We start from the raw sequence: 72,089 nt of genomic DNA on the forward strand, positions 1-72,089 counted from the left end.
CAGACAGAGCAGTTATTCTGAAATCTAGATGCATATTTAATCACATGAAAGAATTCTTGTAATATGCTTATACAGTCAGCAGTCTTTGGTTTAACCCAAGCATTGGTAATTCAGAATCATTTCAAATAAGGAGGTGAAATAAAGAAAAGAAGTAGAGAAGGTAAGTTTGCTGATTATAGACAAGAAAAACTGGAAGCACTTTGAGGGAGACAGGGAAGACAAACCAACATTGGCCAGAGCCAGGACGGAGCAATGGGAGCAAAAAGGGCAAAGCTGCAAGGGGAGTTTATTAGTCTTCTATTGTGTGATAAATAACCACAAACTTAGTAACTTAAAACAACACAATTATCTTACAGTTTTGTTTTTCGGAAGTCTAGCACAAGTATCACTGGGCTAAAGTCAAGGTATCAGCAGACTAAGTTGTCTCCTGGAGACTCTAGTAAAGAACCTTTCCTTGACTTTTCTAGCTTCTGGAGACTGTGTACATTCCTTAGCACATACACACATCTTCCTTCTCCAAAGCCCACAACATTGAGTCTCACTATAGCTCTTTATCAAAAGATTTTTTAAAAAGAGCTTTATTAAGATTTCAGTTATATATCATGTAATTCACACATTTAAGTATATGATTTCTCGTGTTTAGTATATCCACGTGGTTGTAACACCATCACCACAATTTTTTATTTTTTAATTTTAATTTTTGTGAGTACAGAGTAATTTTATATATTCATAGAGTACATAAGATATTTTGGTACAGGCATACAATATGTAATAATCACATCGTAAATGTGATATCCATTACCTCAAGCATTTATCCTTAGTGTTACAAAAAATGCAATAATCTTTTCATTATTTTAAAATGTACAATAAATTATTGTTGGCTGTAGTCATTCTGTCGTGCTATCAAATACTAGATCTTATTCTAACCGTATTTTTGTACCCATTAACCATCCCAACTGTCCCCTACCTTCCCCACTCCTCACTACCCTTCTCAGCTTATGGTAATCATCATCCTACTCTTTATCTCCATGATTTCAATTGCTTAGAATTTTTTAGCTCCCACAAATAAGTGAGAACATGTGAGGTTTGTATTGCTGTGCCTGGCTTATTTCACTTAACCTAACGACTTCTAGTTCTATCCATGTTGTTGCATATGACAGGATCTCATTCTTTTTTATGGCCGAATAGTACTACACTATGTGTACGTACCATTTTCCTTATCCATTCATCTGCTGATAAACACTTAGCTTCCTTCCAAATCTTGGTTATTGTGAATAGTGCTGCAATAAACATGGGAGTACAGTTATCTCTTCAATATAATGATTTCCTTTCTTTTGAGTATATACTTAGCAGTGGGATTGCTGGATCATATGTATCTATTTTTAGTTAGTTTTTTTTTTTTTTTTTAAGAACCTCCAAACTCTTCTCCACAATGGTTTTACTAATTTATGTTCTCACCAACAGTGTATGAGAGTTCACTTTTGGTAAGCTGGATGTGTCTAGGAATGTATCCATTTCCTCTAGGTAGTCCAATATATTGGCAAACAGTTGCTCATAGTCACTAATGATCCTTTGAATTACTGTGGAATCAATTGTCACGCCTCCTTTTTCATCTTTGATTTTATTTAGTTTGCTTTTCTTCTTAGTCAAGCTAAAGGTTTGTCAATTTTATTTATTTTTTCAAAGTAACCACTTCTTTTTTTTTTTTTCATTTCAATTTCATTTATTTCTGCTCTGATCTTCATTACATTTTTTGCTCTATCAATCTTGGATTTGGTTTGCTCTTGCTATTTAAGTTATGTAATATGCAGCATTACTTTGTTTATTTGAAGTTTTTCTGCTTTTTTGATGTAGGTGCTTATTGCTATAAACTTTCCTCTTACTGATGCTTTCGCTATATTACAAAGATATCAGTAAGTCGTGTTTATATTTTCATTTGTTTTGATAAATTAATTTCTTAATTTCTTCATTGACTCATTCATCATTCAGGACCTACCACTGATGTTCACTCAAGGCCTAAGGGGTCTTCAACCTGCTTTGTTGAATGTGGCCGGTCCCAAGCCTTTCCTTTCAGGACAGTAGGCTCCCCTCTGGCCCAGGGTAAGTGTGAAGCTGCCATCCAGGAGCCGAGGCCTGGAATCAGGGACCCCAGAAGCCTTCTTGTTGCTCTATTCCACTGTAACCAACTTGGTACCCAAGCTGATTTGCGGTTCTTATGAAGGTGCTTTCTTGTGTAGATGTTCAATTTGCTGTTCTCATTGGGGAGATGATAGCTGCAGGTTTCTATTCAGCCATCTTGCTCTGATTCCTTCTCTATAGTTCTTTGTCTCAATTTCTCTCTCTTCCTTCATCTTCCTCTTATACCTTAAAGCCCCTTGTGTTTAAACTGGGCCCACCCACATAATCCAGAATAGTATCCCTATTTTAAGGTCATTTCATTTGATTAGTAATTTTAGCTCTATCTGCAAGCTCAATTCCTCTTTGTCATTTATTCTTATATATGCACTAAATTTGGTTGAGTGCCCCCAATAGTGTGGGTCTCAAAGCTCACAGTGCCTCATGACATGGGCAGATCTGGTGAAGAGGTGAATTGGTGAGATAATGAGTAATTGATTGGGCAAATGGAGATGTAGAAATAGGGGGAATTGCCAGTAAAATAGTTGAAGGCAAAAGGGAAAATCAGAGACTGGAATCCTGGAACATAGCGATTGTTATGGAGTTTGAGGAATAAAGTATATTCAAGGAAATAAAAGATTAAAATATAGAAAAGAAAATATCTTTATAAAAGAGCCTCAAGGTTAGAAATACTTTCAAAAATGTCTCAACTGTTAGGACAGGCAAGGCAAAACTACACATGCTCCTTACCCTGACATTCTCCTCTGCATTTATTAAGTACATGTGATATGGTTTGGGTCTGGAACTCCAGCAAATCTCACAGTGAATTGTAATCCCTAATGTTGGAGGTGGAGCCTAGTGGTGGGTGGTTCGATGATGCGGGCAGATCCTTCGTGAATGTTTTAGCACCATCCCCTTGGTGCCGTTCTCATGATCATGAGTTCTTGCCAAATCTAATTTTTCAAAAGTGTGTAGCACCTCCCCGCCCTTCCTCCTGTTTCAACCATGTAAGATGCCTTGCTCCCACTTCGCCCTCTGCCGTGACTGGAAGCTTCCTGAGGCCTCCTCAGAAGCAGAAGCCACTATACTTCCAGTATAGCCTGCAGAATAATGAGCCAATTAAACCTCTCTTCTTTATAAACTACCCAGTCTCAGGTATTTTTTTTTTATTATTAATTGGGACAGAGTTTTGCTCTTGTTGCCCAGGCTGAATTGCAATGGCATGATCTCAGCTGACTGCAACCTCCATCTCCTGGGTTCAAGCAATTCTCCTGCCTTAGCCTCCTGAGTACCTGGGATTACAGGCGGCTGCCACCACGCCCAGCTAATTTTTTGTATTTTTAGTAGACAGGCTTTCAACATGTTGGCCAGGCTGGTCTTCAACTAATGTCCTCAAGTGATCTGCCCACCTTGGCCTCCCAAAGTACTGGGATTACAAGCATGAGCCACCGTGCCCAGCCAGGTATTTCTTTATAGCAATGAGAGAACACACTAATACAACATTGTTAGGTAACTGATGAATATTATATTTTTGAGTCATTAACGGTCATATGTTTTTTACTTAATTCAGTTTCTTTGCCCTGAATACTATTTGAATGGTCATTGATTAGTAATCACTAAGTAGTGTCTTTAATTTTTACATTGCACAAATACAATGTATAAGTATGTTGCCATTCAATTCAAGTTTCAAGTGGAATGTTCCCCTTTTTAGAAGTAAATTGATTAGCATGATAATTACTATATCCCACTGTAGCACTTGAGTGATGGCTATAGTAGAAATACTCCTTATATTATTTTTTAAAGTATTTTGAAGGGTCAGAACCAAAATGTTGTATTGTTCAATGTATTTCATTAACCACTTTTTTCTTTTGACTTACTAAGTTAGGCTGACTTGTCAGTTAGAAGGTCATAGATCCCAAATTAGTCGATTTTCAGCCACTCACAAGACAGATTATCCTGGGTGGGCATGAAATCATTAGATGAACCATTAAAAGAGAATAGGTTCTTCCTGAAGAAAGAAATTCACAAGAAATTTTCTCTTGCTGACCTTGAAGAAGCCAGTTTCCACCCTGTGAATTGCCTGTAGAAAGACCATGTGACAAGGTCGCTAAGGGCATCTCCTAGGAGTTGACAGCAGTCTCTGGCAGCCACAAAAAAAAACAGGGGCACTAGTACAACAAAAACAAGAAGCTGAATAATGCCAACTTGAGAGAGCGTGGAAGTGGACCTTTCTCTAGTTGTGTCCAGATGAGGATATAGCTGGTTGATACCTTGATTTCAGTCTTGTGAGTCCCTGAATAAATGGTTTGTTAAGGCCCCTAGAAAGTTGCCCGATGCCCAGTGAAATTCTCTTATCCATTCAAGTACCATGTCAGTCAACTTTTAGCCACAGACACATCTTGCTAAAGTCCAGTCTCAAAATTCTCCCCATTACTTTTCCTCATAAGAACAAATGAAAATGAACATAGCCTCTAATTTTCCATAACTCAAGCACCCAAAACCCTATACAGGTTGCTCTTCTAAGCAAAGAGTGGAGCATTTCCAACCCATAGTCTTTGCTGCAACACTTTGCAAGAAAAGAAAAATCATATTTTACTCTCAAAACAAAATTTTATTTTACAAATTGGTCTAAGTTAACTAGTCTGAAATTACTAGAAGCATACTTGTAGGATTTTCACCAAGAATGTATATCCCTCTCTTAATTACTATAAGTAAACATGTGTGTATACATATACACTTATATGCACATATATGGCATTGTAAAAATTTATTTATGTGCATATGTGTGTGTATATATATATATATATACACACACATATATATGTGCATGCACATACACACACACACACACGGCATTGTGGCAATGTGTTACACTGACAAAAATAAGCCAAAAAGCTGTGTATTGCCTATCCATGGTCCGTGGCCTTACACAAGTTGTTGCTATCTGGCATTTCTATTGGCTGCTGACCTGGCTCCTCATTTGTACAGTTTAGGCCCTTCCCCTGCTCACTGACTCCTCCAGGATCTGGCTCAGATTTCTCCAATTAGATATAACCTGTTAAAATAAACCCCCGGCAAGAAAGAAGATAACAATGTATGTTATGCAAAGTGATATATCTCCTCACTAATTTAAATGCTTCCATTTTAGAAAAGAATTTTGACTGTAATTCCACATAATAAAAAGACAGTATTTTTTTCCAAAAACAAAAAATTAACTTTCTTCAAAGATAAATCAGAAAACATCTGTGACAATTTAAAGTAATAATTTGTAGCCATTTTTATTTATCTAGGTGGCAAATATTAAACTACAACCTCAATGACAATATTACATTAAAAGTCTGATAGAGTTAGAGTGGTTTTTTAGTTCAAAAACTGAGACTAAAGTATTAGGGAAAGCCTTGCATTTCTTCATTACAATGTACCATAATTTCATCATATTATAGATAAAACAAATAATTTATAGAACCTAGGTGTGTGTATATCTTTATAATTTGCATAACTGCAGTAAATGTTCTGTGTGTGTAATTATATTTAATGAGCTCAACTGGATTTGATATATAGCATCAGCTAACACCCAAAAGATTAGCAGGGGTTAGCAATGAAAGTAAAAAGGTGGCTTACCTAGCTTAGAGTCTGTGATAATTCCAATTATGAGTTTTAGTTGCCTAATTTTACCATTGAATTATCTACTCTGTTTTGAAACTTTTATCTCCTTTACCCTGTCCCCAGGTTCCTGTGGACATGTCCTTGTCTCCCTATCCCCAGAGTATTCACTTGCCCATGAGTTGCAAATCAAATGCCTCTGGAATGAGGCAGGGAACTGTCTTGTGTAAAGTAATCCAGATGTTGAAAGCTAGAAAGTGTGAAGGGCTGTGTTAAATTGAACAATGCATTGTCAGACAAAATGTATATAAATGCAAAATTCTCAAAACACTTTGTAACCAAAGAAAACATATCTGAAGGCTGGATTCAGCCAAAGGATGCTAACTTGCACCTACTGTCACAAATCACTAGTTTATATGTTTGGAGGAGTCAAGTAATCCTTTGAGATTATAATGAAAGACGTTTTTCCCTGTGGATTTCGCTTTACTTTTAAGTTCCAAGGTACATGTGCAGGATGTGCAGTTTTGTTACATTGGTAAATGTGTGCCACGGTGGTTTGCTGTACCTATCCACCCATCTCCTAGGTATTAAGCCTGGCATGAATTAGCTATTTTTCCTGATGCACTCCCCACATAAGCCCCAGTGTGTGTTGTTGCCCCTACCATGTCCGTGTGTTCTTATTCAGCTCCCACCTACAATCGGGAACATGCAGTGTTTGGTTTTCTGTTCCCACATTAGTTTTCTGAGGATAATGGCTTCTAGCTTCCTCCACATCCCTGCGAAGAACATGATCCTGTTTCTTTTTATGGCTGTACAGTATTCCATGATGTATACGTGCCACATTTTCTTTATGCAGTCTATCACTGATGGGCATTTGTGTTGATTTCATGTCTTTGCTAGTGTGAATAGTGCTGCAATGAACATACATGTGCTTGTATACTTACAATAGAATGATTTATATTCATTTGGGTATACACCCAACAATATGATTGCTGGGTCAAATGTTATTTCCAGTTCTAAATCTTTGAGGAATCGCCACACTGTCTTCCACAATGGTTGAACTAGTTGACATTCTCATCAACAGTGTAAAAGTGTTCCTATTTCTCTGCAACCTTGCCAGCATCTGTTGTTTCTTGACTTTTTAATGATTGCCATTCTGACTGGTGTGACATGGTGTCTCATTGTGGTTTTGCTTTACATTTCTCTAACCATCAGTGATGTTGAGCTTTCTGTCATATGTTTCTTGGCCGCATGTTTGTCTCCTTTTGAGAAGTGTCTGTTCTTGTCCTTTGCCCACTTTTTAATGGGGTTGATTTGTTTTCTTTTGCAAATTTGCTTAAGTTCCTTGTACATTCTGTATATTAGACCTTTGTCAGATGGATAGATTTCAAAAACTTTCTCCCATTCTATAGGTTGTCTGCTTCCTCTGATAATTTATTGCTGTGCAAAATCAGTGTGCAGAAATCACAAGCATTCCTATGCACCAAAAACAGACAAGCAGAGAGCCAAATCATGAATGAACTCTCATTCACAACTGCCACAAAGAGAATAAAATATCTAGGAATACAGCAACAAGGGAAGTGAAGAACCTCTTCAAGGAAATCAGAGAATACACAAACATATGGAAAAACTTTCCATGCTTCATAGGAATAATCAATATCATGAAAATGTCCATACTGCCCAAAGAAATGTGAAGATTCAATGTTATTCCCATTAAACTACCATTGGCATTCTTCACAGAATTAGAAGAACCTATTTAAAAATTCATATGGAATCAAAAAAGAGCTCATATAGCCAGTACCATCCTAAGCAAAAGAACAAAGCTAGAGGCATCACACTACCTGACTTCAAACTATACTACAAGGCTAGAGGAACCAAAACAGGATTGTACTGGTACAAAAACAGGCACATAGACCAATGAAACAAAATAGAGAGTTCAAAAAACCACACATCTACAACTATCTGATCCTTGGCAAACCTGACAAAGACAAGCAATGGGGGAAAGGATTCCCTATTTAATAAATGGTGCTGAGAGAACTGGCTAGCCATATGCAGAAAATTGAAACTAAACCTTTCCTTACACCTTATACAAAAATTAACTCGAGAGATTAAAGACTTGAATATAAAACTCAAAATTATAAAAACCCTCGAAGAAAATCTAAGTAATACCATTCACCGACACAGACATAGGCAATGATTTTTATGTTGAAATTGCCAAAAGCAATTACAACAAAAAGCAAAAATTGACAAATGGAATATAATTAAAGAGTTTCTGCACAGGAAAATAAATGTTCTGTTTTTATACTATACCTTGGATAATTTCATCCAAACCCACAGATGCATTTTTCATATGTATTTTAGTATTCACAAACATACATATATACATGTATATGTGTATATGTATGTACAGTGGACCCTTGAACAAAACAGGGATTAGAGAAGCAGACCCCTGCACCATTGAAATTTGCATGTAACTTTTGACTTCCCAAAAACTTACTAGTTGGTTACTGTTGAATAGAAGACTTACCAATAACAAAGTTGATTAACAAATATTTTATGTTATATGCATTATTTATTGCATTCTTACAATAAAGTAAGCTAGAGAAAGAAAATGATAAGAGAAAATACATTTACTATTCATTAAGTGGAAGTGGATGATTACAAAGGTCTTCAATCTTGTGGTCTTCATGTTAAGTAATCTGAGGGAGGTGGCAAAGGCACAAAACAAATCTATGTATGAGTGAACTCACATAGTTCAAACCTATGTTCAAGGAACAACTGTATATATGTGTGTTCAGAAATACACACTTCACTTTGATTGAATAGATGTATATGATTTAAAAATGAAATAGTACTAAACAGGTTATGTTAAAAAAATTTACTGCTCCCACTTTTCCAAACCCTTTGTCTCTTTACTCAGAAACCACTTTTGATTCAAATTATTTAAATTAGCACTACAGTTTTAAAAAGTATTTGCATTGCTCAATATAATCAAGTATATACTTTTTAATTGTTTTAGTAAATAAAATAGGGATGGATGAGGATTAAACAATCTTACAACTCAACTGTCCCTAACCAGCCTCTCAAAGTATATCACTATTTTTCATTAAACCAAAAAAAATTTATGTCTCTGTAAATGTGATTCACAGTAAAGCCAACCACAGTACCATATTACATCTCTTCTTTAAAAACATTTTAAATGTATTTAACAAAAAATATATATTTATAGCATTTGAAATATGTTTGCCTTATAGAACAGCTAAATCAAGCTAATTAACATTACCTCACATACTTATTTTTTGTGGTGAGAACACTTATAATTTATTCTTCTTGATTTTCTAAAGATATAATATATCGTTATTAACTATAGTTACCATGTTGTAAAATGGATCTATTGAAATTATTCTTCCTAAAACTTTGTATTTTTTTACCAAAATCTGCCCACACCCACCTCACCCTCAGCAGACCCTAGTAAGCACCATTCTACTATTTCTATGAGTTCATTTTTTTTTTGATTCCACACATAAGTGAGAGCATAAAGTATTTGTCTTTCTGTACATGGCTTATTTCTAAATAAAATGTCATACAGGTTCATCCATGTTGTCACAAATGACAGGATTTTCTTTTCTTTTAGGCTGAATAGTATTCCATTGTGTATAAATACACCACATTTTAACTATTCACCTGTTGATGGACACTTAAGTTGATTCCATATGATAGCTATTGTGGCTAATGCTTCAATGAACATAGGCATGCAGGTATCTATTTGACATAGCAATTTCATTTTGTGTACATACCCAGAAGTGAAATTGCTGGATCATACGGTAGTTCTCGTTTTTGGGGTTTTTTTTTTGAAGAAACTTTATATTGTCTTTCATAATGGCTATACTAATTCATATTCCCAACAGTGTGAAAGAGTTCCCTTTATATCTTCACCAAGCGTTACCTTTTTGTATTTTTTGTAATTGCCATCCCAGAAGGTATTAGGTTATATCTTGTTGTGATTTGAATTTGTATCTCCCCAATGATTAGTGATATTGAGCATTTTTCATAAATCTGTTGAATATTTGTAGGTCTTCTTTTCAGAAATGTTTACTCAGAGATCCTCTGTCCATTTTTAATTGGGTTGTTTTCCTGCTATTGAGTTCCTTACATCTTCTGAACATTAACCTCTTATGTGTGCTTAGCAAATATTTTCTTGTATTCTATAGGTTTTTCTCTTCACTCTATTGTTTCCTTTTCTGTGCAAACGTTTTTTCAGTTTGATGAAATCTCACTTGTCTATTCTTGCTTTTGTCACTTACGCTTTGGGGTCATAGCCAAAAAATTGAGGCCTGGCACAATGCCATAGAGCTTTTCCCCTATGTTTACTTGTAGTAGTTTTAGACTTTTAGTCTTACATTTAAATCGTTAATCTATTTTGAGTTGATTTTTGGATATAGCATGGGATGAGGGTCTGATTTTATTTTTTATATGTGGATTTTCAGTTTCCCTAACACCATTTATTGAAGAGACTCCTTTCTCTATTGTGTGTTATTGGCTTGTTCAAAAGAAATGGAATGTAAATGTGTGGTTTTAGTTCTGGGCTATCTAGTCTATTCCATTAGTCTGTGAGTCTGTGTGTTTGTTTTCATGTCAGCATGGGATTGTTTTGATTATTCTAGCTTTTTAGTATATTTTGACATCTGGTAGTATGATGCCTTCAAATTTGTTCTTTTTGTTCAGGATTGCTTTGGCTATTATGGGTCATTTGTAGTTGCACATAAATTTTAAAATTGTTTTTTCTTTTCTATGGAATATGTCATTGAAATTTTGATATGGATTACATGGAATTTTTAAATTACTTGGGTAACAAACATTTTAACTGTTAATTCTTGTCTGAACACGCAATATCTTTCCATTTACTTGTCATCTTCAATTTTTTTCAATGTTTCATAGTTTTCCATGTAAGAGTTTTTACTTCCTTGGTCAAACTCACTCCTAAGCATTTTATTTTATATTTGGATGCCATTTTAAATGCAAGAGTTTTCTTGATTTATTTCTTGGATGATTCATTATACAGAAATGCTACTTTTTGTACATTCACTTTGTATCCTGAAAATTTACTAACTTCATTTATTAGTTCTAACAGTTTTTTTTTTTTTTTTTTTTGGTGAAATCTTTAGGATTTTCTATATATAAAAACATGTCATCTGCAAACAAACAATTTACCTTCTTTTCCAATTTAGATTCCTTTTACTTCTTTCTCTTACCTAATTTATCTGTCTAGGATGTCCAGTACAATGTTGAATAGATGTGGTGGGAGTGGGCACCACCGTCTTATTCCCAATCTTAAAGGAAAAGCTTTCAATATTTTACTGTTGAGCATGATGTAAACTGTGGGTTTGTCTTATGTGATCAATATTGTGCTGAGATAAATTCCTTTCATACCTCATTGGTTAAGAGTTTTTATCAAGAGTGTTCAATTTTGTCAATGCTTTTTCTTCATCTATTGATTGAGATAATCGTATAGTTTTTATCCTGCATTCACTTAATGTGGCAAATTAGATTTGTGTATGTTGAATTATCCTTGCATTTCTGGATAAATAGTACTTTATCATAGTGAATGATTTTTTAATGTGCTTTTAAATTTGTTTTGCTAGTATTTTGTTGAGGACTTTTGCATCTATATTCATGAGGAATATTGGCCTGTAATATTCTCTTCCCATAGATATCTGACTTTGGTATCAGGGTAATGGCCTCATAAAATGATTTTAAAATTATTTCCTTTAAATGGTCTTGTTCTATGTCCCCACCCAAATCTCATCTTGAGTTGTACTCCCATAATTCCCATGTATTGTGAGAGGGACCCGGTGGGGGATAATTGAATCATGGGGGAGGTCCCCCATATTGTTCTTGTGGTAGTGAATAAGTCTCATGAGATCTGATGGTTTTAAAAAGGGTTTCCTCATTCGCTTCTGTCTCAATCTCTCTTGCTGCTGCCATGTAGGAAGTGCCTCTTACCTTCCACTATGATTGTGAGGCCTTCCCAGCCACATCTATTTTTCTTCCCAGTCTCAGGTATGTCTTTATCAGCAGCATGAAGGTGGACTAATACAGTAAATTGGCACCAAAAATGTGGTGCTTCTGAAAATATAGCTGACAATGTGGAGGCAACTTTGGAATTGGGTAACAGGGAGAGTTTGGAACAGTCTGGAGGGCTCAGAAGAGAAAAAATGTGGGAAAGTTTGAAACTTCCTAGAGACTTATGAATGGCTTTCACCAAAATTTTGATAATGATATGGACAATGAAATCAGGCTAAGATGGTCTCAGATGGAGATGAGGAACTTGTCGGGAACTGGAGCAAAGGTGACTCTTGTTATGTTTTAGCAAAGAGACTGGCAGCATTATGCCCCTGCCCTAGAGATTTGTGGAATTTTGAACTTGAGAGAGATGATTTAGGGTGTCTGGTAAAATAAATTTCTAAGCAGCAAAGCATTCAAAATATGGCTTCGGTGCTGTTAAAGGCATTCAGTTTTAAAAGGGAAACAGAGCATAAAAGTTCAAAAAAAATTGCAGCCTGACAATGTGATAGAAAAGAAAATCCCATTTTCTGAGAGGAAATTCAACCTGGCTACAGAAATTTACATAAGTAACAGGAAGCTGCATGTTAATCACCAAGACAATGGGGAAAATTTATCCAGGACATAGGAGACCTTCACAGCAGCCCCTTCCATTACAGACCCAGAGGCCTAGGGAAAAAAATAGTGTCATGGGCCAGGCCCAGGGTCCCACTGCTATGTACAGTCTAGGGACCTGGTGCCATGTGTCCCAGATGATCCATCCGTGACTAAAAGGGTCCAAGGTACAGCTCAGACCATGGCTTCAGAGGGTGTAAGCCCCAAGCCTTGGCAGCTTCCATGTGGTGTTGGTCCTGAGCATGCACAAAAGTAAAAAATTAAGGTCTGTGAACCTCTGCCTAGATTTCAGAAGATGTATGGAAACACCTTGATGTCCAGGCAGAAGTTTGCTGCAGGGGTGGGGCTCTCATAAAGAACCTCTCCTAGAGCAGTGCAGGAGGGAAATATGGGGTGGGCACCCCCACAGAGTCCCCACTGGGGTGCTGCCTAGTGGAGATGTGAGAAGAGTATACCATCCTCCAAGCTCCAGAATGGTAGGTCTACTGACAGCTTGCATCATGTGCCTGGAAGAGCGACAGACACTCAACACCTGCCAGTGAAAGCAGCTGGAAAGGAAGCCATACCCTGCAAAGCCACAGGGGCAAAGCTGCCCAAGACCATGGGAACCCACCTGTTGCATCAGCCTGACTCAGATGCAAGACATGGAGTCAAAGGAGGTCATTTTGGAGCTTTAAAATTTGACTGCCCTCCTGGGTTTTGGACTTTCATGGGGCCTGTAACCCCTTTGTTTTGGACGACTTTGGACAATTTCTTACATTTGGAATTGCTGTATTTACCCAATGCCTGTAACCTCATTATATCTAGGATGTAAATAATTTCCTTTTGATTTTACAGGCTCATAGGTGGAAGGGACTTGCCTTGTTTTGGCTAAGACTTTGGACTGTGGACTTTTTGAGTTAATGCTGAAAAGAGTTTTAAGACTTTAGGGCACTTGTTGGGAAAGCATATTGGTTTTAAAATGTGAGGACATGAGATTTGGCAGGGGCTAGGGGTGGAATAATATGGTTTATTTCTTTGTCCCCATCCAAATATCTTGAATATAGCCCCCATAATTCCCATGTGCTGTGGAAGGAACCTGGTGGGAGATAGTTGAATCACCAGGCTGGTTTCTCCCACCCTGTCTCACGGTAGTGAATAAGTCTCATGAGATCTGATGGTTTTACAAGGGATTTCCACTTTTACTTCTGTCTCATTTTCTGTTGCTGCTGCCATGTAAGAAGTGCCTTTTGCCTTCCACTATGATTCTGATGCCTCCCCAGCCACTTGGAACTGTGACTCCATTAAAGCTATTTTTCTTCCCAGTCTCAGGTACGTCTTTGTCAGCAGTGTGAAAATTGACTAATACATTCCTCATCTTTAATGTTCAGAAGCATTTGAGAAGACTTGGCATTAATTCTTCTTTCAATATTTGGTAGAGTTCATTAACGAAGCCATCATGCCTTAGGGTTTTCTTTGACGGGAAACTTTGTTACTGATTCAATGTCTTTATGTATTATTGGTCTGTTCAGGTTTACTCTTTCATGATTGTGTCTTGGTAGGATATTTATGTCTAGAAAGTTATACATTACTTCTAGGTTATACAGTTTGTTGGTATATAATTGTTTACAACAGTCTCTTAGGATCCTTTGTATTTCTGTGGTATCAGCTGTAACATATCCACCTTCATTTCTGATTTTTAAGTTTCCTCATTTTTCTTGGTCTAGCTAAAGGTTTGTTGATTTTATTTTTTCAAAATACCAACTCTTGGTTTCAGCAATCTTTTTATAATGTTTTCAAGTCTATTTTTTTATTTTTGCTCAGATTTTTATTTTCTTTCTTCTACTGACTTTGGTCTTAGTGTGTTCATTTTTCTAGTAACTTGAGAAATAATGTTATGTTGCTTATAATGTTCTTTTTCTGACATAGGCATTTACTGATATAAACTTCTACCTTAAAAGAACTCCTTTTGCTGAATCCCATAAGTTTTGGCATGTTGTGTGTTCACTGTCTCAAGATATTTTTTAATTTCCCTTTTAATTTTCTCTTTGAATTATTCATTAAGATCATGACTTTTAAATTTCCATTTATTTGGGAATTTTATGAAATTTCAAAAATTATAGTATCATACCATTGTGGTCAAAAAAGATATTAAGTATAATTTTATTTTTTTAAATTGTTAAGGCCTGTTTTTTGGCCTAACCTGCAATCTATCCTGAGGACTGTTTCATCTGCCCTTAAGAACACGTATTCTGCTAACGTTGGATGAAATGTTCTATATCCATAAGCTATATATGTCTCCATTGATATGTATATGTCCATTAAAAAATCAGAGTTAAACTACACTTTAAAGACACTGAACAGGCATATGGGTATCTGATATCTATATATATCTTTAGTCCCCTTAAAGTATAGTTTTAATCTGGTGTTTTCCTGTAGGTTTTGTCTGAAGAATAACCATTTTTGGAAGTTGGATAGTGAAGTTTCCTTTTATTTTCTCCAGTCACATCTATTAATATTTGCTTTATATATTTAGCTCTGATGGTGAGTACATTTGTATTTAGAATTGTTATGTCCTCTTGATAAGTTGACCTCACTGTTATACAGTGACCTTTGTCTTTTACAATTTTTGATTTAACCTACCTTATCTAGTGCAGATACTTCTGCTCTTTTGGTTTCTATTTGCATGAAATCTTTTTTCATTCCTTCACTTTCAGTCTATGTGTGTGATTAAAGATGAGGGGAGAATTTTGTAAGTAGTATAGAGTTGGGGTTTTCTTACATCTATTTATCTACTTTTTATTGGAGAATTTAATCCATTTATATTCAAGGCAATTATAGATTCACTACTGTCATTTTTTAATTGTTTTAACATTATATAGATCCTTTGTTACTTTCTTTTCTTGATGGCTTCCTTTTGGATTAGATAATCTTCTCTAGTGATATGCTTTGACTCCTTATCTTTTATTTTTGTGTATTTACTATAGGCCTTTGTTTTGTGGTTACCATGATGTTTATATAAAATATTGTATATTTAAAACAAGCTAATTTAAATTGGTAACCTGACTTTGATTGCATTAAAACTGTTTTTACTGTCACATCTTATGTTTGACATCACAATATGTTCTTCTATTGTGTATCCCTTAAAAATTATTATAGCCAGCTGTTATTTTTAGTAGCTTTCTCTTTTAACATTCACACTAAGAATGAAAGCAGTTTATATATCATTACATTATTATAGTCTTTTGAATTTGACTTCTTAGTATTACCAGTCATTATTATACTTTCAAATTTTTTCATGTTGCTAATTTTCTTTCAGCTTATGGAATTCCCTTTATTTCTTGTGTAACCTGATCTAATGGTGATGAATGTGCTGCTAATAAAAACTTATGTTTTACGGGACACTGGGTAATTTATAAAGGAAAGAGGTTTAATTGACTCACAATTCTACATGGCCAGGGAGGTCTCACAATCGTGGTGGATGGCAAAGGAGGAACAAGGTCACATCTTATGCAAGGGAACTCACATTTTTATAAATATATATAATAATAAATATATATCTGATATACTATCAGATTTTGTGAGACTTATTCACTACCACAAGAACAGCATGGGGGAAACCACCCTCATAATTCAATTATCTCCACCTGGCCCTGTCCTTGACACATGGTGATTATTAAAATTCCACATGAGATTTGGGTGGGGACACACCAAACCACATCATTCCAACCCTGGACCCTCCCAAATCTCTTGTGCTTACATTTCAAAACCAATCATGCCTTCCCAACAGTTTTCCAAGGTCTTAATTCAGCATTAACTAAGAAGTCCAGTCTAAAGTCTCATCTGAGACAAGGTAAGTCCCACCTTGAGCATGTAAAATCGAAAGCAAGTTAGTTACTTCCTACATACAATGGGCATATAGGCATTGGGTAAATACATCCATTCCAAATGGGATATTGCCAAAAACGAAGTGGCTACAGGCTCAATGCAAGTCTGAAATCCAGTAGGCCACTCAAATCGTAAAGCTCCAAAATGATCTTCTTTGACTGCATGTCTCACATCCAGGTCATGCTGATGCAAGAGATGGGCTCCCACAGCCTTGGGAAGATCCATCCCTGTGGCTTTGCAGGGTAAAGCCCCCTTCCTGGCTGTTTTCAGAGGCTACCATTGAGTGTTTGTGGCTTTTCCAGGTGCACAGTGCAAGCTGCTGGTGGATCTACCATTCTGGGGTCTGGAGGACAGTGGCCCTCTTCTAACAGCTCCATTAGGCAGTGCCCCGGTGGGAACTCTGTATGGTGGATCCCTCCCCACATTTCCCTATTGCAAGGCCCTAAGAGAGGTTCTCTAGGAAGGCTCCACCCCACAGCAGACATCAGTCTGGACATCCAGGCATTTCCATACATCCTCTGAAATCTAGGTAAAGTTCCCCAAACCTCAATTCTCGACTTTTGTGCAACTGCAGGACCAACACCACGTGAAAGCTGCCAAGTCTTGGGACTTGCACCCTCTGAAGCCACAGCCTGAGCTGTACCTTGGCCACTTTTAGCCATGGCAGAAGTGGCTAAAACACAGGGCACTAAGTCCCTAGACTGCATACAGCAGGGGGCCCCTACACCCAGCCCAGGAAATCACTTTTCCCTCCTAGGCCTTTACGACTGTGGTGGAAGGGTTGCTGTGAAGGTCTCTGACATGCCCTGGAGACATTTTACCATTGTCTTGGCCAGTCACATTTGGCTCTTTGTTATACAAATTTCTGCAGTCAGCTTGAATTTCTCCCCAGAAAATAGGTTTTTCTTTTCTACTGCATTGTCAGGTTGCAAATTTTTCATATTTTTATGCTCTGCTTCTTCTTGAATGCTTTGCCACTTAGAAATTTCCTTCACCAGATACCCCAAGTTTTTTCTCAAGTGCAAAGTTTTAGTGATCTCCAGGGCAGGGGCAAAAGGCAGCCAGTCTCTTTGTAGAGCAAGAGTGACCTTTACTTCAGTTCTCACCAAGCTCCTCATGTCATATCCATCTGAGACCACCTCAGCCTGGACTTTATTGTCCATATCACTATGAGCATTTTAGTCAAAGCCATTCAACAAGTCTCTAGGAAGTTCCAAACTTTCTCACATTTTCCTGTCTGCTGAGCCCTCTAAACTATTCCAACCTCTACCTGTTACCCACTTCTGAAGTTGCTTCCACATTTTCAGGTATCTTTACAGTAGCTCCCCACTAGCTGGTAGCAATTTACTGTATTAGTCTGTTCTCATGCTGCTAATAAGGACATACCCAAGACTGGGCAATTCATAAAAGTGGTTGAAGTGACTCACAGTTCCACATGGCCAGGGGGGCCTCACAATCAAGGTGGATGGTGAAGGAGGAGCAAAGTTGTGTGCTACATGGTGGCAGGCAAGACAGCCTGAGTGGGGAACTCTCATTCATGAAACCAGATGTCAGCCGGGCGCGGTGGCTCACGCCTGTAATCCCAGCACTTTGGGAGGCCGAGGCAGGCAGATCACAAGGTCAGGAGATCGAGACCATCCTGGCAAACAGTGAAACCCCATCTCTACCAAAAATACACAAAAATTAACTGGGCGTGGTAGCAGGTGCCTGTAGTCCCAGCTACTCGGGAGTCTGAGGCAGGTGAATGGCATGAACTGAGGGGGTGCGGTGTGCAGAGCTTGCAGTGAGCAGAAATCCTGCCACTGCACTCCAGCCTGGGTGACACAGCCAGACTGTCTCAAAAAATAAACAAATAACAAAACCAGATCTCATGAGACTTATTTACTACTATGAGAACAGCGAACAGTATGGGGAAAACCACACCCACAATTCAATTATTTCCACCTGGCCCTGCCCTTGACATGTGGGAATTATTACAATTCAAAGTGAGATTTGGGTGGGGACAGAGCCAAACCATATCAAAAGCTGACCTTTACTCCAGTTCTCAGTGTTTCTCATCTCCATCTGAGACCTCCTGAACCTAGCCTTTGCTGTTCATATTACCACCAGCATTTTGGTCTCTAGGGAGTTTCAAATTTTCCCCTCTTCCTGAGCCCTCCTCACTCTTTCAAACTCTGCCCATTACCCACCTCCAAAGTCACTTCCAGATATCTTTATAGCAATGTCCCACTCCTCAGTACCAATTTTCTGTTAGTTCATTCTCACATTGCTATAAAGAAACACCTGAGACTGGGTAATTTATAGAGAAAAGAGGTTTAACTGGGTCACAGTTCCGCAGGCTGTATAGGATGCATGATGCTGACAATCTGCTTGACTTCTAGGGATGCATCAGGAAACTTATAATCATGGCAGAATGTGAAAGGGAAGCAGGCTTGTGAGGAAGGGGAGTGAGGAGAGGTGCCACACACTTTTAAACAACCAGATCTCATGAGAACTCATTCACTAGACGGTACCAAGGAGGAATGGTGCTAAACCATTCATGAGAAACCACACCCAAAATCCAATCGCCTCCCACCAGATCCTACCCTCCAACACTGGGGATTACATTTCAACATGAGATTTGGGTGGGGACATAAACTCCAATCATATTACCCTCACCAATCAACTGAATAAGAAGGAAGCAAAATACGCTCATTTCTCTATCTCTTTAGATTCCTTTGGTTGTCTTTTATGAGCAGTTTTAAAACTTAAATATTTCTTTCTTACCTTTTCTCTTGCTCCTATACATTTCAATTTTGGATAGTAATATTAACTTTTAGTGTTTGCTATTGTACTGTAAAATATTTCGTTGAATACTATTGCTGTTGCCCCAAATTCATCTCACCTATAGCTGAGTACCTGCAAACCTATTAGATTTTCTAGATCTCAGCTTCCCTGAGTGATTATGGCCACAGGACAGTGATTATGGCCACAGGAAATATTTTCTTCACTAAAATAGGAAGTGAAGTGTTATATGTAACTTATCCACTTAAAGATGATTGTCTAGGATTTGCTTCTTTTTCTCCCCTCTTAGCTAAAAATGGCTTTAACTGAAGCAACCTTGAAACTCATGTATCAAGAATTGCAAAGCTTCTCTACTAACCTGGGTCCCTAAGTGACTTCCTACAACACACACACATACTTACCCTAGAATGTTAAAATGAGAGATTAGTAAGCTACTGTCTCCATTGACTACTACACTTTTGAATCAGTGTGTAATAGCATTATCCAGCCTTCAGCTGAACTAATATATTTGTTTTTAAATTTTTAATCTGAGATTACTTAAAAAAAGAAGTTTTCTGCTGCTGTTGGATATACCAATAAGCTCACTTGGTTAAAAGTGTTGTTCTAATCTGTTATTTTTACTTATACTTTACACTTTTGAAGAAGTAAGTTATTGAGAAAGAACTTGTCCAATCACCAACAATGGTTTTGAAATTATCTCAGATTTTATCAACTGTATTTGGTAATTCCATATACCACTAACATTTTAGTTTAAATCAAACCACATTTTCCAGAACTATTTGATGCTACAAAAAGCCTTTTCTCTGAATATGGGTCCATGCTTTAGATTCACAGATTATCTTTATTACATAAACCACATAATCACATATCACCTTCAATTTCTATGTTATCGTCCTTTAAAGAGGAATATATTAAATGCAGATTTCCCCTGAATGTTTACAATTTATATCCATCCTTTATTTTCTTCTGACCCATACATCACTAGATTTTTTATTCCCTTAATTTTTTTATCAAATCATTCAGTTCATATTTAAAATAAAATGTCTTTCTTTCAAGCTTATGTTTTATTTCTTAATTATTAAATAACAATGACAAATATAATCTGTATAAATACATTTTGGAGCAAACAAAGCTTATCCTTGGTCTCACAATACAATCTGTGATTACAAAAGTATACAGTACATTTGAATTTAATCTTTTGGAAGAACTCTACATGGGATGAAAATTATTTAGTTTATTATACAGGAAAAGAAAATTGCACACTAATTTGGCCAGTTTCTGAGACATTACTTAAGAGAAATTCTGAAATATTTAATACTTTAAAAGACATTTATACTTTAAAAGATACTTATACACTTTTCAAGAAGTCTGAGAAAAAAACAGCAAACATTTATAGAGTTCATACTTTGTGACAAGAGGTGTTCTGAGCACCAAATACTATCAAATATATGTCTCACAATAGCATTAACAAAAGACTTAGTAACTCATTTAAGTTCATTATGCTATTAGGTAGCACAAGCAAAATTTTAATTTAGTCTGATTCCACAGTTTGACTCTTAAACCTTGAATACTGCAATTTAAAAAAAAAAAAATCACCTTCTAGAAAATGTGTCAGGATGGAATAAGTAGAATTAAAACTAAAGAGGTATTTATACCAGAAGCTTGAGGAATATTTCCTAAGGTAAGAAATACTTTCAATGGGGAAGCATGAAGGATAATTCAACTTGGATTATGGAAGCATAATTCAACTTGGATTATGGAAGCATAATTCAACTTGGACCCCCAATATCAGCTAAAGACCTACAGGAATCATCAATATAGCTTGAGTCCTTAGCACTAATCAAGTTTTCATTTCCTAAAAGTGTAATGGTTGCTGCTGGGCACTGTAATAGGACTAACAGTGAGTAAATCTCATCTAGGAAATGGGTAAGCAATTTAAAAATATTTATACCTCAGGTAAGATAACTACCATAAATAGTGAATATTTAATCCAAAGTTACAATATAAGGTCTGAAATATCTAAGTTTCATTCATTCCAATAGGGGACAAACTTCATAAGATTCAAGTCAAACTGTATGAAATCAAGTTTGTAGACTTTTTTAAAGTTGTGTTTAATATAAGTGGAATAATAAAATACCAGCTTGGCCAAAAGTCCTACCTCTAAGAGTATGTGAGTATATCACTCTATTTATTCACAGCTTATAAAGAAAAAACATGGTCATATTTTATATTTTGAAATATATTTTAAATAGCACTAAAGATACTCAGAGGCAAGAGTAATCAATGCATTTGAGGGAGTGAAATAAGACTCCAAAAATGATCTATTTTTAGTTCATAAGTAGATAGAAGAGCATACACAAAGGCATAGCACGTGAGTAGCTTGAGGTGGTCAAGGGATAGTAAGAAGGTTAGTATGGCTAGAACATAAATTATATGAGAAAAGTGTTATAAATAAAATTGGTAAATTGAGATCAAAGGACATGATAGGTAGTAAAATTTTAACTTTATTCTGAGTTCTAATTTTAAGATTTAGTACATACTAATTATAAAATTGGTGTGATTTACTTAAGTTCCCTGTGTCTAACTTTTATAATTAGTAAAATTATATAGACTGTCAATTTTTCCTCAGTTATGTCAGCAAATTACAATCATCTGGGGATTTCTCTTTAAATAATAGTACCCAAGTTTATATACAGAATGTCTTAAACAGTCTCAGGCAGGGTTTTTCAACCTTGACACTAATGACATTTTGGGCTGAAAACTCTTAATTGCAGGAAACTCCTTTACATTACAGAATGTTTAGTACCACCCCTGGTTTCTTCTGCCTATTAGAGTTTGGTAATATCCACTTGCCCACTTACCCCAAGTTGTGACAACCAAAAATATCTCTAGATTTCCCCTAAAAGTAACAATCATCCCTTCGCTTTTACTCAGAGTCATAGGTTTGAGGTATACCCTGTATTTATTGTTCATGCTTTGGCATATAGCAATTTGAGCCTGTATTTGACACGCTGACTTTTTAAAAATATCTTATTGAAGGATAATTTCCATAAAATTAAATCATGAATTTTAATGTACCTTTTTATGAGTCTGACAAATGTATACATCTGTATAACCACTCCCTTCAAATGTAAAATCCTTCAGATCCTGGAATAAATGAAGCAGCTCAATCAGGACCTTATGCTCCTATAGATGAGAATTATAAACTCTGAACAAAATAAAAAAACACAATCATCTAAAAACACTGGATAATGAGCTAAAGCAGAGAGATTCTAGGGTATTTCAAACTTGTAAGTAAGTAGTAGCACAGCACAAATTTTCTATTTTCAGTTTGTAGGCTGAGGACAAAGTCAGTTCTACGTGGGGCCACAAATCTTAGAGAAGCCACAGCAGACTCTTTGGTCTCAAGGTACAAAGAACAGAATTTAGATAACTTGACCCACAGGAAAGTAAAAAAGAATCTAAAAAGAGATCCAAAGAGAGGAAGTCACCAATTTTTCACATTAATTTTACACACCTTTCTGCTGACTATTAAATCAACTAACCTTTTAACCAAGATCTAAGCTGTGGTCGAACACCTAACCTCTACAATTTGAATTCAATCAAGTAAATTGCTTGCCAAAACAAAAACATCAATGTGCTTTCAAAATATAAAAGAGAATCCAGTCTCTACAACATAGCATTTACCATATTCAAGATTCAATTCAAACTTATCCAACATACAAGTAACCATAATAATGTATTTAATTCTCAAATAATGGTAATTAAATTAGGCCAAATCCCAAGATGATACAGATGTTGGAATTAGCAGACAGATTTTATTGCAACTATTATGACTATGAGCTGAAGGAAAATAGCTTACAATAAACATTCAAACTATCAGCAAAGAAGTCAAAACTAAAAATAAAATTATAGAAGGATAATATATTATCTGAAATTCAACATCTATTTGTTTAGCATAAAAGTACAATGGAAAAAAAGGAGGAAATAAAGGAACTTGAAGATTGATGGTGGAAATAATCCAGCATGAAGATAAAAGAGGAAAACAATAAATTAAATATATGAAGAGCTTCAGATACATTTTTGGCACACTAAAAAAGTATACCACATGTACATTTAGAATTCAATTAGGAAAAGGATTAAGAGATGGGGAAAAAGTATATACTGCCTAGGAGATATCTCAAATTTGGTGAAAAATAAACACATATACAAATATAAGAAGCTCATGAATCAGAAGCAAGATGTTTTAAATGCCCAGGCTTGGGTATATCATTGTCAAATCGCTAAAATCAAAATGTAATAAAAAGCATCTCAAAACGAATCAGGGAAAACCAAATCGTTACATCCAGGAAAACAACAATGTGGAACTACTGATTTCTCATAAGACACTATGAGGATCAAAGACAGTTGAGTAATATCTTCAATGTACTAAGAGAAAAATAAACTACAAATCAAGAACTCTATGCAGAGCTAAAATACCTTTCAACAATGAAAGCCAAATAAAGACATGTTCATATAAATGTAAGAGGACGAGGAGAGGTGGAGCAACATGGTGGAGTAGATGGCTCCACAGATTTAACCCACTCCCCAAAAGATACAAATTTAACAACTTTCAACACACACACACACACACACACACACAAAAGTCTTCATAAGAACCCACAAATCAGATAAGCACTCATAGTATGTGGTTTTATCTTTACATCAATGAAGGAAGCACTAAAGAGAAAGAGCAGTCTTGAATCCCTGATGCCTCCCCTCCCTGACTCCCAGCAGGGGCCAGTGACAGCATGGTGCAGAGAGCTTATCTGGGCACCCCAGGGAGGAAGAGTCAAGGCAACTGCTAGGCATTATACTGAATGCTGTCCTGTTAGAGCAGAAAGGAAAACCAGACCAAACTCAACTGATGCCTACCCACAGAGGGAGCATTTAAACCATCACCAATCCCAGTGGTTGGAACTTGAGGTCCTGCAAATGTTGATACTGAGGGCTACAGGGCTGTGTCTCCCAAGAAAATTGAAAGGCAGTATAGGCCTTAAGGACTGCCACTCTTAGGTTAGTCCTGGTGCTGAACTAGGCCCAGCGATAGAGGACTGGGCTTGCACAAGATACACTGAGACAAGCTGGGATGGCTAAGGGAACGCTGGTATTCCCTTTCCCCAACTCCATAATGCACAGCTCATGGAGCCAAAAAAGACCCCTTCCACTCTAAGAGAAAAGAGGAAAGAGCAGGAATAAGGAATTGAGAAATCTATCAGGTAAATTTAACAGAGACTGAAATAATTAAAAAGAATCAAGCAGAAATTCTGGAGCTAAACAATGCAATTGGCATACTGACCTTTAATAGCAGAACTGATCAAGCAGAAGAAAGAATTAGCGATCTTGAAGACAAACTATTTGAAAATACAGTGAGAGGAGACAAAAGAATAAAAAAATAAAAGTCAATGAAGCATTTCTACAGGATCTAGAAAATAACCTCAAAAGGGCAAATCTAAGAGTCTTTGGGCTTAAAGACTTTGTCTTGCATCTTGGATACCAGAGCTCAGCCGCAGTAGGATAGGACACCAGTCAGAATCACAAAGCCTCTGTTCCAGGACCTAACTCCTGGATGACATTTCTAGACACACCCTGGGGCAGAGGAGAACCTGCTTCCCTGAAGGAAAGGATCTAGTTCTGGCAGCATTAATCATCTGCTAAGGAAAAGAACCGTGAGCCCTGAATAACCAGCAGCAATATCCAGGTACTATGTTGAGGTGCTTGGGTGAGACTCTGAGACTTGTTATTTTCAGGTGAGATACAGTATGTTACCAACTGTGGTAGCTACACAGGGCAAAACTCCCTCTGCTTGAGTAAAGGGAATTTTGTCTTACACTTTATGTACCAGCATGGCCACAGGGGGTTAGAGCGCCAGGCAGGCACTTGTACTGATTCCAGGACTTGACTCTTGGATGGCATTTCCCTGGGCCAGAGGGGAGCCCACTTTTCTGAAGGCTAAGTCCCAGTCCAGGCAGCATTCACCATGAACTGACTTAGGAGCCCTTGGGCCGAAAAAAACATGAGCAATAGTCTGGTAGTACTCCTTGTGGCCTGTACAGTAGTGGGTACAGGGTGAGGCTCACTACCTTTGTAAAAGGAAGGGAAGAGAGGAAAGGATTATCTCGTGGTTTGAGTGCCATCTCAGTTACAGTACAGTAGAAGACCAAGTAGACTTCTAAGGTTGTTATTCTAGTATCTGACTCCTGGAAAGCACCTCTGGACTCACCTGGGGCCTAGCAGAAATTACTGCCCTGAAGGGAAGGACACAGGCCTGGCTGGTGCCACCTGCTTATTGTAGAGCCCCAGGGCTATGTTGAGTGGACACAGATAGTGACCAGTGAGTGGTTATAGCAGGCCTTGGGTGAGGACAAGTGCTCTGCTGGCTTCAGGTCTGACCCAACACACTCAGAGATGGTGGCCACAGGGGTGCTTGTGTCACTCTACTCTCAGCTTTAGGTGGGTCAGAACAGAGAGAAAGACTATTTGGGAGAAAACATGGAAACAGAATAAGGGTATCTGCTTAAGTAACCCAGAGAATTCTCCCCATTCTTATCCAAGACCTCCAAGGCAGTACCTCTATGAGTCTGCAAGAACCACAGTGTTACTGGTCTTGGGGTGCCTCCTAAAGCAGATATAGCTTATATCACAACACTCAAATTTTCTTGAATACATGGAAAGTCTTTCAAGAGGAATGGGTATAAACAAGCCTAGACTGGTATTGGTGAATACAATAAATACCTAACTCTTCAATGCCCGGACACCAAAGAAATCTGCTAGTATCAACACCATCCAGAAAAAGATAACCTAACCAAATGAACTAAATAAGTCATTGAGGGCCAATCAAAGACACAGATATGTGACCTTTCAGATTATTCAAAATAGCCACATTGTGCAAACAAATAAATTTAAGATGACATAAAGAAGGAATTCAGAAACCTATCAGGTAAATTTAGCAGAGATTGAAATAATTTAAAAGAGTCAAGCAGAAATTCTGGAGCTAAACAATGCAATTGGCATACTGACCTTTAATAGCAGAACTGATCAAACAGAAGAAAGAATTAGCGATCTTGAAGACAAGCTATAGCTATTTGAAAATACAGTGAGAGGAGACAAAATAAAAAATAAAAATCAATGAAACATTCTATTTCTAGAAAATAGCCTCAAAAGGGCAAATCTAAGAGTCATTGGGCTTAAAGAGGTGGTAGAGAAAGATAGGGGTAGAAAGTTTGTCCAAAGGGATAACAGAGAACTTCCCAAACCTCAAAAAATATCTCAATATCCAAGTACAAGGAGATTATAGAACAAGCAGATATAACTCAAAGATGACTACCTCAAGACATTTAATAATCAAATTCCGAAAGGTCAGGGATAAAGAAAGGATCCTAAAAGGATCAAGAGAAAAGAAACAACATACATGGAGCGTCTACACCTCTGGCAGCAGACTTTTCAGCGGAAATTTTACGGGCCAGGAGAGAGTGGCATAACATGTTTAAAGTGCTGAAGAAGAAAAGTTTTTACCCTAGAATAGTGTATCTAGTGAAAATATCTTTCAAACATGGAGAAATACTTTCCAAGACAAACAAAAACTGAGATTTCATCAACATTAGAACTATCCTATGAGAAATGCTAAAGGGAGTACTTCAGTTAGGGAAAAAAAGGATCTTAATGAGCAATAAGTAATTACCTGAAGGTACAAAACTCATTGGTAATAGTAAATAAAGACAGAATACTGTAACACTGTAACCATGGTGTGTAAACTACTTTTTTCCTAAATAGAATGACTGAACAGTGAACCAATAAAACATTGCAACAACTTTTCAAGACATAGTACAGTAAGATATAAACAAAAATAAAATATTTAAAAATGGGGAGATGTTTTTATTAGTTTTGTTTATGCGAATAGTGTAAGTTGTTATCAGGTTAAAATAATGAGCTACAAGATAGTATTTGCAAGCCTCATGGTAACCTCAAACCAAAAACATAAAATGGATACACAAAAAATAAAAAAGTAACTAAATCATATCACCAGAGAAAATCACCTTCACTAAAGGAAGAAACAAAGAATAAAGAGAAGACCAGAAAACAAGTAACAAAATGTCAGGAGTAAGTCCTTAATTAATAACGTTAAATGTAAATGGAATAAACTCTCCAATCAAAAGATATAGACTGGAGGAATGGATGAAAAAATAAGACTCATTGACCTGTTGTCTGCAAGGAATATATTTCCTCTATAGAGATACAAATTGACTAAAAGTAAAGGAATGAAAAAAGATATTCCATGCCAATGGAAATTTAAAAAAAGCAGAAGTAGCTATACTTATATCAGACAAAATAGATTTCATGACAAATCTGTAAAAGAGATACAGCAGCTCACTATATAATGATAAAGAAATCAATTCAGCAAGAAGATTTAACAATTATAAAAATATACACCCAATAACACTGGATGATCCAGATATATAAATCATATTATTAGAGTTAAAGAGAGATAGGTCCCATTAAACTAATAACTGAAGACTTCCACACCCCTCTTTTAGCATTAAATAGATCTTCTAGACAGAAAACCAATGAAGGAAATTTTCTGCACTACAGACTGAGTGGATCCAATATATATTTATAGAACATTTAATCCAAGAGTTGCAGGATACATTCTTTTCCTCAACGCATGGATCATTCTCAAGGATAGACCATATGTTAAGTCACAAAACAATTTTAAAATATTCAGAACATTGAAATTGTATCAATAAACTTCTCTGAGCATGGTGGAATAAAACCAGAAATTAATAGCAAGAGGAATTTTGGATACTAAATAATATGTTTTTGAATGACCAGTGGATCAATGAGAAAACTAAGAAGGAAATTGAAAATTGTCTTGAAACAAATAATGGAAATACAACGTATCAAAACCTATGTGATACAGCAAAAACCAGTACTAACAGGGAAGTTTATAGCTGTAAGTGCCTACATCAAAACAGAGGAACTTCAAATGAACAATCTAATAATGTATCTTGAACCTGAAAAGCACAAGAAAAGAAAACCCAAAATTAGTAGCAGAAATAATAAAGATTACAGCAGAAATAAATGAGACTGAAATGGAAAAATACAATAGATCAATGAAATAAAAAGTTGGTCTTTTGAAAAAAAAAAAAAATTGACAAACCTTTAGCCCAACTAAAAAAAACATGAGACAAGATCCAAATAAAATTAGAAATAGAAAATGAGACATTGCAAGGGATACTACAGAAACTCCAAGGATCATTAGCAGATACTATGAGCAACTACATGTCAATAAATTGGAAATCTAGAAGAAATGGACAGGATCTTACACAAATACAGCCTATCAAGATTGAACCAATGGATTTACTGTTGAATTCTATAAAACATTTAAAGAACTAATACTAATCCTACTCAAACTATTCTGAATAGAAGGAGGAAATACTCCCAAACTCATGAGGCCACTATTACCCTCATACCAGAATCAAAGACACATCAAAAAAAGAACTGCAAGCCAATATCTCTGCTGAATATTGATGCAAAAATCCTCAGTAAAATACTAGCCAACTGAATTTAACAATACATTAGAAATTTCATTCATCACAACCAAGCTGAATTTCTCCCTGGGATGAAAGGATAGTTAAAATATGCAAATCAACCAGTGTGGTACATCATATCAATAGAATTAAGAATAAAGCCATATGATCATTTCACTTTTATGCTGAAAAAGCATTTGATAAATTCAACATCCATTCATGATATAAACCCTCAAAAAACCAGGAAAGAAACATACCTCAACATAATAAAAGCCATATATGACAGACCCACAGCTAGTATCATACTGAATGAAAAACTTAAAATCTTTCCTTTAAGATCTGCAACACAACATGGATGCCTACTTTCACCACTGTTATTCAACACAGTACTGGAAGTCCTAGTTGGGGCAATCAGACAAGAGAAAGAAACAAAGGGCATCCAAATTGACAAGAAAGAATTCAAGCTCTTATTGCAGATAATATGATCTTGTATTAAGAAAAACCTAAAGACTCCACACGAAACTGCTAGAACTGATACACAAAAACTCAGTAAAGTTACAGGATACAAAAATCAGTAGCATTTCTCTATGCCAACAGTGAACAATCTGAAAAGTTAAAAAGTAATCCCATTTACAGTAAGCACAAATAAAAATACCTAGGAATTAACTTAATCAAAGAAGTGAAAGATATGTATAACAAAACGCTATAAAATACTGAACAAAAAGGAAAAGGACACAAAAAATGGAAAAATATATTCCATGTTCATGGATTAGAGAACCAAGATTGTTAAAATGTCCATACTGCCCAAAGCAATCTACAGAATCAATGCAACTGCTATCAGAATAACAACTAGTGTCTTCACAGAAATAGACAAAACAATCCTAAAATGTATATGGAATTATGAAAGACACAGAATAGCCAAAGCTATCCTGAGCCAAAAGAACAAAACTGGAGGAATTGCTTTACCCGATTTCAAAACACAACTATAGTGACCAAAGAGCATGGTACTGGCATGGACAAATGGAACAGAATACAGAACCCAAAAATAAATCCACACATCTACAGTGAACTCATTTACCACAAATGTGCCAATAACATATACTGGGGAAAAGAGTCTCTTCAATAAACAGTGCTGGGAAAACTGGATATCCATATGCAGAAGAATAAAACTAGACTCCTATCTTTTGCCATGCACAAAAATCAAATCAAAGTGGATTAAATACTTAACTGTAAAACTTCAAAGTATAAAACTACTACCAGTAAACATTGGCAAAAATCTCCAAGACATTGGTCTGGGCAAAAAATTCTTGAACAATGTCCCAAAAGCATGGGCAACCAAAACAAAAATAGACAAATGAGATCACATCAAGTTAAAAAGCTTCTGCACAGCAAAGAATACAATCAACAAAGTAGAGAGACAACTCACAGAATGGAAGAAAATATTTGCAAACTACCCCTCTGACAAGGGATTAATAACTAGAATATATAAAGATCTCAAGAAACTCTACAGGAAAAAAAATCCAATAATCTGATCAAGTAATAAGCAAAGATGTGAATAGACATTTTTCAAAAGACATATAAGTGGCAAAGAGGCATATGAAAATGTCCTGAACATCACTGATCAGAGAAATGCAAATTAAAACTACAATGAGAAATCATTTCACCACAGTTAAAATGGCTTATATCCAGAAGACAGGCAATAAATATTGTCAAGGATGTGGAGAAAAGGGAACCCTTGTACGCTATTGGAGGGAATGTGAATTTGTATAATTACTACAGAGAAAAGTTTGGAGGTGCTCAAGAAACTAAAAATAGAGCTACCATATGATCCAGCAATCCCACTGCTGGGTATATACACAAAAGGAAATCAGTATATTGAAGAGATATCTACACTCCCATGTTTGTTGCAGCACTATTTATAATAGCTAAGATTTGGGAACAACCTAAGTGTCTATCAACAGATAAATAGATAAAGAAAATGTGGTACATAAACACAATAAGAACTATTCAGTCATACGAAGAATGAGAGCCTGTTATTTTCAACAACATGATGGAACCGGAGATCATTGTGTTAAGTGAAATAAGCCAGGCACAGAAAGACAAACATATTTTCTCACTTATGTGTGGGAATTAAATATCAAAACAATTGAATTCATGGACATAGAGAATAGAAGGACGGTTGCCAGAGGCTGGGAGGTGCAGTGGGAGGCTGGGCAAGTGTTGGGGATGGTTAATGCGGACCAAAATAGTTAGAAAGAATACTACCTACTATTTGATAGTACAACAGGGTGACTATAGTCAGTAATAATCATACATTTTTAAATAAAAAGGAGTATAATTCAATTGTTCTTAATACAAAGGATAAAAGCTTGAGGGGATGGATACCCCCAATGCCCCTGATTTAATCATTTTACATTGCATGTCTGTATAAAACATCCATAAATATATACACCTACTATGTACCCACAAAAACAAACTAAAACTAGAAATACAAATGATGTATATTAGATGCAGATACAAATTAGATACAGATGATGTAAATAAGATAATCAACAACTTTGGCCGAATCGATATTTATAGACCACTAAACCAGACAACTGCAGAACACACATTTCTTTCGGGTGCACATGCTATGTTAAAGACAGATCATATACCTAAATGTTATGATAATGTTATGTCACCAGAAACATTACCAGCTTGGATTGAGATGGAGACAAAATTAAAAAGTTATTGGACTCCCAAACTTTTACAAACAGGAAACAGGCTGATAAAACTACTCAGATGCAAATACGCACTCTTTCCAGAAAAAGGAAGAACACCTTCAAGTGCAGAACCTTGAGCTCAGGCACGGAGTCTCAAATGATAGAGTTAATCCTAGGCTTTGAAACCTAATGGAATTTGTCTAGTTAGATTTCAAAATTTCTCACAACTGATGATTCCTTTCTTCCATTTTGTCCCTTTAGGGATAGTAATTCCTACAGTTGTTATCCCATGTCTCTCTAACCATTGTATCTTTGAGGCAGATAAACTGTCTTCTAGTTTCAGAAGTCCACAGAAGAGGAATTTTCCCCCAAGATGGATAATACCCAGAGTATTGTTACATATTTGTGTTGTTTTAAGATATTGAGTTTGTCATAATTAGTTACAGTACTCATAGTAAGGTTACTCAATATGTAATTACATTTAGAAATCAGTAACAGTAATATATCCACAACGCCACAAAATATTGAAAAATTAAATATGCCTCTAAATTTACATGTGAAAGAAAAAACCCAATGGAAATTAGAAAATGTTTCAAATTGAATAACAGACATATAAAAACTTGTGTTATACAGCTAAAGAAATATTTCAAGGGAAATTTTCAGCTTTAATGCTTGTATTTCAAAACAAGAAAACTCTGAACTCAGTGATCTAAGGTTTCACCTTAAGAAGCTAAAACAGAAGAAGACTAAGCACAAGTTACTTAAAGGAAAGAATAAGTGAGCAGAAATCAATCAAATATAAAATAAAGAAACAATCAAGAAAATTATCAAAGCCAAAATCTGGCTAATAGAAAAGCTGAAGATAATGAAGAAATATTGAGATATTGATTAATAAAGGAAAAAAGTACAAGATAGCAACATCAGAAATACAATAGGGCTTATCAATATAGACGTTATTGTTGTGATATAACACAATGTATGCCAATGTATTTAACAACATAAGTAAGATGAACAAATTCCTTAAAAAGTACAACTTACCAAGAAGAAAGAGTAGCACAATATAAATCAGTATATCATAATAGCCCTTTATAATTACATGTGTATATGTGTAGATATATATGTACACAAAGAATGACAGAGACAGACAGGAAGACAGAATATGAAGAACCTTTCCACAAAGAAAACACACTTCACTTGTGAATGCTATCAGATATTTAAGAAAAAAACAGCAATCTGATACATATTAGAAATTGAGAGAATATAATTCCCATTTATTATAAAGCTAGCGTAATCCTACTACAAAACTTGACAAAAACATAAAAATTGTAATATGTACTCATCCCTCATGACTAGAAACAAGAAAACTATTACTAAGATACAAGCAAATGAAAGTCAGCAATATATAAACATATATTATGAGGAAAAGTTAGTGGATGTGCCAAGGATGCAAGATTGTTATAGCATTCAAAAATCTATTAATGTAAATTATTACAAAGGAATAAAGGAGAAAAACTGTATGATTAGTTCAAAAGATGCAAAGATTATATATAAAATACCAATTTATAATTTTAAAATTATTAGCAAATTGGTAAATAACATTTAGAGAAAACAGCTGGCATCACATACGAAGGTAAAATATTGAATACTTTCCCACAATAATTGGCCAAACAAACAAGGATGCTCACTCTTACCCCTCCTGCTCAATATCATGCTGTAGGTAAAAGCCATTGCAATAAGAAACAGGAAATAAAAGTTACTAGCTTGGATTGAGATGGAGACAAAATTAAAAAGTTATTGGACTCCCAAACTTTTACAGACAGGAAACAGGCTGATAAAACTACTCAGATGCAAATACGCACTCTTTCCAGAAAAAGGAAGAACACCTTCAAGTGCAGAACCTTGGGCCTAAATCTAAAATAAATGGCCTGAGATCTAAAATAAATGAACCTTGGGCCTGAGATCTAAAATAAATGAAACCGTCTATTGGCACATAATTTTGTACATAAAATTCCTGTGTAGTATAAAAACTACTAAGCATACATAAATTAATGCTACAGAGTACAATATTAATACACAAAAGTCATTGCATTTTGTATACTGCCAGTAGAAATTGAAGAATAAAATTTTAAAATAAATTGATTTACAATAGGTTCCAAAAAAAACATGCTTAACAACAAGGGTAACAAATGACATGCAATACCTATATTCCAAACACTACATTTTGATAAATGAAATTTGAAAGCTAAATATGTGGATTGACTGGAAGTTTCAACATGGTTAAGATGTCAGTTCTTCAAAAAGTAATCTGTAGATTCAATGCAATCCCCAAAATTATTTTGAAATAATTGACAAACTAACATAAAATTTCAACTGTCATTTTAAATTCAGGGGGTACATGTGCAGGTTGGTTACATGTATGTATTGCATGATGCTAGGATTTGTGATACAAATGATCCCATTACCTATGTAGTGAGTATACTACCCAAGAGGTAGTTTTTCATCCCTTGCCTGCCTCCTTCTCTACTATCTCTACTATTCCCCAGTGTCTGTTATTCCCATCTTTATGTCCATGTGTATCTAATGCTTACTTCCCACTTATGAGTGAAAATATGTGGTATTTGGTTTTTTGTTCCTGAATCAAGTCATTTAGAATAATGGCCTCTGGCTGCATCCATGTTGCTGCAAAGGGACTTTTTTTTATGGTTGTATAGTATTCCACAGTGTGTGTGTGTATATATATGTATATAAATACCTATATGTGTGTGATATATAGATCACATTTATCACATGATATATATGTATCACATTATATATACATGGTGTGTATATTATATATACACATATATACATATACACACACACACACATATATATATCACATTTTCTTTTCAGTCCACCATTAATGGCCAACTGGGTTGATTCTTCATCTTTGCTATTGTGAACAGTGCTAGGTTGAACATATATCTTTGGTAGAACAATGTTCCTTTGGGTATATACCCACTAATGGGATTTCTGGGTCGAATTGTAGTTCTACTTTTAAGTCCTTTGAGAAATCTCCAAACTGCTTCCCACAGTGGCTGAACTAATTTACATTCCCTAAATAACCAGAGAACTACAAAAAGTATACAGTCCCACCAGAAATAAATGTTCCCTTTACTCTTCATCTTCATCAGCATCTGTTATTTTTGACTTTTTATCCTTGTGGTTTTGGTTTGCATTCCTCTGATTAATAATGTTAAGTATTTTTTCATATGTTTGTTGGCCATTTATATGTCTTCTTTTTAAGTGTCTGTTCATGTGTGCTGCCCACTTTTCAGTAGTTATGTTTTGCTTGTTGGACTGTTTAGGTTCCCTATGGATTCTGGATATTAGACCTTCATAATAAGAGCCATCTATGACAAACCCACAACCAACATCATACCTAACAGGCACAAGCCTGAAGTATTCTCAAGAACTCTAACAAGACAATAATGCCTACTCACTGCTATTCAACATAGTATTGGAAGTCCTAGCCAGAGCAGTCAGGCAAGATAAAGAAATAAAAGGCATCCAAATAGGAAAAGGAGTCAATTTATTTCTCTTCGTTGATGCTATGATTCTGTACATATTCAAATATTTTTATGAAATATATCAAAATTTAGATACAGATTATCAAAAGCAATGTTAAAGAACGATATTGGAAAATTTGTATTACCTGATTCCAAGTCTTAGAAACCCCAGAAATATTTCTATTGTCATTTGATTTTGTTAAAGTCACCAAAGTTACGCAATGAGAAAAGAAAATTTCACCAAATGATGCAGAGAAAACATTATACCCATGTGAAGAAAATGAGCCTTGACTCCTACCTCACATCATACAGAAAATTTCAAGATAGACAATAGTTCTAAACCTAATACATAAGGCTTTTAGAATAAAACATTAAAGAATAGTTTCATGAATTAGAAATATATGAACATTTCTTAGAAATGCATAGAAAACAATAACTCTGAAAGTAAAAAATTGATAAACTCATTAAAAATGTCTGGTCATAAAATGATATTAAAAGAACAATTAACAGGGGAAAATATTCCAAAATATACATCCAAGAAAGGAATTGTGTAACACATATTTCTACAACTGAATAAAAAAGATTAATCCAGTAAAAAATTAACAAGATGGCTAAAGATATACAAACAACCAATGATCACACGGAAAAAAAGTAAAGTACCCAAATTATTACTAGGGAAATGAAAATTATAATCACGACGAAATGTCACTACATTCCCACCAGAATAAAAGTTAAAAAGACTGATAAAACTACATGTTTTGGGGATTCTTGGGCAACTGAAACTCACATTTTTAGTGGAAAGATTTTAAAAAGACAAATATTTTGAAAATAAGTCTGCCAGTTTCTTGTAAAATTAAACATGTGCCAATGATGTGACCAACACTCCTACTTGTAGATATTTTTCCAATAAAAATTAAAACATACTCACAAAAAAAGACTTGTACAAAAATGGTCAAAGAAGCTGTTTTTATGGCAGCACAAACTTGAAACATTTCAAGTGTCCATGAATAGAAGTGTATATAAAATGCTGATATATTCATGCAATGGACTATTTCTCAACGTTACAAAAATAGATTGCAAATGCATATATCAACATGAATTAATCTCAAGAAGAGTGAAAGAAGCTTGACACAATTTCATATTGTATTATTACATTTGTATGAAATTATAGAACAAGCAAAATAATCTATTGAGCAAACAAGCCAGAACAATGATTGCCTCTGGGGGTATTGAGAGTTCCAATACCAAGAAAGAGCATAAAGAAATTTTCTGTGATAATAGGAATGTTGTATATCTTCATGGGAGTTTGGATCACACAGGTGTATTCATTTGTCCAAACTCTGTAAACATAAACAACATTTGGGCATTTCATTGCATACAAATATTACTCAAAAGGAAAAAAACTAAAGTATCGAACTCTAGTTAATGATATGCATGCTGATTGCCGATGGTAGTAAATGATAATAAATGATAAACAAATGGTAACTATATTAGTATCTTCAATTTACTTTGAGATACACAAAAGTAATTTATGCATAGATGGATAAAATTATGGATAAATGGATACTTTTGTTAACAAAAGCATCATAGTAGAATGTTAATGGTAGAATCTTGGGCATGGATATTTATTGTAAAATTCTCTCAGCTTTGCTGTATATTTGAAAGTTTTCATAATAAAATGTTAGAAAATACTTGGAGTATTCCCATCTTCTCTGAAAATTCCCCTTTGCTTTTTAACAGTTAATATTTCCTTCTGTTTCCCCCGAACAGCTAATTATCTCATTTCTCCAATAATAGGTCAATATGACCTACTCTTTCTTGACCTTTGTATAAATGGAGTCATACAGTATGTATTTTATTGTGTCTAGCTTCTATGACTCAATATGCTGATTTTCATTGGTGGGTAATATTCCACTTTATTATATCACAGAATTATTCATTAACTTATTGATAGTAATTTGCATTGTTCCAGTTTTTGATTATTATAAATATAATTCTGGCAGGGTAATGACTCTCCAGGGTTTCTAATATACAGGCAGAATTGAAAATCACTGGACTATGTGATTATTAAGATTATTTCTCTTTAGAAAACTTGGTATTATGGCTATCATGGGAAGGATGAAAAAAAGATAATCAGTACTATAGTTACAGCTCTACTTCTGAGAGACAGATGTCTCACAATCAATTAATACTTATCTAATTGGTGTTCACTTCCTAATTAGAACCAATTAAATTAAGCAAATAAACGGGCTCAAAGTCCCATATGTGTCAGATTTTAATAGAGTTTTAAAACATAGTTTGCTTAAAGTAAATGTGAGAAAAAATATGCCTAGTGTAAGGCCAATTACATAAGTTTAACAACTATAAAGGTGTCTTTAATAATTATAACCTTGTTTGTGTGAAGTAGGAATGCAGTCTACATAAACAGAGAGGGGTTTCTCGGCAGCATGATTAAAACTCTTGATTGGGAACATTATTCTTTAGTCTCTCAATTTTAGCCAGCTCTTTTGTTTGAATAAAAGTAATAAGCAAAATAAAGGCTACTTTCACGAGTTTGAGGAAACAAGTAAAATCACTACAGCCAAATAAAAAAGCAGTTCTTATTGTGATGACATCCTCTCAGTGATTCTCTGAACTTATAATCACTGCTGTTTTTTTTTAAATCTCAGTATTAAAATGAGTAACATTTGGAAGTACAGAATACTCTGTCACTATAAAAGACTGATTTTTTAAATTACCTGGAGAGAAAAAAATTAAATGAATCTTTAAAACAAAAGGTAAGTAAAACACACATTCCCATAAATATTGCATATAGTATAATGATACATTTCATAAAGTTACAAGCAACTGTTAAATCAAATTTGGCCTGAGTCAGCCTCCATCCCTTGAGCCCCTATGTAGAAAATTGCAACCTAATTGTATCAGTCCATTCTCACACTGCTGTAAAGATACTACCTAAGACTGGTTAATTTATAAAGGAAAGAGGTTTAATTTACTCACAGTTCCACATGGCTGGGGAGGCCTCAGGAAACTTACAATCATGGCAGAAAGCGAAGAAGAAGCAAGCGTCTTCTTCACAATGTGGCAGGAAAGAGATACGCCTTAGGGAAACCGCTCTTTATAAAACCATCAGATCTCCTGAGAACTCACTCACTAGCAGGTGAACAGCATCTGGGAAATCACCCACCAGGATCCAATCACCTCCTGCAAGGTCCCTCCCTCCACAGGTGGGAATTGTGGAGATTACAATTTGAGATGCCAGTTGAATGGGAACACAGCTAAACCATATCACTAATTTACTTAGTCTGTAAGAAACTGAAACCTAATTTAGAAGTTATAACAAACAGCCAAGTTTCAGCCTATCACAAGCAGCTGTGTTTCATCCAATCACAAACAATCAGCTCATTACACCATGCTCAAAAGGTCAGATGCCCACCTGTAGCTAATCAGGTGGTTTCTCTAATTTGCTTCTGTATTTGGCCTATTAAAGCACATTCCTCATACTGCTGAGCAGAGCTCTCTAAATTGCTTCTGGATCTCAGTACTGTTCAATTCATAGGTTGTTCTTTGCTCTAATCGATTCTGTTATGTTTAATTTGTCTAAAGTTTTTTTTAAAAAACATAACTACAACCAAAGAATATACACTTAAGGATGCATATTGGTATATGACTATATAAAAACGAGAAGTAGTGTATTTAGAGTGCTGATTGCCTTGCGTAGCCAGAGGCAGGTGAATGGAATGGAGGGAGAAAATTAGACATAATTGTCAAGTTCTAGTTTTCATTTACGGGAGTGACTTCATGATTGCTCAGTGCATTTTTAACAATAAATAAGTAAATAAATCTCTACTTCAGTAAAAATAGACTGTGTGAACCAATGATGAGTCTTTCATTAACCAAAAGTTATAAATTATCCACTTGTGTATACCTGCACTTATAAAAACAAAAACTAAAAAAAAAAAAGAAACAAAAACCCTGTCGCAGTACTTAGAATTCCTGATCAATGAGAGACCGTATAAACATATATTACTATGTTGCATATGGGAAAAAATATTTCAAATGTCTCAAGCCAGAATTTTGAGCATGTTCCTTTGTAAAGAACTCATAACTCTGAAGAACCTATCACATACCTAGCCAGATCTTCTGCTTTAAAAGTGAAATCCTGCCGTGCATGTAATAAGTTATGAAACACAATTACCTATTAAAGTGTAGAAATGGCCTAATATAAAAGATAGGTAAGAGACTAACACCCCAAAGAAAAATGGGCCAAAGTTATACGTAAGGAAAGCACAGTGTAAGAAAACTTATTAATGAATAAACATGATGGTAAATACATAGTCTCATTCATAATATTTGCTTTAAAAACAAATAAATGCAACATTGAGATTTATCGTTCATAACTCAGATTTGAAAAGGTTTTAAAGACTGAAAACACCCACTGCTGAAAATCTGCGGAAACCAGCATAATACAATCTGCTGGTGAGAGTGTGAATTAAAGCTGCCTTTTGGGAAAGCAAGTTGGGGATATGTATCCAAAAATAAAATGTGTATATAATTGGGGGAAAAGGTCAAAGCCTGCTGTTTCAATATAATTCTTTGTTATTTTGAGGGTGCTAACATGTCAACCATGCACATTTCTTCCTTCACATTTATATTGGTCATGACTTTATATGCATAGATCAAATGAGAATGTTCAATTTTTCCCAACAAGAATTCAGACAATAATCAAAAGTAAAGGCTACATTTTATAAACATGATGTTTAGCTTACAAATAATACTCCATAGGCTGTTTAGAAAAGTGTGAGTGCTGCTGAATAAATAGGTAAATGTGGTTCGTTGAAAGGCAATGGTTTATTTTTATCCTCAGGCCAGTAGGATTTAATCAAGTGTCTGAACCAATGTTGTATATTAATAAAGCCATCCACCAGAGGATGTTAGTTGTGAAGTATTTATACAGAGGAAAACAACTAAATAAAAATGTATCATCAATGCTTTTAGCTTAAGTGAGTTTTCAACTTGGAAGTCATGAAATGATCATCCTGTAAGAATAGTCTTCCATGATTAATATATTGCTTATTATTCAAAGATGAATTTTCTAATGACAGCAGAATCCAAAGTAAATTAAAATCTTTTGCTGAGCTTAAAACAAGGGAAGGTCTTCTGAGTTGAAATAAGTGAAAATTACCTTAGTAAATAGAAATAGGTGAATATGAATAGATGACTTGATTCAGTTAAGGCAAAACAAACTCTTACCACAGTGATTCTGACATTGCAATTCCAAATGAAAAATAAGTAGTCAGCACCCAGCTTTTAATTTTTTTCCCCAACACAAGCACACTGACCAAACAGTGCTTCTAACTCAGACTGAAGTTTACAAACACTTCTCAAACAGCTGCATGATATCTACATTAGAGATGACAGTTCCCAAGTAAGAGAAGATTTTTTGGAGGGTTAAAAACATTCTGCTAGAGTCAACAAAATGTATGTAAAGTAGGTTAAAAACAAGAGGGTTCCCAGATGTATTAAGAAAAAAACACTTTAGAACATAGAAAATCTTCACAAGATTCTCCTCTGAAGAGGCATGTAGAATAAGAACGAATCCTGAAGAGATACAAAGGAATAAAAATAATACAATAACCACAACAAAATTTGTGTTACTACACTTCAAAATTTGCATCATTTTTAATACATTATCTTTTCTCATCCTTACAGCAACCTTGTAAAATATGTATTACCAAGCTTGTGTTATATTTAAGATAACAGAGAATTAGAAGGTATATTTCTTACCCAAGGCAACTGGTATACCTGGAGTGAGCAAGCCAATCCAAGACACTCATTTTTCATTTATCTTATTAAGTTGTGAGTTCTCACAGGCCTCATGGTATAACGTATACTCTTGTGTTCATTAGGATGAAAACTTCTATATCCTTTAGTGACTTCACAGTCAATAGTACAACATGATGCTTTTGTATCTAATTTGGCTCTGGTTCCTACTGAGACTTGATCTATTTAATATTCTAGAAGAGGCTTCCCTATTCTTATTATTCCTGTTAGGGTCCCACTAAATTTATGCCCATCCCTGTCAACCACCCTTGGTTATCACACAAACATTGTTCTGACCATGGGTTCTGCCATAGCCTGAACAACTCTACCATCCTGCCATATCCACTGTTGGAATGCTAACTATTAACATCCCAGATAGAGTGTAAGTTGCCCATACTCTCTTGAACATTTTTCTTTGGATTTACATTACTCTTCAAATAAGCCATATCCAAAATCAAGCTATTGCATCTGTGTTTCCAAGACCTTTCATGTACCCGTTTAGATAAAGATTCTATTTGCTTGAATTTTGAGTTGAGTCCCAGGTAGTTTTGCAATTGAATAGCAATAAGCTAATATTTACTGAGTGCTGACAATGTACTAGACATTGTACTTTTCATGTTCTCTCATTCCATAAATACAAAATTCTACATCTTAGCATTAGTAGTATGCCCATTTTATAAATGAGAACACAGAGGCAAAAAGAGGTAAAGATTCTTGCCAAAAGACAATATTTAAAGTCAGGATTTCAATCCAAGCATTCTGGTTTTTTAAGTCTGACCTATAAACTCTGCATTATATTCCTTCACAGAGTGAAATTACGTGGTTTTGAATAAAGCTATCAACAGGGAAGCTATTTCCTCAAGGGAAGAGTGTTCATCTCTACAATAATCATTGGATATTTCATCGTTGGATATCATTGAATATTTTAAGAGTCAAAGGGTTGGATCAGGCAAAAAAGAAAAAAAAAAAGAAAAAGAGAAAAGCATGTGCCCCATTTAATTAATCTTCCCTTCTCCAGTCAATCCAAAGCAAAACCAAACATGGCAGTTTCTGTCTGTTCTCTTGTGATTGCCTTGACCTTGCACTCATTATAAGATTAGAAGTGACAATAGCATTGTAGCACCACTGGATGTCACCTTTCACTTCTTTGATCCAATCCATGTTCTTCTCATCACTACCTACCCATCCCTCAAAACCTAGCTCTGGTGTCACTGTCCCCAGGAAGCCTTACTTGAGCCCATAAACCTTCCTAAGTGCCTTTCTCATAAATGACTATGACTTCTATATTTCAGCATAGTTTGTTCTGCCTTGCCATAAAATCAATGTGCTTCTCTCTGCTCTGAAACTGAGAGTTCTTTGGAATATTGCTCTGCTTGAGATGATCACAGCACATAGTGTCTAGTACTTTGCAGGAACATGAAAACCTCTAACCTCTGAATTTTTGTAGTTGGGTATTAAGTAGCTGTGTTTATTGAGTATAATTCCCTTTATGAAACCAGAAATGTAAAAGCCTGCAACTAGTAAATTCATAGTTACAATACAATTATAGCTTTGATCTTGGAAAAATTACAATGGGATCTAGTCCTCAATTTTCTCGTTTGTAAAATGTGATCATTCATGGGACTCTTGTAAGGATTAAATAAGTTCCTTATAAGATTGTGTAATATAATAAGCATTTAGATAATAATTTCTATAATGTTATGATTTGTTTTTGAAAATTGAGCAAGAAGGAGTATCATTTCTGGCTCTGCAATAGCAACACTGGAAAAGATGAAGTAAACCATATTTTCTTTATTATTCTCTTCTATGCATTCTTAAACCAAGCCAGAATAAGCAGGTAGGAATTCTGGAATAAAGAAGAAAAAGATGAAGGAGAAAAAATGACACAAAGACCTCTTCTTGTGAGTAGGTTTTCCTATTCTTCAATAAATATTTTATTACCTTATTCAGGTTTGATGTAGTGCTATGGCTTTATAATCCTAGGATTCATTTTGAACACTGTGAGAATTTGATTTGCAATACTTCAAATGTATCTTTCCCCTTCTGTGACCATTAGCCGCAAATTTTGCAATGATTTACAAGACAAGATGTTTTACTATCTTGATGTGCCATTGAAACACAATTTGAACTACCAGAGGGGATCCCAAACATTCCCTAAGTCATAGAATGGAATTTTGGACACAGAAATTTCCCATAAACAAAAGAAGCCAAGTTATATAATGAGAGACATTTTCCTGAATTGTGAAAGAACCAGAAGTTAGTTGTCAAGTCAAATAATTAATTAATTCATTAACTTCCCTTAATTTAAAATTCTATAATCTTGTTATCCCAAATAGGATCAACTATCATCAATTTATTCATTACAGAACAATTTAGATTTTCATTAGTTTAGGGCTACTTTTCTTCCCTTCTATCAACTTAAAATAGTTTTTAAAATGGAGTGAATTGTTTAACACTGATTTCCTTTGCCACTAACAATATAACTTTACTGAATAGACTACCAGAGAAAAGGTACAATGTATGGTTCAGTGTCATTCTTCAATGAAATAAAGAGCTTAACTGAAAATAAGTAAAATAGATGCCAGACATGGTGGCGGCCAAGCAGATACTCTGGATGAAACAGAGAAGACCCCTGTAGCTGCAGATTTGAGAACAAGCCAGAAATGTTCATTTTCCTAGATGCAAATCAAAATTTTTGGTTTGCAAAGAGTTGGAAGTGGGTAAACAGGGTAAGGACAAAAGCTTCCCTGGTCTTCATTTGGTCCTCCTCCTGAAATGCTAAGATTCTTGAGGGCAAGGGAAGTGTGGCAGTTCACTGTCATATTCCAAATGCCTGGAACCATACTTGACATTTAATATATTCTCAAAATAATTTTAATAAATGCCAGATGCAAGAAAATGTGATAAACAAAATTACTACAAATGAATACATAGAAAATAAAGAATTATATGTAAGGACAGTATTAAGAGAGATTTATCTGAAAGGCAGTTTTGTGGAGAAGTTAATGCAGCAGCCACCTGACTGGGCCTACTGTGAGGTGGGAAGAAATGATAGGGAAATAAGCCAAGTTAGTACTCAGTATGTGATGCCAGTGAATTAATGTACATAAAGTTTCACAGATAATCCCCTAAATCCTATACCATAAGATAGCAATAATATGAATCATTAAGTACTATCTTATCATTCTGCAGCTACAAAATCTATATAAATCTTGCACTTATGGAAAAATTATAATAAGAAAATGGCTTACTTTAAATTTCTTTGACTAAAATAAACTTATGAATTCCACGCATGAGAAAATCCCATGCTCTCTGATTTGCAGCAGCAGTTGAGTGAAAAGGGCTATTTATATGTGTATATAAACTTCAATTGCAAATATTTAAACCATAGATCTAAATAGTGCATAAATATTTACTATATTAATTGGATAATCAAGTAATTAATTAAATTACTAGTATCCATCCAAGCCCTTCCTAAGTGTCCAGGACTCAAAAAAAAAAAAAAAAAAAAAGGTATGGTCCCTCCCTTAAATCATAGGAAAATGTAACTCAGTGCTTTGGAAGAAGCCTGCTATTACCTCCCACAGAAGATCCATTTAAAGTAGTTGGGGAATTTATTAATATAATGTCAAAAGCAGAGTATTAAAAGAGAAGTAAGAGTTAACCATATGAAAAGGGTAATCCAGGCACAGGAAATATTATATGCAAAGTGTGAAGATCAGAAGAAAGCTCAGGAGCCCTGAGAAACTGCAAGAGATTTGACAGGGTCACCATCAAGAAGGGTTTAACACTGTAAGTTTATCTTGAAACTACTGTTGAAGTCAGTTGTGCTATAAGGATCAAAGTCATGGAGAGAAAAGTTAAAATTCAGATTAATTTTGCCTTCATAGAAACTCTCTTTAGGATGATGTCGCATACTTCAAATAGATTAAGAGAAAGGAAATACATGTGTTCAAGCCACATGTGTTCTACACACAGTCACAAACACACAATCCACCAGATAAACATGTTTAAGTTTACTTGTTAAAAAAAAAGAAGGAACATTTTCTTAGTCACTAATGTACCCAATATGTTTGATATATTTATATTACATATAATAATATTTATATTTCAAGGTGAGGTGAAAATATTCATTTGAGACTGGAAAATGATGACCACATTAGTGGCTAAGTAGTAAAAACAGTCTTGAGGTGACATTAACTGTGCAGATACTGCAGCTGGGATTTAATTGAGAAGTCATGATAACAGGAATAAATTCACCCTCTATACATGTTTTCTCTTCCATGGTTAGAGAAATAAGGTTTCTAGCTTATTAGTATGGACTCAATTGTTTCCAGGCCCCAGTCACTGGCAAAATAAATGATTGCCCCCTTTGTCATTATTAGTAAAGGGCACTAGAAAAGGTGCAGGAATCATTTAATGAGCTTGGACTAAAATTTTGAAATTGTTTAATATTTTCAAAGTTTAGTTTACCTGACTGCAATTGGTAATTCTTCTTGAACTTTATAATATAAATCTATCCATATGGAGCAATCTAGCTTATACAAATTCCTAACATATCTTAAAATTTATTCTTGATATTGACCATATTTTCATCAAAAACTATATGGTAGAATCCATCTGCCCAGCCAGAAGTCCTACACCATCTGAAATCATTTTTAATATTTTCTTTTAGTGGAACATCTTTTTTTTAAAAAAAAAAAAAAGTAGAAATTTTTGTAATTCCCTTAAAGAGTATACTATATAATATGTAAAATGTTTCATTAGACTTCTGAAAAGTGATATAAATACAAAGTATTTTGCAAAGCTGTGATTTTTTTCTCTTTAATGTTTTGGAAGTGCGAATGGGACTGTTTTCTACTTGCACAAAATGCCACATATGTAATATTCCTTACTTTGACTCTATTAACTTTTACTTAAAAACATGTCAAAATATAGTTTCTTCTATTGTTGTTTGTTTGTTTTACACAGGTTTTTCTAAGTCATAAGTAATAGCTAATCATTAAACTAGAGCTTGAAAGGGAATATTTTGTAAGACCAAATCAACACGTTTCCTATTAATATGCCAACACTGAGGCTACAAGTTTACTGAAAGACATCAAATTGAAGTCAGAATATGCACATTACCAATGCCTTGTATCTTATTTACAAAATGACCTTACAACCACTTTGCAATTACTCTCCAATTCAGAAAAGCAGGCCATAACCATATAGGTTGAGTGGCATATGGAAGGAGCGAAAAATCATACAATTCATACAATGTGTTTTTTCATGTAAATTACCATGTAAATTACCTTATTCCAAATGCTGGTTATTAATATTTCAAAAATTCAAGAAGACAGCTGGAATAGCACAGGGAGAAACTCACAATAGCACCGTGCAATCTGTCTAAGATAGGCTATATTTACAGTAAACTAAATATAATCTGCTATAAAGTAACATCTATAGCAGATTGATAGGAGCATTATCAGAAAAGTTGTTGCACTCATATTATTCTAGAAAGACTCACAAAGACTAAAGGGATGTCAAATGCCTATAATTGTGCCCAAACCAGATTATCATAATTATAACTTTTAGGTACATAAATGAACATTTCCTTTAAAGTCAGGGAAATTCTTTAGTAACAGTAACTAATTTAGAATTGTCTAAATTTTTTGAATAAGAGTTCTAAAGATTAGGAAAAAACAAAAAGAGTGAAAAGTGGGAAGAATAAGGAGGATATCTCTATAATTTCTATGTTTTAACAAACTATTCCATCTACAAAACACATGACAATATGCCCAAGTAACTGATTAAAGAATAGTATCATGCCTACTTGACTTTTGTACCAGTAAAAAAAAAAATCATCTTTGTATGTTTCTCTGTAATAAATCAATCTTTTCTCTCTTATTTATTCTGATTCACCATGATAAACATATGAAGAAAACAGTATGAATAAAATGAATAAATGTATGAATAAAATGTTTTATTTAAGTGGCCCCTTCAGTACAGAATTTATAATATATTCAGATACTTTTCTATTCTGCTGAGACACACTAGTACTGTCTATAAGTTTTAAAGATTGTTATATTTTTATTGTAAATTCAGTAGTTAAGATTTTTTTAAAATAGCACTTAACTAATTATAAAGAAAATAAAAGGCAAGGATTAAACATACTTTTTTAAACACTCATTTTAAAATAATGACTGTAAACTATTAAAAAAAAGATTTAAAGTCCCTGTTCATATAATGTTAGGAAAGCACATTTTATAACTTGTGTATAATTAAATTATTTCACTAAAATTGTTTTGAATATATACTATTTCATACTGAAGGCTAGAAAGGGCAGCCAACATGACAAATCCCTTATTACAGTCTACTTGTTACCATAAACACATAAATGAAAACCATGTAGAGATATAACAGATTTGCTTTTACATAGAGTGAGTAATTTTCATAGGATTCAAAAAAAAAAAAAAAAAAGCATGTGTTGTGAGTTACAAGTTCAGGCAAGATGTAATGCAATAAAGTTATTTTCAAGACCCAGGGAAATCTGTAACACTTAAAGATTACTTTTTCACAAGGTGAGTAATTTCTGTTTGGTTTTTATAATTTCTCCAACACTTCAGAAAATGTGTAGGTCCATATTCCCTCATGGCCATTCTGATTTAGACACTTTGCAATTTTGAGCTCTCTCATAGAAACACATATGCAAAGGACATGCCTTAAAGCCTTGTTAGAATAAGCTCATCTTATTTCAATCTGTAATGTCATCGAAAGGTTAATTTGAAAAGTGACTTCATTTTAATTGCTGTAGCTATTAAGGCCAACTAAATGTTTAGGAGAGTTTGTCCTAGAACACCTAATTTATCTAAATTTAAAAATCAAACACAAGTAAAACTCAAACATATCTCTTGTTTTTCTCCACTCCACTTGTCATATTTAAAATTGTTACAATTCCATTAACATCAAAAAATCTCAGAGTGTACGAGGTAAAGTTTAAATGTCAGCTTCACTATTTCTCAATACTTTCTTTACTGTTCATCAGATATAATATTTGAATAACCATCCAGGTCTTTTCTCTATGCAGTTAGTACATATTCTATACACACCATCATATGGATGTTTTCAACAAACAAAAAAAAAGCTCATACTATAAATACTCTTTGCAAATGAAAATCTATCTATATTCCTTCATGGAACAAAAATTCGTGAATATACTGCCACATTATCATAAATCTACTTCATTTTTTGTAAAGGGCACAGGATATTCCCTAATGGAGATGTACCATGGTTCAATCAAACATTCTTCTATGGATGAACAGGTTTATGGCTTTTAAAAATTTCTCTTGCCCAGGTGCAGTGGCTGACATCTGTAATCCCAGCATTTGGGAAGGCGAGGCAGAAGGATCACTTGAGCTCAGGAGTTGGAGACCAGCCTGGCCAACATGGTGACCCCATCTCTATTAAAAATACAGAAATTAGCCAGGTGTAGTGGCAGGCGCCTGTAATCCCAACTACTCGGGAGGCTGAGGCAGGAGTTTCGCTTGAAACCAGGAGGCAGAGGTTGCAGTGAGCTGAGATCACGCCATTGCACTCCAGCCTGGGTGACAATAGTGACAATTTTTTCAGACAATTTTTTCATTGTCTGAAAAAAAAAAAAAAATTCTCTTAAAATGTGTTACCCTGATACCCTTTCACAGCTCATAGCTGGGCACATGAACAAACTTTTCTTTTGTCTGAATACCTTAAAAGAAATTTCTAATAAAAGGTTATGTCTATTTAAAATTTAGTTATGCATAAGTAGACCTCAAAAGATGATTTGTTTATTTTCCTGTCTTAATTTCCATTCATGTTCAATACTAAATATCATCCATCCTTTAATTTTTCCAATATAATATGCAACAAACAGTATTGATTGATGGAAAATAGTTTCCTTTTAACTCATTTTCAATGACTCTGAGCATTTTTCAGGTACTTATTGGACATTTGTGTGGCCTACCATAAATTTTTCATTAACATGCTCTGCACGCTTTGCTCTTACATTGTTTGGGGATTTTGTATAGATTTCCAAAGGAATTCGTATATAATGGATGATAATTTATTTATTTAATAAATATGCTACAGATATTTATTCCAAACCTGCATCTTATATTTCATCTTTTATGTTTTACTATACTGATTTAAAATTTTATATTGCCAAATCCAAAGTTTACAGTTCTAAAAATTAAATAGTAAGCCTATATGTCTCTCATTATAAAATTATTTTCTCATATTCCAATCAAGCACTGTCATATCCTTTCTATAGTTAAGATACTTGAGCATCTTCAATTTTTGGTATAGGGTTAAGTTGCGGTTTAACATTATTTTTGATACAAATCAATAGCTAAGTTTTCAAAAAGCATTTATTTAATGGCTTATATTTTCTCATCTTAGCCACTTCAAAATCTCAATTTCCTTTAGCGTGATTTGAGCCCATCTTTATAATGTATTTACATTTCCTCCTTAATTGCATCCTTATTTGCACCTTAATTTATTTTCCAATCTTCCAGAATCAAAAGTTTCTCCCCAATTAAGTAGGACCAGTAGTGGGGGTGAAAAGCAGACACATACAAAATCCACTGTTTTAAATTCAATCTCTGGGATAAAATGTCAATGAATTTACATGTCCATAAAACCAGAATGTACATTTACATTCAATTATATAAATGGAAGATATGTGAAATGGAAGATACGTGTAAAGTATGCCCAGTCACTATTGCTCTACAGACAAACTCTGAAAATAGCTATTGGTATTTTCCAAAAAGTCAAAATTAATATTTGTCACTGCAGCTTTTTGAACAACAAATTTTAAAAGGAAATGGGGAAAGCAAGCCAATAATCAATTCAATATGCTTGTGCATCCCACTGCTGTGAAGCAACATTCATCATTCTGCCGCATGAGTAAACTCCTCATCCTGCTTCTACCAGGGCACATTATTGAGCCCCAACAGTGAACATTAAAAGAAAGGTGGATTGCAGGCTAGAAAATTAACAAGAGGAAATGAGAGAGAAGGAAAACATTGTTCTAATCATTCTTTGAGTCCTTATAATTATGAAGTTAAATCATTCCTTGAGAGTTATTATGGTGATAGCTGTATAATGAAGAGGGGGCTGGCGGATTAGGATAAGATATGTTATTTCTTTTTTTTTTTTTTTTGAGACGGAGTCTCGCTCTATCACCCAGCCTGGAGTGCAGCGGCCGGATCTCAGCTCACTGCAAGCTCCGCCTCCCGGGTTTACGCCATTCTCCTGCCTCAGCCTCCCGAGTAGCTGGGACTACAGGCGCCCGCCACCTCGCCCGGCTAGTTTTTTGTATTTTTTAGTAGAGACGGGGTTTCACGGTGTTAGCCAGGATGGTCTTGATCTCCTGACCTCGTGATCCACCCATCTCGGCCTCCCAAAGTGCTGGGATTACAGGCTTGAGCCACCGCGCCCGGCCATGTTATTTCTAAGATTGTATACAAAGTAAATTTAGAAAAGAGCAGCAATAAAGTTATTTCTTTTATAGAAAAACATCATTTTGATTTTAGTCAAGCAATTCAACAGCATTTCTTAAAAGGAAAGTGAACACTTGAAGCCCTTCCCAAAGCAATGTAAAGCAGATATAGAGGGCTGAACATGTTATTGTTTTGGTCATTGTTAATGGAATTGAACCTTTGAAGATGCATTTTCCACATGTTTATCATTGTGGTTACTGTTATGATATTTAAAACAAACTGTCTTTGGCATTGCTGTTCATATTTAGAGCAGTTTAACCTTACTTTCAAATCCTACATTGATAGTTCCTATGATTAGGAAACTATTAGTTATAAAAGAAATTTACTCTTAAAATTAAGTTTGAGATCTTATCCAAATTCTATGTGCTACCACCCCACTTCTGAAACTCATTTGCATAAATACAAAAATAAATATCAGTATTTAAAAAAAAAAAACGTTGAGGTGAAATTCACATAAGCACAAAACAAACCATTTTAGAGAGAAGAATTCAGTGCATTTAGTACACTCGCAATGTTCTGCAACCAACTTCAGTTCCAAAGCATTTCTATCATTGTGAAGTAACCCCATACCCACAAAGCAGTGTCTTCTCATTCCCCACTTCCCTTATTCCCTAGAAAACACCAGTCCACAATGTCTATATGGATTGATCTATTCCGAGTATTTTATGAATGGAATCATATATATGGGACATTTTGTGTTTAACTTCCCTCATTAGCATAATATTTGGGGAGTTCATCCACAGTGTGGGTATATCAGTATTTCATTCACTTGTATATCAAAATAATATTCCATTGTATGTATATGCAGTATCATAATTTGTTTATGTATTCATCTGTTGATGGAAATTTGGGACATTTTCACATTTTGGCTATTATGGCTTATTCTGCTATGCACAGGCATGTACATGTACTTGTTTGAATACCTGTTTTCAAAATTCTTTTTGGTTTCTACCTAGGGATGGAATTGCAGAGTTATATGAGAATTCTATTTTAACTTCTTGAGGAACCACTAAACTGTTTTCCTCAGAGATTGAACCATTTCCACCAGCAATATATGAGGGTTCTAATTTTTCCACATTTTCATCAATACTTGCTATCCCCCCCACCACCTTTTTTTATTATATTCTAGTGGGTTTGAAATGGTACCTCATTGTGGCTTTTCTCTCATTTTCTCTTGTTAGTTTTCTAGCCTACAGTTCACTTGAGCAAATTAGTCCTTTGCTCAATCATATAATATAGGATCATTTATGTATAACTTCCTTTATTAGCATAATATTTGGGAAGTTCATCCACATTGTGGTGTATATCAGTATTTCATTCACTTTTATGTCAGAATAATATTGTGCCATAAAAGGAATAAAATTCTGTGATCTTTGGCAAAACAGATGAGATCGGAAGACATTATGTTAAGCGGAATAAGCCAGGCATGGGAAGATGAGTACCACATGTTCTTACTCATATGCGGAAGCTAAAATTTGATCACATAGTGGTAGAGAGTAGAACGGTGGTTGCTAGAGGCTGCAAAGGGTAGGGAGGTAGGGAGAGCTTAGTTAACAGATGTAAAATTAAAGCTAGATAGAAGTCGTAAGTTCTAACGGTCTACAGCACTACATTCCAACATTTGAATTTTGCTATTAATAAAATGAATATTCTAAGCATACATTAAGTGGCATCATGAATCCAAAGTGCTTATTAATGTATCAAAGGCGAGTCATTCCCTATATTCTATCCTTCCCCAAAGTTGTATTTCTATTATAATATTATCTAGAAACATTCTGGCTTCCAAGTTGATCCAGTGACTCTTCTGGTTAGTTTTGAAAACAACCTCTAATTTACCCGTTTTATTTTTCTTTATTATAAATTTAGTTACACATGCAAGCACAAACAGCACAGAAATGGAAAGTTTTCACTTTTAGTTCATCTATTTATGTATTCATCCAAAAATAGTTTAAATGTCTTATAGGGGCTAGATACTATTCGAGGCATTCAGATTCAAAAAGAATCCAACACAATCCTATCCCTTAGGGAGCTCACAGTCTAAGGAGATAATCGCACAAGTAAATTGACAGTTAAGGTATGCTACATTAAGTGCTAAGATCACTATAAGAGAAGAGAAAGAATAATAAATTAGATAGGAGGAGCCATGAAAGTTTTCCAGATAGAAGGGGATCTTTAACTAAATCTTGTAGAACAAATAAAGCAGGGTAGTAAAACTGAAACTCTTTCTATGCGTATGATGCCTTTGTTACTCAAGAATGTTTGACCTGCTCTTTCTCATCAGCTACCACAACACATAACCTTTTATCCCAGCTCCTGTCCACTGTCCTGAGACTTCCATTGATGGCAGCCACAGTGCCACATTTTCATCCAGAACACAAGATGATAAAATTTGAGCAACATCTAAAGGGTCACAGTTGCTCTTGTTAATTAATTAACTGGAAGCTTCAAGAATACACAGACCTTCAACAAAGTCAACGCTATCTTTTTAAAAAATTATGTAGTGTTTTGGCACTGATAACAAATGACAAATGGATATAAAATTAAGGCTAACTGTAGACCCTTGGCAGTGACATATTAAGATAAAGAACACCCATGACCTAGACCAATTTTTCATGGACAAATTTCAATTTAATAAAGCTAGTCAGTATTACCAAGAAAAATTTAATTATTGGGTTATAATCTTAAAATTATATATTTAATAGAAATTCAAATAGAAAATTTTCAGATTTATAGGCCATATTTTTGCCAAGAAATTAAACATTATTGCTTTTTCCCTATATTTGATTCCTATTGTGCTTTCATTTGTCTGTGTTATTTTCTAGAATTTGTTGACCTTCGTTTAATCAATGTGAATGGTATATCTCTACATCTTCTCTCTGTGAGGAAGCATTTACTTCTGTTAAGAGAATAATAGGCATTTGTCTGCTTAAAAATTCACAATGCTAACATGAGCTCACACACACACACACACACACACACATACAAATGATTTCACTCTTTACTCCACCCATCTATTGCAAAATCTAATTGTAACCATTAACAGCCTTCAGAGTAAAAAAAAAAAAAAAATCCTATGTCATTAACTTTTTAAAAAACATTGAGTAACTAATATCTATAACTAGGCTTTGGGAATTCATGCACATTTGTGTTTTGTCTTACCTCAAATTAACATTATAAATTTCTTCCTATTGCTTGGTCTGCAGTACTTCTAGGGATTATATTTGTTATGTTATATATGATATTTGAGGTAGGAAAACTTCAGAGGCTTTCCTAATTACTACTGAAGTACTCCACAGAGTAAATTCAGTTGGAACAGGTATCTTTCTTGAAATAAAAATTTACTCCACCCAGAAAACTGAAGCAAATTTGTATTAGTTTACATATTCACATTGTTTATTTTACATATTTCAAGCTGCCTAAGGCAATTACAATTGCTAAATAAAATGTAAAAGACTTGAGAAAATTTCATCTTCTACGATGAAATAAAAGAGAAATAGGTCATAATGATTAATGTATATTTGTTTTTCTCATCTTGTTTAGAACCAAAAGGTAATAAATAATTAATTATGGCCTATAAATTATATAATAGAAGCACTATGGAGAAATATTATTCTATTTTTAGAAAAGCTGATATTTTGCCCACCAATAAAATGGGAAAAATGATATCTACCTAATAAATTATTTTTTGACCATTAAATGATATGATGTGGGTAAACCACTTACACAAGGGTGTGTACATAGTATAAGTTCAAAATTAATAAATAATTTCAATTGAATAATTAAACTATAATTTTTTTTTTTTTTTGAGGCGGAGTCTCGCTCTGTCACCCTGACTGGAGTGCAGTGGCCGGATCTCAGCTCACGGCAAGCTCCGCCTCCCAGGTTAACGCCATTCTCCTGCCTCAGCCTCCCAAGTAGCTGGGACTACAGGCGCCCACCACCTCGCCCGGCATAGACTACCAAGGTTTAAAGATAAAGAATAAAATATGAATGATTAAAATTCTCATTGAATAAACTCACACTAAAAATCTTACAAAATAGATTGTGAAAAAGACATTAGACAGACCGGGCACGGTGGCTCACGCCTGTATCCCAGCACTTCGGGAGACCAAGGCAAGTGAATCACAAGGTCAGGAGTTCGAGACCAGCCTGGCCAATATGGTGAAACCCTGTATCTACTAAAAATACAAAAATTAGCCAGACATGGTGGCAGGTGCCTGTGGTCCCAGCTACTCGGGAGGCTGAGGCAGGAGAAGCGCTTGAACCTGGGAGGAGGAGGTTGCAGTGAGCCAAGATAGTGCCACTACACTCTAGCTTGAGCAACAGAGCAAGACTCCATCTCAAAAAAAGAAAAAGAAAAAGAAAAAAATGATATTAGACATCTGATAAAGTGAGCAGAAATGAGGCAAGTGAGTTTTAATAACAGAAAGGAAATAGTAATTTATTTATATTTTACTGGAAATAAAAGCTTGATCTTCGCGGTAAAAAGTTAAGAAGGCATCTGTGCCTTTACCTGTGAGGGGATAAATATAATCTTAACGTGGATGGCTACTGTTGGCTTAGAATGCACAATGTAAGTGGATTGTATTTCAAATACATTGCTAAATTAGTCTGAATTACAAATTATCAGGACTTTAGGAATTTCCTCTAGTAGTTAGGGGAAGAACTGGAAAAAGAATGAGGCATGGATAGAAAAGTCTCTCAAAATAAAGTAAAGTCTGGAAAGTATCAAGTAGAAGGTCTTAGAGCAAGGATATCAATATTTTGGGGGAAGAACAATCAACTTGAGGAAAGAGACGTCTAATGACATTCAAATGGACATTGCTACCTGAACTAGGAGATGCTCCAATTACCCATAACTCATACCAGCAGGAAAATCTCCCACACTACATTTTCTTTTTGCTGTTCTAACAAATTACCACAAATTTAGTGGATTAGAAAACACAAATCACTTTCTTATAGTTATGGAAGACAAATGTCTGATACGAGTGTTGTGGGGCTCAAATCGTGGTTGTCAGCAAGGCTACCGTTTTCTGGAAGTTGTAGGAAAGGATTCGTTCCTTGCTTCTACTCTTTCTAGAGTCTGCTGGCATTCTTTCTTCTCTCACTCTCTCTCTCTTTTTTTTTTTTTTTTTTTTTTGAGACACGGTTTCACTCTCATTGCCCAGTCTGGAGTGCAATGGCGCTCTCTCATCTCACTGCAACATCTACCTCCCAGGTTCAAGCAATTCTCCTGCCTCAGTCTCTTGTATAGCTGATATTACAGAAGCGCGCCACCACATTCAGCTAATTTTTTGTATTATTAGTAGAGACAGGGTTTCATCTTGCTGGCCAGGCTGGTCTTGAACTCCTGACTGCATGTGATTCCTACTCCTTGGCCTCCTGAGTTCTGGGATTACAGATGTGAGCCACCGCGCCCGGCTGCATTCTTTCATTTGTAGTAGCATTATCCCAATCTCTGCTTCCATCGTCATATTGCCTTTCCTACTACTAATTCCAATCATTCCGCCTCTTTTACCGGGACTCTTGTGATTACACTGGACCCACCCTAACCTAACATATTTTCCTCATCCCCAGCTTCTTAATTTAATTACTTACTCAAAGTAACTTTTTCCATGTAAGGTAACACATCCATAGGTGCCAGTAATTAGAATGTGGATATCTTGGTGGCAGGAAGGAGACATTATCTAGTGCAACACACACACATTAATAGCTTTGGGTTAGAAATAATGTGATGAAAAATAAGAACAGTCTCCAAAATAGGAAAAGCAGTGCAAACAATAGACAGATGAAAAAATTAAAATAAGAAGAAAGAAAATTAGTTGAAGTCAAAAAAAAAAAAAACCTCAAATAAAAAATGGAATCTATTAGAAAAGTTTAGATAGATTTCCAGGCATTTCAAGGATATCAGGATGATGGAAGGAAAAGTCTATGATTTTTCCAATATGAGGGATTAAGGACAAAGCAATTTAATTTAACTGTTATGGAAAAGAGCAACAAAAAAAGACAAGGAAATCCCAAATGATAGAATTTTGAGTTATATAAGGAAAGCAAATACTAGCAATAGCTGAAAAAATAAATGTTTCTCCAGTATCATTTACAACACCTGAAAGATACTTGGCAATAGTCATAATTCAGTTCTCCCCAGGTTTTTTCTTAGGAGAATATCCATAGAAACTGATAATAATTGTGTAGAAACTGGGATAAAAATAATATGAGCTAGAAATGACAGGTCAAATCTCACCAGCCACCACATACCTGCCAGGCTGCCCTGAGGCCTAAAGTATCAATATCCTTATATTCTGAAATAGCTGTATGAGGAGCTCCATAGACCCACTCCTCAGCAAAAGGATCGTAACTGTTGAGAAATCATTCAAAATAAAAATAACAACAAAAAAGCAATTATAGCAATCATTTAAAGACTAGAAATTGTTGTAAGGGAAAATAGCAAATGCGAAATCATTTGTTCAAGAAAATTGACTAAATATGAACAAGAATATCAAGAGTCTGTGGTACTGAAGCCATGACCTATTCCTTCCTCCACAAGCTCAGCATGATGTAAGCTCCGCTCTGGGTTGGTATGGCCAAAAAGATGGAGCTCACTCTCTCACCAGCTCTCAGCCAAAAACACTACAGTACCACCAGAAAGGGGCACAAAACCAGCATTGCTTATCCCTCTCCCTGAAATGGGAGGAATTCCTTTATCAGGGCTTACGACAGGGCTAGGACTCACTTCTTCAGTGGCCCTCTGCTCAAACCCCTAGAGGGAGCATGCAGACTGGCAGCTCATGGGGAGCGTTTTCAGGCTCTGACCCCACAGCAGGATCTAGGTGTGAAAGTTTACTGCTCTGGAAGCCCCAGTGGGCATGTGTTACCCAGTGCTCTTTTGGTTTTGCCATCTGTAGGTGGCTTATGTTAATCAGCTCAATTAGACCTTCTGTCTTATCACAAGGACAGAGGGCTCTCTCTATACCAGGTTTTTGCCTTGGTGTACCAGAAAACTCAGATCACATGTGGGCTTGGAGGATGGGTGTAAGGTTCTATTGAATGGAGGTAGCTCTCAGGGAGGTGGATGGGGAGGTCAGAAGGGGGATGGAGTGGGAAGGTGATCTTCCCCTAGAGTCAGGCAGCCCAGCACTTGACTCTCCTACCACCTCCAGCCAAATTTCATGTCATCCTACCGTGGATGGACTGTTGGCATCTGTTGGTGCCTGTCAGTGTGCTCCTCCACTCTTCTGTTCTTCTTGACATCCAGTCACCTGTGTGTGTCCACTAGGGTCTTGGGGTTTGTATAGGAACAGAATAGGGGGTGTGGCAGGCCAGAGTGGTCTGGGAAAATGCCACATTTGGGTGTGGAAAAAGGAGTGCCTGTCCTCACTTAGGTCGGTGGGTACAAGCCCGAGGGTGGAACCCTGGCCAGGGACCGCACCTTTCTCTACCCAGCACTTCCTTGCCTCTCCCTACCACCCCCCTGCCGCATATTATCCCAAGCTCTACTGTTGTGGAGAATAAATTCCAGCTAAGTTTATCTGAGAAATTGAGGGTTCCTTTCTTCAATCCAGAAAGGGGTGAGTGGTATTCTCCAGGCACAGCACACTGAGAATACTGGAGCTCTGATTGTTCTTGCTCAACTTACTTGAAGCATAGAAGATCCACAGGGAGAGATGCAACCAAGAAGACTTGGAACTAATTCCTCTGTCATAAAGCAGAAGTGTCACTCCCAAAGGAGTGAGCCTTTTTCCCCACCCCCCGTTCTGAAATAGTGACTCAGAGATTTTGCCCAGGGGTAGAGGCAGGCCATAAAAACAAAGAACTCTAAGTTCTCTCCAAAGTAACTAAATTTACTTGGAACAAAGTGTGGAGAAGTTGAAGTCTAAGGTGTCCTCTGGAGATTTTGGTGGTAAGCAATTAGGAGCAAGACGGCAGCCACATGAACGCCATAAACTTAACTGTAGGTCAATGGTTTACTAAAGAAAACCAGGAAAAGAGATCACTAAGAAGAGCCCTCCTTGGGTTAGAACAAAACACAAAGACTGACCTCAAAAACTACCCCTGCAAAGGAGCCCAAATTTAATTTGATCAGACTACAAAGCAATCTATGCCCCAAGGCATTATCAGAAAGATTAGAGCAATCAGCCAGCAATTAGAGGACTAATATAACTAATAGCTGGACTTGATATAACCTGGGAATTAACCAAACTGCAAGGTTAAGGGCATAGTCTGCCAGGCTGTCAAATCTTCCTCAAACCTCTGACCCCTTCTGTGAAGAATTAGGGTCTAAGTCTAAAGTTAGAAAGAGGAGTTTACACAAGACTATCCTCACTTATGATACTAATACTAAGTTTGGGGTGTTATTGACTGAACTGTGCTCCTCCAAAATTTATACGTGGTAGTCCTAACCACCAATGTGACTGTCTTTGGTGATAGGTCCTTTATGGAGGTAATCAAGGTTAAATGAGGTCATAGGGGTGGTTCCCTAATCCAATATGACTGGTGCCCTTACATGAAAAGGAAGAGACACCAGGACAGTACAATCAGAGAGAAAAGGCTGTGTGAGGACACAGCAAGAAGATGGCCATCTGCAAGCCAAGGAGAGAAGCTTCAGGAGAAAAAAAAACCTTTGTCACCTTGATCTTGAACTTCCAGCTTCCAGAACTGTGAGAAAATAAGTTTCACTTGTTTAAACAATTCAGTCTGTGATATTTTGTTATGGCATCCCTAGCAAACTAATACAGGAGGATTCTCAAAAGTACCCTCAGTTTCAATTTTTCACTGTAAAGACTCACAGAACATAAATATATAAATTATATAAAGTAATAGTTATAACAATATCATGCTTTGTGAAAAAATACACATGTAATATATGTAACAATAGCACAAAACAAGGTAAGAAGAAATACAGGTATATAAGAGTAATGTTTCTATATATTACTGGAATTAAATTAACATATATCTTAAGTAGATTCAATTAAATTAAAAGACACAAGGTAAATCTTAAAACAACCAATAATAATAATTACTCAAAAATATTGTGAAAAATCCTTAATTAAAATATTACACTAGAAAACATTCACAATGCAAAAAAAGCAATAAAGAATGATTAGTAAAACAAAAATAAACTGAGATATATAGAAAACAAAAAGTAATGGGTGGAGATAAATTCAACTCTATTGATAATAAAATTAAATTTTAGTGGATTAAACAACCCTATCCAAAGCAGAGACTGTCAGACTAGATATTAAAAAGATGGGATTTGGCTGGGCACAGTGGCTCTCGCCTGTAATCCTAGCATTTTGAGAGGTGGAGGTGGGTAGATTGCCTGAGCTCAGGAGTTCGAGACCAGCCTGGGGGACACGGTGAAATCCCATCTCTACTAAAAGAAAAAATTAGCCAGGTATGGCAGCGTGTGCCTGTAATCCCAGCTACTCAGGAGGCTGAGGCAGAGGAGAATCGCTTGAACCTGGTAGGCGGAGGTTGCAGTGAGCCAAGATCGCTCCACTGCACTCCAGCCTGGGCGTCAAAGTGAGACTCCATCTCAAAAGGGAAAAAAAAACGATGGGATTTGACTATGTTATCTTACAGGAGACACACTGTAGAATCAAAGATAAAAACAGATTGAACATAAAAGGAAAGATAAAAATATGTCATGCAAACAAAAACTTTATGAAAGCAAAAATGGCTACTCTAATGTCAGACAAAATAAACTTCAAACAAAAAAGTTACTAGAGGAAAAATAGGGATTTATTATTGAAAAATGTTTACTCCATCAGGAATATTTAATAATTATATGCACGTAATAAAAGATCATATATCTATTGATATGTCTTATCAATAGAATAAAAGACAAAGACCACATAATCATCTCAATAGATGCAAACAAAAGTATTTTATAAAACCCAACATCATTTAATGATAAAAATCCACATCAAATTAGTCAATAGAAAAGAACTTCTTCTATCTGATAAAGGCATCTACAAAAACCCACATGAATGCCATACACAATAGTGAAAGACTGAATGCTGGTCCCCTAAGATCAGAAACAAGGATGCCTGCTCTCATTCCTTCTACTCAGCATTGTGCTAGAGGTTCTAGCCAGGGCAATTATTCAAGAAAATAAAATAGAAACCATCTAACCAGGAAGAGAAGAAGTAAATCTATTTTTATTCTCAGGTAACATGATCTTACATAGAGAATATCCTAATGAAGCCATTTAAAAGCTATTTTCAGTGATAAACATATTCAGCAATTTTGCGGGGTACCGAACAATGTACATTAATTAATTGTACCCCCCAAAAAATGAAATTCAAGAAACAATACAATTTAAAGTAACATAAAAAATACTTAAAAATCAACTTAGCAAAAGACGTGCAAGACATATACTTTGAAAACTACAGAATATTGCTGAAATAAATTAAAGAAGACCTAAATAAAAAGAAAGACATCCCATGTTTATGGATCAGGACAGTTAATATTATTAAGATGACAATACCTTCCAAGTTGATATATAAATTCAATACAATTCCTGTCAACATCCAAATGGTGATCTTGCAGAAATGAAAAACTGATCATAAAAATTCGTATGAAATTTCAAAGGATCATGAAAAGCCAAAGTAATGTTGAAAAAAAAGGAACAAAGTTGGACAATTTACATTTTTCCCATTTTAAAATTTACTACAAAGCTACACTAAGTAACACATAAAGATGAACATATAGGTCAATTCAATAGAATTAGAGTTCAGAAGTAAACACTCACATTTATGGTAAATTCATGTTCAACAAGTCCCCAGAAAATTCAGTGAAGGGTAGCAGAGGAGTGGTAATAGACTTTTCAACAAATGCTTAACTGTGCTCCTCCAAAATTTATACGTTGTAGTCCTAACCACCAATGTGACTGTCTTTGGAGATAGGTCCTTTATGGAGGTAATAAAGGTTAAATGAGGTCATAGAGGTGGTTCCGTAATCCAATATGACTGGTGCTCTTACATGAAAAGGAAGAGACACCAGGGAAGCACAGAGAGAAAAGGCTGTGTGAGGACACAGCAAGAAGATGGCCATTTGCAAGTCAAGGAAGATGGCCATCTGCAAGTTGGGACAACGGAATATTAAGATACGAAAAAAAGCCAGGAGCGGTGGCTGACGCCTGTAATACCAGAATTTTGGAGGCCAAGGCGGGTGGATCACTGGAGGTCAGGAGTTCCAGACCAGCCTAGCCAATATGGTGAAACCCTATCTCTACTTAAAATACAAAATTAGCCAAGCGCAGTGGCACGTACCTGTAATCCCAGCTACTCCAGAGGATGAGGTAAGAGAATCACTTGAACCTGCGAGGTGGAGGTTGCAGTAAGCTGAGATCACGCCACTGAACTCCAACCTGGGCGGCAGAGCGAAACTCCATCTTAAAAAAGAGAAAGAAAAACAAACATGCAAAAAAAAAAAATTGGACCTCTTCCTCATATCACCTACAAAAATTAACTCAAAATAAATTTTAGACCTAAACATAACAGCTAAAAGTAAAGAAATCTTAAAATATGTATGTATATGTGAGCAAATCTTTATGGCCTTGAGTTAGTCATAAACCTTAGTAAAACACCCAAAAGTGACAAATGAAAAAGTAAATAAATTGGACTTCTCAAAATTAAAAACTGTGTTTCAAAGGATAGCATCAAGAAAATAAAAAGACAATACACAAAATGGAAAAAAACGTTTTCATATATCAGATAAGAAATTTGTATTTAGAAGATTTAAATAAATATTATTATATTGAGAATGTATAAAGAAATCTCAAACTCAATAATAAAAAGGCAAATAAACAAATTTTAAAATAGGCAAAGTATTTAAATAGACATTTCCCCAGGGAAGATATACAAATGACCGATAAGCACATGAGAAGATGTTCAACATTATTGGCCACTTTTAATGGCAAAACTGCAATGGCTTTTGCACCAATCCAATAAGTCAAAACCATAATAGGATGTCACTGCATACCCACTAAGATGGCTTTTGTCAAAACAAAGAGATAATACAAAATTATGTGTGGACATAAAAAACGTGTGGAAAAGAATCTGGAGAAATTTGAATCCTCATACACCCATTATTGATGGGAATGTAGCATAGTACAGCCACTTTGGAAAACAGTCTGACAATTTTTCCAAAGGTTATACACAGAGTTACTATATGACCTCAAGATTTCATTTCTAGGTATATTACAAAGAGGAATAAAAATTTATGTTCACACAAAAAGTTGTACATGAATGTTCATAAAAGCAGCGTTGACAATATCGAAAATGTGGAAACAAACCTAAGGTTTATCAACAAAGAATGGATAAACAAAGTGTGGTATATTCATACAATGGAATTGTATTCAGCAATAACAACATATGAAGTATGGTACATACTAAGACATAAGTGAAGCTTACAAACATTATGTTAATGAAATAAAGTAGTCACAAAAGACTATATATTCTATGATTTCACTTATAGGAAATGTCTGGAATAGGGAAATAATTAGAGATGCAAGAAGATTTGTGGTTGCCTAGGACTTGGAGTTGAGGGTTAAGAAAAAATGGGGAATGACTTCTAAAGAGTACTCCATTTTTCTTAAATTTGACTTTGGTGATGGTTGCACCACTCTGTGAATATACTAAAAAACATAGAATTGTACATTTTAGGTGGATTAATTATATGGCATAGGAAGTATATCTCAAAGAAGCTGATATATTTATGTATGTATATTTACAAAGTCATGCATTCTTTAATGATGGGGATATGCTCTGATAAATACATTGTTAAATGATGTCATCATTGTGTGAACACTATAGTGTACTTACACAAACCTAGATGAGTTCACTTACCACATACTTGGGCTACATGGTATAGCCTATTTTTCCTAGGCTACAAACCCATACAGCATGTTACTGTATTTAATACTGTAGACAATTGCTTCAGAGTAGTGTTTACATATCTAAACATATCTAAACATAAAAGAGGTTCAATAAAAATATGGTACTATAATCTTATGAGACCACAGTCATATATGTGGTCCATGGTTGGCCAAAACATCATATGAGGAACATGACTGTATATGTGCCATACACGACATTTTCATCAACATATTTGTGTGTGTGTGTATATATATATATATGAAGAAGAAATTATTGGGGAAGCTTGGTTATATATTTTCCTCCTGGAATCAGCTGGATTTGTAAAATCCGATTTGTAAAAGTACAAATTGTTAAGATATCATTAAAACAATCGTACAAACTGAAGGGAAACATATTTTATCTTTTTTTATTATTAAAACAAAAGCCTATGCCCAGCAAAGAAATTTTACTATATTCCAAGATGAAAAAAAAAAAACATATGTAAAGATTAATAAAGACATCTAGATTATGAACAAGACTGGAAAATAGTCAGTATATCTTATAAGAAGAAAATGGAAAGATCTGAATTCTTACATCTGGAAAACAAACATTGGGGTAGATGTCACAGAACTCCATGAATGCGTGAATGTTACATCTAAGGTCAACATAATACAAAGGAATGATTTTATAAATCAAGAAGATAATTTAAAAATAAATATAATGACATCTATTGAAATAATTAAGTGGAAAGAATTCATTAACCCTAAATATGATACCAGCAGAAAAAATTATTTTCTTCAAAAAGAGACAGTAAGTCCTTGATACACTTGCAAAAATAGCGATCTCTAGAGTTTATTTTGGAGTGCCAACAAAGCTCTCCTCCACTGCTAAAATCCAGCTAGATAAGTGAAGTTTCAGACACAGAGAGGTAATTCTCATTTTGAAATGAATTAATCAAGCATGCTATTAGACAGAATTTAAAGTCATGAAACTGGGTGATATCACAAAGGGAGTGTATATAGAAAGATCAGTGTAATTAATAAAGTGTAAATAGATGTAGATAGTATATATGGAAAATAACATGACAGAGATAATCTATGATTTACCAAAATAATATATTTGAAGGGATAATTCCTAATATTGAGTTGATCACAAATCAAGTACAGTTTATGGTATTTGAGTTCAGGCTTAAGAAATAGTTATTGGCAGCTCACTAGATGGAAAATAGAATGAGAGCCATTATATTAAAATTTAATTTCACAGCAAAGACTGAGAGATAAGATTCAAGATTGATACTTTGCAGGTTGGCCTCCCAAGAAGTTGGAAAAGCCAAGCTTCTCTGACAATTCGCTATAGTATATCCCTGTAAAAAGGCAATCTATTCTGGTCAACTGCAAGTCTTACACAACTCTGTCATGTCAGGGGAGGGTCTCTACTTCCCAATACTGGTTGTTGAGATGGAAAATCTTGGTTCCAGTTTCAAATATCACACAGCTGAAACCACAAGTCTTGGACCCATGGCCTGGTATCATGCCAGAGGAAGAGTTAACATGTACCCAATGAGATAGAGCAAAATTAAGATCAGGTTTCCTTTGGGAGGAAATGAGTAGATGGAATTATGAAGAGATATGATTTACACTGTATACTTTCTAGCATATTTTAAATTTCATACACTGTGCATGTATTACCTACACAATTTTTTTCTAAAAGTGGATAAGTATCTACATTTTTGACAACGAAAATCACTGACACCATCTTATGTTTAGATAAAGCAATGTTCTCATGCGATAAGAGTAACTTGAAACTTCAGTTTTCTCACTAATTTAATTAAGTACAAAGCATTTAGTATACATTATTAATCTGCTTCTCTCCAACATCCCAGCTAGACACTTTCTCAAGTAACTTTATCCACTTCTTCTGATAGTTATAAAATCACAGTTTAAACTCTTCTTAGATTTATTTGGAAGCTTTCAGCCTGATGTGAAAAATGAAACCTTATCAAGTTAATTTTGTCCTTGCCAAGGCTGACTTTTCTGCTTGCTTTGGAGGCTCTGCACCTTTTAAAATATACAAATGAAATAAGAGATTATTTTAATTTTTCATGTTACTTGTTCTTTTCATGTTATGGTGTTTTTAACAGCTTATTTCAGTAATCTGCACAATGCTTTGATTCAACATTAGAGTTTGAAAGAGTCCGTTTTCAAATTAGATTTAGGAAACCCAGTTATATTTACAATAACACCTTCTCTATGGCTAGATACATAATATGTATTAAGTGGTATTGCGCTTCTCTAAAATTCAGAAAATAATCTTTTTTCTCTTTTCTTTTCAGTCAGTGAATCATTAATGCCTAATTCTAACAATTCTGAAAGGTAAATGGACCTCAAAGTTTATAAACATAGGACCACCAGTCTCTTGGCCAACCAACAGAGGGAGCCCACACTAGATAGATGCACAGCAAATACTCCCATATGTAAAAAGAAGGTGATACTATTCTGCCAATGGTATTTAAAACAGGTCCGAATGTACACTATAGTGTAAGGGGAGTTGGAATGTGTTGCTCTACTGTAGATGTAACATCCCTGGCAACAGCAACCATTATCTAGGCACCATCATTCCTCCTTCAATATGTGCCAACTGCATAATACATTTTATCTCTTGAATCACTACAACACTTATGAGGCAGGTACCATTATTATTCCTATTCTGTTCTGAAAATAAGCCTAAGCTCATATAGTTAGAAAATTTGGCAAAACCAGTATTTAAATCCTAATAAGCTGTATGACCTCGGAGTATATGTTCTTAAGGACTGTACTAGGCAGCTTCCCAGCAAATTGTAGGAATGAGGATATTCTTGTTTGAAATAGTTATCTGCACATGCCAATTTTATAGGTATACTTAAGATAGGGACAGGTAAATGGACACTTTTCCCGGTACCAGCAAAATGACAAGTAGGTTTACACCACAGTTCTTTTGAGGTCAAAAATATCTCTGCAAGGCCATACTTCTTGCTCATCATAAACACAGCTGTGGATTAAGAAAAAAAGTGTTCTGTGCTGTTTTGGTGTATTAGGTATGTGAACAGTCTGCTGAAGAACCCAAATGCATAGGATTTGTTTCCTCTTCAATGATCTTTGGCCTATCTATATCTTCAGCCATGAGCAAACAGCTACATATGAATTTTTATCAGATAATATATTCATATCCATAAGACATTTCCGCAGCACTTTTATTGATAAATTGACATATCTTGGCCTAATCCACATATTTACTCAGGAAAAAATATGTACAAATCTCTAAAATAAAATTGTCTAGGAAATAGCATTATTTATAAGCAAAACTTGACAGCTCCATATTCACATCCCATTATGGTATCCATGGTGCAATATATTTTAAGATAGCCTTCATGTTTACCTTTACATTTACAAAATAAATGAAAATTCTGGAAGTTTACTGTGCAGAAAAGCTATGAATGTGTAATATTTCTGTTTCCGTGAAAGCTTCTCACCAGCCATATTTGACTATGGGATCTGTATCTCCTTTGTTCCCTGTACTGAGTAAACCCCTCACCAAGACAGTTGATTACTGAATTAAAATCTGAGGAGAGAAAGAAATAAATTTTTGCACTGTTTGTACAACAATATATTCAGCAGTGTACTGTAAGACATTATGACTTAAAGTAATGCTGTAGAATGCTAACAACAAAGAATTTAGAGCAGACTCAGAGGGAACTCATAATCATAAAGTCATCCTTAGACAAGGATAATAAAAACACAGTTACAGTAAACAGACTGAGTCCTCAATCACACTGGATAAATCATAAGGTAAAAAATGGTAAAAGCAAACTACAGACATCATTTGACCACGGTAGAAAGAAATAATCAAACAATGAGGTAATAGAAATGTCACAACACTGGAGCTGGTGTTCATTACAACTTCTTTCAGTGCCATTCATTCCCCTTAAAGGTCAAAGAAACTTTGGGAATGATGAAACACCACTTTCATTTTCCTTTGTTCCCTCTTTCCCCGGTTTTAAATTCTCCCTTAGGAGTCTTACCTGAGATCTGGCTTGAATGTTACATTGTGTTGATGACAATAGCCACCCTTGGTTTGGAGAGAAAAACCAATTATGTTTTCTCTTGAAACCAAATATGACCCAAATATTCTTAAAAATAATCGTATTGTTATTAGAAAAGGGAAAGTGGTTTCAATATACTGATAAATGGGTTTATAGAAATACTGAAGAATTAGCATAAAAAACAAATTCTCTAATAATTCAAAGGCAGAAATTCCTATTGTTAAACCTTCATGGAAGGTAGAAAATGAATTGCTGGGACACTGGCTTTGCTCAAAAATCATGGATGACATTTCCCAGGAAATCATAAAATCAGATTCCCTGAGCCTTGTGAAATCAAACAAGTGAATGTTTTTTATTTTAAGGAACTCCTATGCATTTAACCACTTCTCTAGGGTCCCATAGTAATAATAACTAATATAACACATGCACAGTAATAAGAAAGTCTAGGAAAATTGGGTCTTGGGTCAAGAGTCAAATGTGATCAATCTGAACTGCCCATGTCTTGACTAAAAAGTGAAGGAATTAACTCAAATATATCTTTTATACTTAAATAATCTAAACTTTGACTTTAAAAAATTATTCATTTTGAGAGTATTTGATTAAATCTGTTTGGGATAGTTACTTTATGACCTGGGTTAGACTTCTCAGAGGCCACTAAGAGGCATATAGAACCCATAAATCTAGTAGGAGAGGTTAAACAGCCAGTTGCCAAGACCTACTGATACTAATCTTGACCATTTGGTAGATTTTATTCACTTAACCAGTTTTAAGTCTCACGTAACTCTGGAGTCTACATCTGTCTATGTATTTCTTAGGCATAGGCTAAACTGCTGTAAAAGAAACTCAAAAATACCGAAGCTCAAATTAGATTGTATTTTTTTTCCTTCACTCTCTCACAAAATAATCCAGAGGAAGACAGCAGTCCAGGATAGGAAGGCAAGTTCCACAAGAACATCCAGAAACTCAGGTCATGGATAAAGACCCTGTCATCCTCATTAGGAACCTTTCTCACCTTTTCTCTCTAGGTCTAATGTCTCTGGCTAGTATAATCTTCATTTTCTAGCTAATAAGGAGGCAGAAAGAGAGAAGCAAACCAGCATTTGTTTAAAGGCTGTGTGTTGACAATAGTGCATATTGCTTCTACTTGCATTCCATAGTCACAGGGCCATACTTAGGGGAAAAAGAAGCTGGAAACTTAAATTTGAAGTTATGCAACACCACACCTTACTAAAACTATGGTGTGGGTGGGTGGGTGTATGTGTGTGTGTCTGAGTGTTTGAAGAACTCTGTTGCTCTAAAGCAAAAAAAATGAGAAAAGTAATGAAAGAAAACAAAACTTGTCTCTTCACATATTAAAAGGTGAAGCTAACTCAATCAACATGCCTTAAAAGTGGAACTCATGTAGCATTCTCCAATGGAGCACATTTCTAGGTGCCAATTGTCGTAAGAGAACTAATTAGTACAATGTTTCATTTGCGTAGTATTAGTGAATCATATAAAAATTATAACAAAGAATATATCAAGAGCCATATTTTGCATCTCTTGTGATTCTCTTTTATGTTCAAAATGATGTTGCCATGATTTTTTTGTCAATAAATGATTTTTGACAATTGTATTGTATTTTTTATTATTTCAGGTCTTTGCCAAATAAAATGGATAAAGATTTCTGGCTTTTGAGGTGATTTTATTTTAAATCTGAAAATTATAGGACAGTTTAATCTTAGTCCTCGAAGATAATGGAATGGAATGAATTATAGTTCCCAATTACGCTGCCTCCCTTAGGAAGATGATGTGCAATTACTTTCATGTGACTAGTAGTATATTTCTGCGGTTTAATTCTATTTTCCCACCTATTTACATCAGCATAGTCACGTGACTTGTTTTAGCAAGTAAGATGTGGGAAGAGTAGCCACTATCCAATTTCTGAGCAAATGCTTTATCAGAGATGGCATGTTTTTTCTGATTCTCTTGCCTTTTCCCTCTGCCTTAGCAGCAGCAAATCTTGCAAAGGGCCTGCGCCTTTAGCCTGGAACCCAGAATGGAAAGACACACAGAAGTGAGCTGCTGTGGCTGTGCATAACGTCCAGTTTTATATGTCACTTTAACTGGGCAAAAGGCTGTGGGGTGCCCAGACATTTGGGCAGACGTTGCTCTGGGTGTGTCTGTGAGGGTGTGTCTGAATGAGATTAACACTTGAATTCACAGACTGAGTAATGCACATTGCCATCCCTAATGAGGGTGGGCATCATCTTATCAGTTGAATGTCTGAATGGAACAAAAAGACTGACTTTCTCAGGAGCAAGAGGGAATTCCTCCTGCTTGACTGCCTTTATGTGGATCATAGGCATTTTCCTGCTGTTAGACATGAACTGAAGCATCAGCTTTTCCTGGGTCTCAAGCCTGCAGGGCTTCAGACTGCAACTGCATTATTCACTCTCCTGGCTCTCATACCTTCAGACTCAAACTGGAATTATGCTATTCCTGGGTCTACAGCTTGCCAACTACACATCTTGGGACTTCTCAGCCTTCGTAATTGCATAAATCAATTCCTTATTTAAAAATTTCATATATATGTATACAAGTTCCTATTGGTTATGTTTCTCTGGAGAACTGACTGTATCAGATACAGAAGATGAGCAAGAAACTAACTTAAAATGTGTTAAACCATTGATATATGGGCATCATTTGTTACAATGGCAAAACTCATTAAAACAGGTTGATCTATAAGAGTTATCTATATGTACTACATAGAAAACCTTTGTAAAAAAAAATGTTGCAAGTATTTTCTCATACTGTAGCCTAGTTTGTTTTTTAACTTTTATTTTAAGTTATCTTAAAATAAAATATACAGGGGTATCTGTGCAGGTTTGTTACATAGGTAAACGTGTGTCATGGGGTTTTGTTGGACAGATTATTTCATCACCCAGGTATTAAGTCTAGTACCTATTAGTTGTTTTTCCTGATCCTCTTCCTCCTTTCACCCTCCACCCTCCTATAGGCCCCGGTTTCTGTTGTTTCTGTGTGTCCATGTGTTCGCATCATTTAGCTCCCACTTATAAGTGAGAAGATGCAATCTTTGGTTTTCTGTTCCCATGTTAGTTTGCTAAGTGTAATAGCCTCTAGGTCCATCCATGTCCCTGTAGACCTGATCTCATTACTTTTTATGGCTGCATGGTATTCCATGGTGTATATGTACCACATTTTGTTTATCCAATCTATCATTGATGGGCATTTAGGTTGATTCCATGTCTTTGCTATTGTGAGTAGTGCTGCAGTGAACATACACATGCACATGTCTTTACAGTAGAATGATTTATATTCCTTTGGGTATATACCCAGTAATGGGATTGCTGAATCAAATGGTATTTCTGTCTTTAGGTCTTTGAGGAATGGCCACTTTGTCTTCCACAATAGTTGAACTAATTTCCACTCTTGCCAACAGTGTATAAGTGTTTCTTTTCCTCTGCAATCTCACCAGCATCTATTATTTTTGATGTTTTAATAACAGCCATTCTGATTAGTGTGAGATGCATCTCACTGTGGTTTTGATTTGCATTTCTCTGATGATCAGTGATGTTGAGGATTTTTTCATATGATTGTTGGCCTCATATATGTCTTCTTTTGAAAAATGTCTGTTCATGTCCTTTCCTTTTAAAAACTAGAGATTTTAATTTTAATGAAATCTAAATTAACTTTTTTATGGTTAGTGTTTTGAACTCTAAAATATTTTACCTAGCCCTTTATACTTCTGTATGTATGCATATATACACACACATACATATGTTAATATGTGTGTGTGTGTGTGCATGTGTCTGCATTACATCTACACTCTTGCCATGTGATCTCAATTTCTGCTGTAGTTTTTTTTTTTTTTCTCTTTTCCTGTTTTACTAAGATTTCATAGATTAACTGCCTACCCTACATATCCCATTTTTTTCTCTACTTCTTGGTATTAAAAGTACATCTTTATTTTTTTAAATGGTTGCTTTAGCATTACAACTTGCCCCTTTACCTATCACAGCCTGCCCTAAAGTAACATTATATTACTTCATACATACTGAAAGACCCGTATGAGGGCACATCTCTCATTTCCATCTCTCACTTTGTATCCTTGTTGATATTGTAGACATATATTTTATTTCCACAAATATTATAAAGCCGAAGTTACTTTGTTAGTTTTTTAAATCAGTTATATGTTCTCTTATCCTAATAGACTTTATTTTTAGAGCAGTTTTTATTTCATAGAAAAAGTAAGTAGACAGTATAGAAAATTCCCATACACTCCCTGTTCCCACACATATTTAACCTCCCTGGCTATCAACATCCACCATCAGAGTGGTACATATGTTACAGCTGATGAGCTTACATGAACAAATTGTTACCCAAAATCCATAGTTTACATTAGGGTTTATTTTTGGTGTTGTACAATTTATGAGTTTTGAAAAATGCATAATGACATGTATCCATAATTATAATATACAGAATAGTTTCACTGTCATAAAAAAAAAATGCTTTCCACCTATTCATCCGTCCATCCATCACCCCTAATCCCTAGTAACCACTGATCTTTTTATTGTATCTGTCATTTTGCCTTTTCCAGGATGTTATATAGTTAGAATCATACAATATGTAGGTATTTCATATTACCTTCTTTTGCTTAGTTATATGCATTTAACGCTCCTCCATGTCTCTTCCTGGCTTCATAGCTCATTGCTTTTTAGTAATATTATTACTGAATAATATTTCCTTTTCAGGATGTAACACAGTGTGTTTATTCATTCACCTAATGAAGGACATCTTGGTTGCTTTCAAGCTTTGTCAATTATGAATAAAGCTCCTGTAAACATCCATGTGCAGGTTTTTGTGTGAACACAAATTTTTAACTCCTTTGGATACCAAGGATCATGATTGCTAGATCATATGTTAAGAGTATGTTTAGTCTTGTAA

This window comes from Colobus angolensis, unplaced genomic scaffold, assembly GCF_000951035.1.
Source record: "Colobus angolensis palliatus isolate OR3802 unplaced genomic scaffold, Cang.pa_1.0 Scaffold213, whole genome shotgun sequence".
Taxonomy (NCBI): domain Eukaryota; kingdom Metazoa; phylum Chordata; class Mammalia; order Primates; family Cercopithecidae; genus Colobus; species Colobus angolensis.